This window comes from Lacerta agilis, chromosome 10, assembly GCF_009819535.1.
Source record: "Lacerta agilis isolate rLacAgi1 chromosome 10, rLacAgi1.pri, whole genome shotgun sequence".
Lineage (NCBI taxonomy): Eukaryota > Metazoa > Chordata > Lepidosauria > Squamata > Lacertidae > Lacerta > Lacerta agilis.
This window is the reverse complement of record NC_046321.1, coordinates 41525777-41597865: the sequence shown is the minus strand read 5'-3', so window position 1 is coordinate 41597865 and position 72089 is coordinate 41525777.

Genomic DNA, 72089 nt, shown 5'->3' with positions numbered 1-72089 from the left:
AGACAAAACACCTAAGATGCTGTGGTTCAGTCATGATGAGTCATGCAGCACCTGAAAGAATAACAAATTGAGTGTGACATAATTTCTGCGGTATTGGCCAGACACCCGTTTGTCAGATGCACTGAAGTGGGCCATGAAAAAGCTTATGGAACAACTGATTTGTTAGGCTTAAAAGATACCACAAAATTATTTTGTTATTTATCTTGCACCATGCTAAGGGCCAAACTATATATGACATTTGTCACATAGTCTCATACCCTCCAACATTTCTCCAATGAACTCAAAAGAATTGAAAACCTTGTATTCTATGGGCAGGCCCAAAGTTAACTGTGCTTCCTCAGGCTGTTGTGTCCCATTCAGCCCCACTCTCACACCCCTCAACATTTCTCCAATGAAAATAGGGAAGTCCCATTCCATAATGATAATTTTACTATTTATACCCCACGCATTTTACTGGGTTACCCCAGCCACTCTGGGCAGCTTCCAACATATATAAAAACATAATAAAACATTAAACATGTTTTTAAAACTTCCCTATACAGGATTGCCTTCAGACTGCTTAGGGATCGAATAACTCCATACTCTCCAACATTTCTTCAATGAAAATAGGGATACCTTTGTTGTAGCGTGGGGATAGTGATTCAGCAAGTGACTTCATCTCTCTGACATAGCAGGCAGGAAACAGCTTCTTCATGTAACACTCTTTATTCAAGTAAACAAGACTGAAGAACTGAGGAGAGGGAAGCTACATTTATAGGGACAGTAGACTGGCTAGAAATGATACATTTTGGAGGGAACAATCTCAAGCAATTACAAAGCTGCTTTTTGGTGGGAACCAATAAGACTGAGGATCCAAATGGAGAAACTTGAATGAACCAATAGTAGCAGTTCCTTCTCGAACAGAAAGGCAGCTACTTTCCCCTAATGTGAATACAGACAATAGTAATACAGATATGATAATCCTTGAATCAATACACAACACCCTTAAAGAAAACTGGGACATTCCAGGATCAAATCAGAAACCGGGACAGCTTCTCTAAATCAGGGATGTCCTTGGAAAATAGGGACACTTGGAGGGTCTGTAGTGTTGCCTTGCAGGGCTGCTTTTGTAAAATATATACATATATAAATGGGGGGGGGGGACTGCTGTCCCTCAGACCAACCCTGACAATTATCACGAAGAAGATGCCATTCAAAGGATGCACTTAGAAAACTATGCTTGCAACACAGAACTGAAACAAAAAGCACAGTGCCTAAGAGCTGACTCAGACACTTCCTGATATGGTGAGCTGAAAGGACCAGGACATGTCCCTCCCCATGGGTGCCTTTTTCTTCTTTCCCCCTCTCATTGCAAATCATAGGTGTTGGTGTGTGTGACAGGTTCTGACTGGGACCATAGCGAGGGCAAAATTTAAAGCTCCTCTCCCCTTATACCACAGTCTGTATCTGAACCTCACTTACCGGTATCTTTAACAACAACAACAACAACAACCAGAAGAAGAAGAAGAAGAAGAAGAAGCCACACATGGATAGGAACTGTGTAATAACCATCTCATTTTGTTTAACCCAAATATGACCAATGCTTTGGAATTTGTTTAACATTCATGTTTCCCCCACTCTAGCCAGCTAGCTAGATTCACCATTCCCTATTGTAAAGCACTGAAGGGAAAAAGGAAGCATGGAACAGGTATTTGCATTTTATCTCAAATTGGAGAGTAAAAGGTAAGTACTGCGGATGAATGCTATATCCTTTCTTTTTCCCCTCAACAGCAGGGCATAAAGCTAGTTTCACATCCTTCGGGACTGATGAATTCTCCATAGAATATGAGAAATCTCACAGAAATCTCACAGGGATGCACTAGAAAACAATTACTATATCACTCATATCCCCCTTTTTTGCATTATACAGTCTACAGTAAAATATTTGATTCCCAAATATCTGATAAGAATGATGGCGTCTTTTGGCGTGATATGTTTTTGGACTGCTTGAGTTCATTAAGAAATGTGGTAGGCCCAGGAGTCCTACTGTGAAAAGGAATGGAAGTGATCGGGTTTTCCACAGAAAGAAGAAAATGTATGGAGTTGAAGAGAAGTTAAATCAATCCCCATAATCTACAACAAGTAATGGAGTTGTTAGACAAGCTCCATGGAGCTCTTCTTTTCTGCCTGAGGAAGTGCTATGTCAAGCTTGAAAGATGGATCGCCAACAGAAGTATCATCTTGTCTATAGTTGTTTCTCACACCTATTGTTTCCGCTTATTGGCTTCATAGTTCCTCTGGAACAACTGCATGGACTGTCAAGTCCGTTAGATCTGTAGAAACACATAAGCTACAGGCTTTCAACCATTAGGAGTGCACATAGCACAGAAGTCCATCATATGCTACATGGATGGGCTCTCAAATATATCAATAGCCATTACTTCTATATAACATCTTGTAAAGTTAAGGGCACTTTTCCTAACAAAAATAAATATGCCATGCAATATTGTTGTGTTATCATTAAATTGGGACTTTTTTTTATTTGATGTAAACCATTCTGTAATCGTTTTTTGATCCCTGATAAACTAAGACTTATGCAATGTTATCTGAAATATATTTGCTTACAAGTCCCAGTTAGTTCAGTGGGATTTGGTCTCCAGAAAGCCTGCTTAAAAACTGAAGCTAATTTTAATTATTTTAATCTATGATAATGCTCCCTGCATACTCCCTGTGCACTTTCTCTCTGTAGGAAAGAAGATCAAGCCCACTTGCACTTTGCATATGTTCTTGAAATTTCAGGCAATAATCATGAACCAGTGAGTTAATAAATACCACAGACAAATATAGACTTTCCCTTTTATGGGTGACTGAGCACCTAGTGCACACAAATATTTTTCATAGCTGCCAGTGTTTTCCAGAGCCAATAATGAGAGCTATTTGTGTGCATTGTACAGATCAATGGGGCATTGTCAATGGCTGAGATCCAACAACACTAAATTCTTATAAGTTTGGATTTCAGCATTTTCTTTTCCTCATTTTTTTTTTGGGGGGGGGGAGGCAGCTATTTGCTATAAAGAAAAATCCCCCCAAGCACATCTCCATGCCACGTGCACCTGTGGATAATTGTGACTGTGTTTCTGACTGAGCTGTCCTTCCAATAAACTATTGAAATGCTTTGTAGCAGTTTCCAATTTTTTATAATTAAATAGGTGTCCTTATAGGTGCTGCTCAAAAAAGGCATCTTGTATTTCTTAATTATCTTTGATGTGTTGCTCAAACACCACTCATAAGTAACCAAATAACCTGACAAGAGCTTGACCTTTCTATATCTGGGATTTTAATTACTGATGTTAATTCCAAACGCATTAAATAGAATGTCAGAATTTAAAATTGAATACTCGTAATGATTTCTAATGACTTCTATTTAAAATGCATATCTATTAAGACAAGGTGAAGCAAAATTATGGAAGTTCCATTGGATTCAGCTCTCTCTCTCTCTTTTTTTACACCTATTAACTGCTTCCAAATTTATATTTCAAAAGCTTTTGAATGTAGCAATTCAGAGTCATTTTGTGATCATGCATTCTACCCAATGTCTCATGTACTGTGTTCACCATATAATTTTACACTGAGTGAAAATTAAACAACACTAGAATATACCTTCTATATATCCTTCAGTAGCCTAGTTGAGCTTATATATAAGGTTATAATGACTAGGTACGCTATTCTGTGGAACCACTTACTCTCTTCCATAAGATTGTCTCTTCGCGAATTAATTCGTGCACCATGTGGGCATGAAATACAATTTTGTGCAAATCTAAATAACTATTGGTGCGTGTTGATGTGAGGAAACTTTCATGCCTCCTCAGCCTTCCTCGGGCTTAGTTATGCCTTAGCAGACATCAGAGACAAACCCTGCCCAGATATGTAACAAAATGGTGACAAATGCAGCAATAATAATACCAGCCTGGATTGTCAGCAGGCCATGTGAATCACGACAAGCACTTCCAGCAGTGAGGAAAAAAACACAGTAGGAATAAGCATGAGTAAGGATGACAAACAACTATGTTTATTTTACATAAAATAGATCTATAGCCAGGTGCTTGGTCTTGTCGGTAATATGATATAGAGAAACTAAGCAGGGTAACTGTATACAGATAAAGTGGGCTATATGGCGCGAAGTCTAGAAGACTTTGGGGAAGAGGCCAAACCTATTACATTTAAACAGAAACATCATGGAAATAAGGATGGGAAATCTACATGTTAATGGAATATTGTATTGAAACAGAATTGAAATCGTTAAATTGTATGAAAATAAAATTTAAAAATATGGGGGAGGGGGGGAACTGCCCTGTTTAGATAAGCCTTCTCAATATGGACTTTTCTTAAGAAGACTAGTATCTACTGGTGTTTTATTGATGTTTTAGATTATGCCCTATAAACTGGTTTTATGTTACTTATGCTGTAAGCCACCTTGTTATACTTCATATGAAAGAGCAGGTTATAAATTTTCAAATAAACACTCATGGAGGTATCATGCTGATCATTCTTAGAAACAGGATGTTGTCCTCACAGGACTTTTGTCACATTTTTATCCATGAAAAAAATTCAGTGCCCTTTTATTAAAGGAAGGACCGGTGACTATTGAACAAGCTGATTTGCAGCCAAAACCACCTGATATTTTAAATTAATAGCTTAATATTGTGATTAAATATTGCTGCCTAGGGATGGAAAATGAAGCTAGGAATAAATGGGATTCATGAACAGGTTTGAGCATATGCCTCACTATTTCACACACGATTTCTGAGCATGGACATTAAAGTAGGCTTAGGATCAGAGTCCTGTTTCTGAGTGCTTCCAGGAAAACCATTATTTTATACTCTTATTTACTTTGGTAATTATAGACCACCGATTAGTCACATCCTTTGAGCTTTTCATACACAATCCCCCCCCCATCCCAGCTACAATGTTCCATGACTGTTCATACTGTAATTCTGACAGCCAACTGATTAAAATATTTTATAGTCCCAATATTAAGATAAGAGAACTTACTAAAAGGTTGTTTAATATGTCACGAAATTATCAAAACCCTTCATATCAAGTACATTATCATGCCAAGGCCTTTTACATCATGTAATCTATTTGGATTTAATCTCATGTACTCTGGTTGTTAATATATATTTATGCCCTTCTTTGAATTCATTCCTATTTTATTCGTTAATAAAGGCTTATTGTAATTGAGTAGCTAAGGTTTTAATAGCCGACATTTTGCGTTTTGTTATATATCTCACACTTACAAATGTTCTTCATTAATCTTTCTAATTAGTGTTGCATTGTCCTACAGATAGGAATATTTGGAACACTTCCTGTGGGATGTAAAAGGACAGGGGCAGTCAAACCCAACTTCCTTATATGGAACTCTACAGTTGGGAGTGAACTCTACAGTTGGGAGCTTCCAACTGTAGTATATGCCGAGTCTCCATGTCGCTGGTCAGTTGTCGTGTTGATCTCTAAGACAGTTTAAAAGCAGCATTATTAAAAATGCACCGTTGGCACTAGGCCAAAAGTAAAAAGAGGGACTTTCTCTCAAAAGGAGAAAGTCACCATATGTATATTATTTAGTAACTTTTAAGCCTGCCTCTAGGATCCTTGTGTGACCAGATGATTACTTGTAAGTAAACGTTATATACTTTACCAAACACTGTGAAGTGTCTTATTGAAAGAGGGATAAAAAGGGGAAGACACCAGGACAATATTTTTAATGACTCTAGCGAGTCTATGCAAACTATCTGCTGCGCATATGAAGTAAAAAGGGAATGTTAGCTCTGCTGATATTATCGAGATTGTAAACGCAAGTTGGGATAGGATATCTAAAACAATATATCCTCTCCCACATCCCTCAACATTCCCACACTTCCCCCCTATACAAAAGCAATCTGTAATGTGTTTAGTAGAGTTAAAAAAAACAAAGCAGCTTAAAAAAAATCATGTGAATCATATTTTCATTTTTTTTAAACTATCTAGCAAAATTAAGTTTTAAAAAGTGCTCCTTGAATTATTTGTTCCATGGGTTCTTTTTAACTCCGATGCAGTATACACTAAATAGAATTTGTTTGTTTGTTTTCTTCTGAATGCTCTTTTGACCTGACCAATTTATGCTAGTAAATACTTTATATTTTTAATTGTCAGACTTTTCTCCAACTCTTCTTATGGGGATTGCCCAATGGACTACGCTCATTGCGGCGTAGCTGTAAGAAAGCAACAATCACACGGTGCTCCTAGACCAGCCACTGTTGCATAAGTGAATACAGTTGTCCATCTGCTTGGCCTGATCACTGTTCTGAAATGCCCACACTGCATAACTGAACCAAATAAAAACAAAAAACAAAAAAACCTGTTACATCCATTGAGCTTCTAAGAGCAATCCTGTAGAAATTTGGAGGAACAACCACTCATTGATCAGGGCAGAAGATGTGGGTGAGAACGTTCCCCACCTTTTTGATGCTTTCCTCATTGGGCTTTCTCTTTCCTTCCACACACACCCCTCTAAATAATAAAAAAAATACAAGGTATTTAGAATTGGATTTTGTGCTTTTCTTTTCTTTTTAGCTGGCAAGTCCTGCACCCAGTGAAAAGGCAGACACAATGGATAAATCCAAAATGTAACCTGACTTTTTCACACATCATAGTTTAAGATCAAGTTCAGTCAGAGTTTTGGGTGAAGGTTCAAGACAGTTAATATGTTCTCAGTGTCATGGGGTTAGCCTGTAGTTCTTTCAATTATTGTGGTGCCATAGCTTACTCAGGTTTGGGATTAAATTTTCACAGAAACAGTTTTTGGCTGATGGAATTGGAACAGACTTTTGTGGGTGCAGTTGACACTTGTAAAATAAAACACATGGCGATGTGCTTCCTATTTCCTTGTGCACTAAACAAGATAGACTGACACATGCCAAGACTAATAAACTATTAGCAAATGAATGGAGATAAACAAATGTTTGTGCTTATTCCCCACCCCCCACTGCAAATCAGGTATCATTTCTTAACCTTAGACTTACATCAGAAGTTGATCAGAACTGATGTATTATTCACTACATTACGTCAACAATGTGTAAGCTAAGAAACCAAAACTGCAGTCCTTTCTTTATTGAAAGTACTTATATACCAAATTTTAGGGCAGGTGTAGAGAACCTTTCCCCCCGAATGTTCTGGAACTACAATTCCCATCAACCCCAGTAAGCATGGTAAATGGGCTGGAATGGTGGGAGTTGTACCCCAGCAACATTTGGAGGGCCATTTGGAGTTTTACAGCAGTTTTCCCCAAGCTTGGGTCTCTAGCTGTTGTTGGACTACAACTCCCATCATCCCTAGCTAGCAGGACCAGTGGTCAGGGAGGATGGGAATTGTAGTCCAAAAACAGATGGAGACCCAAGTTTGACATACCCTATTTTAGACCAAAGCCCTTCCAAGGCAGGTCACAAAAGTTACTTAGCTTAATCTACACAACAGTATAATTTGATTCCCAAATAATTTACAGAATGATTGACGTACAATACACAGTCCAGGCCTCTAAGGATCGTACTTATACTTATCCACCTATGATCCATTTCAACATAATTTCAAGGCCTTGCACCACCTCTCTCCATGTGCCCAGTGCCACAATCTGTATAAATGATGAAAAGACTTTGGCATTTGAACAACACCCTCTATCAAGTGTCTTCTGGACTGTCTTGACTTTCTATTTTCCAGTGCCCTTTCCATCTGCATGACAGGCAATAATTCACTCAGTCATGGAGCTAGATTAGAGATATGTCAGTGTCAAGATCTGTAGAAATGAGCAGAATCTGTCAGTCGGCTGCTAACATAAATGTTGGGCAAACTCTTTACTATCATTTGTGGAATTAACAGTTGTGCTAGACATTTCACAGAATAGGGACTCAGTCCAATGGAGGTACCTATTGTGGTTTAATTATCTGGAATACAAGATCTTTGCACATCTCCAGTGCACACCTAGTCCCCTTGGTAGACATTTCATTCACTGTACAGTCATACCTTGGTTCCCGAATGCCTTGTGAGTCGAATGTTTTTGCTCCCGAATTCCGCAAACCTGGAAGAGAGTGTTCCGGTTTGCAAACATTATTTGGAAGCCGAACGTCCAACACAGCTTACGTGGCTTCTGATTGAGTGCAGGATGCTCCTGCAGCCAATTGGAAGCCGCGCCTTGGTTGTCAAATGTTTCCGGAAGTCAAATGGACTTCCGGAACCGATTCCATTCTACAACCAAGGTACGACTGTATTGTCAGTTGTAGTGTTGTGAATAAAGCTGCACCCAGCCTAGCACCAAATCTTTGTGAGTTCCGTATGGGTCCCAGATATGAAATGAGCCTCTGAAATGAGACTACAATATGCAATAATGCACAAACATATTTCATAAAAATCTTCACACTAATTTCTGGATTAAGGCTTCCAAGTTCCCCACTACTAAAGGATTTACTATGTTCATAGCTCTGAAGTTCCAAAACCTGCAGTCTGATGGGGTACAAAATAGTTGTCTTATAGCCATGGCGCATTGAAAATTTAGTAATTTAACATGCAGCATGGATGTTACTGCTGTGCCAGATGGTATTCTGTGCCATAATATTTTGTTTTCCCCAGATAGTGCCACAAACACATCTGTATGGACTTCTCTTCATTGGGCAATATCTTTTCTCACACCTTTCTAAGCACCAGTGCGTTTGTATTTCATTTTAGAGTGAGTATGAAAAGTTCACTGGAGATTTTTCAGAGTCTAATTACTTGAGTTAATTGGAAGAATTCTAGCTCTGTCTTAGGTGGCATTTTTTCCTAAAGATAATAGCTTTGTTTTTGCTATCCAAGTGTACAAAGGGGGAAAAAAATACAATATAACATAGCTACAAAAGCCGCAAACAAGCTTTTGAGCGGCGACTTTCTCCTGTTTGTAATTGCTAACAAAAAGGCAAAACAGTCATAGTCTATTTCCTGCAGGGTTTGTAACTAAAGGAACATTACCATCTTTATATATATTTTTAAAAAGATCAGTGAAATTCAGAGCAAAAAATCCTCCCGATAAAGGGAGCAAGAATAGCTGCCTTCAATACAACATTTATCTTTAGACTATTTTCAGCAGATTTTTCTTATTATGGTACAACACATTTTATCACAGTTGAGCAATATTAGAAAGATACTAGTAAAAGGTTCTTAGAGATCTGGAATTTTGTATTATTACTGTTGGTATATTTTGAGTGAAGGGCAGAACTTCTCTCTGCTTCCTTGATCTGCCTAGCTTTCAATATCCTTCTTCCGTTAGAAGTATAGTACACATAAAATACTCCTAATACAGTTGTTGTCCTGCACATCTTCTTTTTTTAATAATTACAGTAATTGGACAATTAATCAATGTCACCAACAACGCTGAATGACAATCCATGCACAAAGCTTTGTCAGAGGTTGCCATGGTGGTAATTGTGGGTGCAGAAGGAAAGGTTGAGCTAAGGGGAAAGTCCAATGAAAATTTCAGTGCTTTTTAGTCCTTGGAAATGTACAATGGCATCTGCAGCCTACAAATCACAGCAAGAAATGACGTGTCTTGGCTATCTACTTCTTATGTTCTAATAAATGGTCACACTCAATATTCTGATGTGGGGGAAGTGCTAGATGGGGTTGAACTCAATGGGACTTCAAAGTTGTCATGTTTAGAACTGGATTGCAATTTCAATATGGGAAAACAATCCCAATGGGCCAATGGTGAGCACACTGTTTAGTGGTATGACTTTTAAAAAGGATGTAAATAGTCAATAAAGCTCTCTGTATAGACCCTGATGGCATCCTGCTGTACAGGAGTGGGATATTTGCGGGAGATCTAGGGTTGTGCACAAAAATGTTTGGACAAAGTATGGAGGGTCTACATATAAAAATAACTTTCATGAAACTCCTTAGCTTACCTTTGTCACTTACAGTGTGTGTGTGTGTGTGTGTGTGTGTGTGTGTGTGTGTGTGTATCGAACTTCTTCCAGTGCTGATCCTGGCCAGGCAATATGATGGCACCACACCATCAGTCATCCAGTCACATTTTCACATTTGTAGACTGCCAAAATGCATTTGGAGAGAATGTTTTTGTTTGTGTGTGTGTAGAAAACACTTGCCAGTACAGGTCAACACTACAAGCATCCATTTTCACAGAACACCTTTATAAATATGGTATCCCATGAATTACTCCAAAAACATTACCACAGACCCAAAAATGCTTAGTTGAATGTGCCAGTCATGGCGGATTCAAATATTATTGCTTTTGCAAAGAGGTGGCCAAAACACATTTGCATAGTGGGCACTCTAGGCAGGCACTGTAAGCTCTGAAAATAGTTCACCATGCAGATGTCTTGATAATCTAGAAAGTCTCAGTGTCGGCATCAGTCAGGAATGCCCTGTGTTGTTTTCACCTCTCACGGCACCCACAGTGAATTATGCCACAGGGAAACATTGTTGGTAACTACATATTGGGACCATAATCTTCGAATCACCCCAAGATATTGATTATGAAACTTTGCTCTGGTTTAAATTTTTAATATGGTTTTTACTATATGGTTTTGTGTATGACTGCAATCTGCTCTGATTTTTTTTAAAAAAATGAATAGTGGTATATAAATATATTGATAAATATCCTTTCCTCCCTTCCTTTTGCCATCATTTCCTTTGCTTCTTCCAGTGTCAACTATGATGGCAGAAGGGACCGCTGACAGTAGTGAAGACTGCTGATAGATGAGAAAGACTGAAGGTAGCCAGCCGGATAGCAGCCACAAATAAGCCACAAGTTCCCTTTGGGAGCTGATATAGTGAGCAACTTGCTCTAATCTTCAGCAGAAAGAAGCAACGAAGGAAGCAAAGCCTTCATAACTGGCACAATCAGATATGCTTTAAAAAGAGGGTGTCTTTTTATTCCTCCAGTTAACAACAACAATCAACTGCATGTTTAAATTTCCTTCATTTTTTCTGTTGCTTTCCGGATTCATAATTCATATCTGGGGCTGTGCAGCTTAAAATTTCAGTGTAAGAAAATTAGCATTCAGAGGAATAGAACTGCCAAAGCAGTCATTACTGACTCCAGATTGCACAGTGTACCTTCAAGATAACTGTAATTGAAACTAATGCTAACCATGTCAGTAAATGATTTTTATAGGTTTCCAGGCAGAGTTTATTTCATGAGACTGTCCACATTAAGCATAAGTTGCAGCTTTCCTGGGTCCTGAATGAAAAGAAAGAAAACAGAACACATAAATTATGAATGGAGACTAATAGGAGTTGAAAATAAAGGAGAGATTATTTTATAACTTATTTTTGCAAATAGCATGACATAAACAGGTCACCTTGCGAAAGAAACAGCTAGCTACATAGCCTTCAGATGTGCAGATTTTCTCTCTAAGAAACCATAAACTATCCATTTCATTGGAAAGCAGTGGCTTCTGTTGTATTTTTGGGCAGAAAACGTTCTAAATCAGAGGTGCAAGACCTTCCCTAGCAACACAAAGCCACCCTCCTTTCCCATTGGCTGGTGGGAATGTGTTCTTCAATGGTGATCATGCCTCTTACTTGTCTGGACGAAGGATGGATGAAGGATGTAGCCTGCTGTACAAAGGTAGAAGTCACACCGATGGTTCCACCCACTTTTGCCTCTGGCCCCGCCTACCACTGGCAAGCAGACGCTGGAAGGCAGCTCACAAGTTTCCCACCCCTGTATTCAATCCAGGAACAAACTGCTATTTTATATTGCCAGTGCTTTAACTAGTTGAACACATGGCAGCTGAAAACAGAGTGATAGGATAATGAATCCTGTGTACAAGAGCACAAGCATCAGGACTCAAGATCTGAGATGACAGGAGTAATCCCCCAATCACTGGGGCTTCACCCAAATCCCAGTGACCTACGAAGAGGATGGGGCAAAGCCAATGGCAGTGGTGGTCATCATACATCCCACAGAGGAAAATCAGGATGCGTGTCTTTTGGGGCTGTGCTCTCATGAGAGCCAGGTGATTTGCACGAGAACACCCCCCCCCAAAAAAACCATGCACCTTTGGGGGGCTGTGTGCTTGCAGGAGCCAGGTGACTCGCGCATGAGCACACGCTCCAAAAAGCGGGCGTCTTTTGGGGCAGCACTCTCGTGGGACAGCCCAGGATCCAATCAGAAGTCAGGATGGGTTCTGCAGTTCCGAGGTGTCCAGTTGACAGTTATGGGTCATGAAGGATGTGCAGAGTGAGCGTCAAATCTACAAAACATATTTTAATCACACATGGCAGTTATGTGACAAATTCAGGTTTTTTATGACAGACCTTACAAGCTGAAGGTCAGTGATATTTTTTTAAAAAAAATTAAATGGTTGTAATATTCGAACGTAAATTGGCAGGTCAATAAGTATTCCTCATCCCTGTGCTTTCCAAAGGTCTCTCCTAAAGATTGAGGGAGTCTGAAAAGGGTGGGTTGAATCTTATGCAACTGTCCTATGAACTCAATGGCACTTGTTTCTGAGTAAGCATGCCTAGGATTCTGCTTGATGCCTTTCTCTCTCTCTCTCTCTCTCTCTCTCTCTCTCTCTCTCTCTTTTTTTTTTTTTTTAAAGGATAGCTGGGATTTCTTTAACCACACTCATTTTAAGATATCCAGCCAGGCTACAGAATAAGAGAGAAATTACAACAACCCAAAATCAGGTTTTAGGAACACATAGCTGGTTATCACAGTGAGATTTTCTTTCCGGCATGTACTGCTCCTAGGTGATGAAAACACTGAAGCTTTCACACTGCTATCTAGACATGCTGAAAGAAACTGCAATCGATACTTTACAATGTGTCATTATCAGGTAACACATATTTCACAGCAGGTAATTAGCAGGTGATAATGAGCATCAAGTCCAATATCTCAAATCATCCTGGGAAAGTCACACCTACAAGAGAGGTGGCAAAAGCTCAGAGGCAGAGGAAATAGATAAGGGTGTAGCATGTGGAATATGGCAGAACTGGATTCCACAGAGCTTTGCAGCTCTCTGTGGCGGGAGAATCACAACAATTCTGTTGGGGGGAGGCAGTGATAGGTCACCAGATCTTATAAAGGCTCAGTATATTATTTAGTACCAGAATCTCATTAGGAAGCCAAGAGAAATGACTCGGGAAGCAGTGGCAAATAGATTATATCAAGAAATAAGTCTTGTGGCATTATTAGTGATAGTGGTAAGTGATACAGGGTAAGCCTGAAATATTAAGAACAAATGCTCATGGGAGATAAAAGGATGGCAATGGAAATAAAGAATTTTGATTGAAATGCATTTAGTTAATTGGGATTGTCTGAAGCTACTTTTTTATTCCTTTGAGACTTGATATATAAAAATGCCTGTGTTTTAGTTACTTAGAACATCTATCAAATGCTGCACAATTTATTCCCCATCCCATCAATCTACACTTTCAAATTATGCATTAGTGCACTAATGCACTATTACAAAAATTATGATCAAAATGGGAGATATCATCAGGAAGGCATATAGTAACACCACTCAGATGTCGCTATTCTTACTTTATTGGCTAATGCAATCAAAACTAAAGAAGCAGAATTTTAGAAATGGAGGTCCTGATCAAATCCTAGAGAATGTGTTTGGGAATACTATCATCAATCAAGCAGGCCCCTGGGTGGGCAAGTAGGCAGACCAAAGGCAGTTAATCCAGCAATGTAGAAAGAGGAACTGCTGGCACCTATTAGCAAAAGGAGCTCAGACAGAAGAAAGACAGCAGAACTGGAAGACTGGAACTGGGCTGGCCCTCATTTGACACTCCAGTGCAGGAGGAATGATGTGAACATGTCCCAGTGGAACTGCCACCAGTTTAATCCTCTGTCTAAAGATCCTAGATGGCACAATGCAAGCCTCACAGTGCCAGTCATTCATGAGAGTCCTAGGCCAAGAATGTATTTTCCATCCTATTTAGCACCCCAAGTGATTATACTTGAATGTAGGAAATGAGAGATAATACTCACCAACTGTGCTGGTGTTAGGACAGAGTGAGTCAGTGCATCAGGCAGCAGCTTTTGAGTTTTGAGAAAGGACAGCAAACTGTTACTTATTTAATTGGTTGTAAACATGGCTGTAAACTTGAAAGTGGATCTTTTACTTAGTATCAACAGGTATTTCTGGATATGACAGAAGCAAGCACACAAGCGAAAGAGAACCAGCCTCAGGAAGGCCACTTACTGTCATGTTCCTAGGTATATGAACCCTTTGGTGGCTTATTTTCACATGCCACAATGGCTACTACAGTCGTACCTCAGAAGTCGAATGGAATTCGTTCCGGACGCCCGTTCGACTTCCAAAACATTGGATGTTTGGGTTCCAAAGAACATTTGCAAACCGGAACATTCACTTCCAGGCTTGCGGCGTTCGGGAGCCCAAACATTTGACTCGCAAGGTGTTCGACTTCCATGGTACAACTGTAATTAATGGCTGCTGCTTATTCCAGTATTGAGTACTGTGTATGTTGACTTGAAAGGGAGCAGGTGACATTTGAAACTTACCCAAGCAGCAAATTGTTTTGGGCTAGCTCTGGTTAGAGAAATTGGGCATGGTAATGCCATGGAGCAACCTGATTTGTGTCAATAGAACTATACAATATGATTTCATGCCAAGGCTCAAATCTAGTCATTTCAAGAATGTCTGATTTCTTGGATGAGAACCATGCACAAAGTTGTTACCTCAATCCTTTTGAAAAACCTTAATATTGTTGTGAATACGGCAAAACCTATTTCAAACAATGAACCAGACTATGAAGTTAAGAATTACGAAAAAAATATTTCTCTAAGGATCTATGAAACTGATACAAACAACTGATAAAAACAACTATAGTGACAATCCTGTAAGGTTTTTTTAAAAACACACACACACACACAACCAATACCACCACAAGATAACAGTCTAAAGATAAGTCTAAACTCTGTTGTTGTTAAATTAAATTGATATAAAATAGTTTACACTGCCTTGAGTCTTGTGTTTCTTGGTTTGTAAGCATAAATGTTAAGTGGAAAATACACTACTGTCATTGGCCTGCAGCTGTTTGAAGATATTGGCCCTTGATTTCCAAGTTAGTTCATTATACTTATCACCAAATACATCAGTAGCACTGTGTTTCTTGTCCAAGCAATCCATTGCTGATATATAACCCATTCTGCTTTTGTAAGGTGTTATATAAAAGCCAATCTCTGAGGTATTTTTCCCTTTGCAAAATTTTATTTAAGAGACACCAGTAGGTGAATAAAATAAACTGCTTTGGAATAAACAGGTATTTTATTATTACTTGCTTATCATTTGAGATAAAACGTTCCACTTAGTCTTTTCTGCTCTTCTTCCAATCCCAGTGCAAAATTCCCTGTCAGCACTATGTGACAAATGCAATACAAGGCTATGGGTAGTGTGAGGGTGAGGAGTGGGGGAAGAATTCTGGCAACCCTTTAGGTAAAATACATTCACACTCCAACAGTTATGCACCCAGCATTGCAGAGGTCTTAATAAGGAGGATGCACAGTTATTTGTATATAGTGTTTTTTAATCATTATTAAAAAGCATGGACTTAATGCTGGAGTCAGATGATTCCATGGGGGTGAGTACCTAAAACTTTAGTGCATGGCACCAAAGGAGAAAGCAATTCTCCACCTCATTCACAAGTTGTCCTCATTCTCATCTCAGAAATCTGGGGAAATGAGACCAACTTTGCCCATGAAGTGCCTTGCAAACTTGTCACAGAAGGCTTCTGAGGGCTCCAGGCTGTCTCAGACCCATTTGAGCTTTGTATTGTGCATGTTTATGTTAAAGCTTTACATTCTTTTTAATATCTTACAAACTCCATATGCATTTCTCAATCTTGGGGGGAACATTGTGATTTTGAATTCATGAAACATTATTGAGAAACTTTGTCAAGAAGCTTTCGATCAAATGCATACATTATTTATGCTTACCACTGCAAATACAGCCAATTTCCTTGGAAATGTCAGGATTCCCCAGCCTGTATTTATGTGTTGTACGTTATCTTCCTAAAATACATTTTGTCATAAATCTCCCTATGGGGATGAGAAATCATCATCGGAAATGATTCCCAGGAAGAAGAAACGTCGTAACTTTGGCTAGAGCACTTATCACTGATGACATTCACCTTTTCATAGTGTAATGGTATGGGGAAAATATGCATTCATCTTGTTTGGTGTTTTTCTGTTCTGTTCTGTTTCTGTGAAAAATTGCACTGGAATTTGGTTTTCTTTAAAGGGAGCAGAAATCAGTATTATTGGGACAAATCTGAGGAAGTGCAGGATGCTGCAGGCACCCCCCCCCCCAATACAGGACCACAACCAAAGGTCTCCTTTAGTATGACAATGGGAAAATCCACTGCTCTTGCTGTTCCAACACCTGTACTCTATGGAGGCTGGCCATATATGTGGTTCTGCTCCCGATAGTTAGGACTGTAGCTCCTACTGCAAGGAAACAGAGCAATCTGTTCTTTCTAAATAAAACACGTAAGGGAACTCACACCAAAAAAGAAAACCAGATGTTGATAAAAAAAAATACTAACTAAAAATAATTCTCTTGGTAACCGTTTCTGAGCCTTCATATAAAAAGTATTTTTTAAAATGTGCCGTTTTTCTCCTTTAGAATGTGCCACACTGGATATATTAAGCAAACTGGGTGCGATCTTTTTCTAGTCTAGTGCAAGATTCAGCTAGTTCTGAATTCTTGATGTATGGATTGGGATAGGTTTGGCAAGCATAAGTTTAGTTGTATTAAGAAGTGTGTTACAACAGTTTGATCGGGGTAATTAAGTAGATAGGCATCTCCTGATCAAATTACGGGGAACAGAAAGGTGAGCACAACCAGCTATAAGATGCCTTACCTAGATTCTTCTTGCACTGCAACCACTGCTTCTCTGCTAACCCTATTCTTTCTTTGTTTCTCAATAACATCCCTTGTGGGTAGTGATGGAGGTGATGGTAGAGGGCTTCCTCAAAGATGTGAGAGAGTGCTGGGAATCTTCTTCTATTTTATTATTATGTATTACATTTGTATACTGCCCTTCATCCAAAGACCATAGTTCACAACTTAAAAATACAAAATGAGACACAAAATACTTGCTCTTTATAAGTTTCAGAGCCAGGAGAAGGAGAAGACCAGAGCGCCTCTGCTGTTTTTTTTGAGGAAGCTGCATCTTCCACCTTCCTTGGCCTCTTTTTTTCCTCCTTGGAGATGGGATGCAGAGGGAATTGTGGCTTCTGAGCATCCTTTGAAATGTTCACCCTTCCCTTTGAGAATTCTCCAGCATTCTAACCAATACTCAAAGGGTCTGATTGATTATGGGGGACAGAAAAAAAAACCCCACCACAACTAACCTGCTCCTGAATCAATGTGCAGCCTTTTTCTCCCCCCCCCCCTTTTTTGCAGTGAGGGAGAAGTTTTACCATATGTAAAGTACCTTTGCATATTGGAGAGTGATGAAAATGCCTGGAGAAGTCAGAGCACCCCATGAAATGATCCAACTGAGATGTGTGTTAAATTCCACCATATCTGAGTTCTCTTTTTGTTACACTGGAGAACTGAAAAGAATATCCTCACATGGTATCTTTGTACTGTAGTTGCTCTGATCAAAACGTTTCTAGTGGCCTAATCTTCATGAGGTGGTGTGGGGGCTTTTTCAAATGTGCTAATCCTAAAAGAAAGCCAAAACCACGCTCATTTTGATCAGAAAGCTTCAATGCAAAAACAGAAGTGAACCTTCACCCCCAGGACTTTCAGGAACTGAAATTCTCCCCACCCTCAACATATTGAACAAGAGAACATGATAAGAACTGTAACTAACAGAGCACATGGGTAGACTATCTGCTGTAAGTGTTTCCTGCTTGGACGTCCTTTTCCATCTGGCCTGGGAGGGCGGGGTCTGGACCCCTCCAACTACAAAGAAACTCTGGGGTTGGGACAGTATCTCGTGTTGGGGGCTCCTTTATTGGTTTTTAATGCCCCAGCTGTTTAAAATATTTCAAATTGTTTTTAAATGGCTTCTAATCTGCGGGGTTTTTTAATTTTTGTTTTAAATAAAAGGGTATAGGATGCTCCTGGGAAGAGAGGAGTGTGGGAGGGGGGGGGAGGGAGTTATTGGCTTGGTTTCTTCCTTCTAATTTTTATTACGTATTATGTATTTTTATGTTGTGAACTGCCCTAAGATTTACAGATGAAGAGTGGTATATAAATGCAATTAATAAATAAAATAAATAAGAGAACCATCCTTTCTGAAATTCCTACAAAGCAGTGACTCCAAAACTCAATAACTGAGCTTTCTCAGCTTGAAAAACATCCCAGGCAAAATATTTTCGCTCGAAACAGTGTGCTTAATATTGGTGGTAGTGATGATGACTTATGGAGGTTATCTTGATCCACCCCATCCCACCCACCCCAGCTAAGAAAGAAGAGCCTTATGAAATCTAAACCTTTTCTCATCAATATGACAAAAGAGATAATAAGAAATACCAAACAGGACCAAAGAAACACTCTGATTACACAGTCCAAGACAAGTTTAGAAAGAACAGTTATCAAGGAAGTAGAATGTTAGTCCCATTATTTAATTAAAGGACCCCTTTCTAATGCTGTACTTTTCTTTATAGACTTAATTAAATATATGTGTTATACCCCATGTTAGACCTACTCAGAGTAGACTCATTAAAATTAATAAACCTGACTAATTTAGATCTGTAAATTTCAAATGGGTCTATTCAGTCAGCTATGACCGAAAGCATCCACATACAGAGATGCCTTTCAAGATTGTGGTATATGTTTCTTGGGAGGGGGCAGGGGCGAGATTCAAAAGTAAAATTCATATTAGTTGATTTTGCCTGTGATCCCATCAACCATGTGGCCCTTGGAAGGCTGCCCTGAAGGAAATGTGGCTGTCAGGCTCAAAATATCCATAATCCTGTCTTAAATAATCCATTGCTTTCAATGTCACTGACATCTTGCAAATGTGTATCTTATTTATGGATTTGGCGAAATTTACAACCTTATGTGCTGCAGTTACTGTTATACACAGGAGCCATTATGTTTCTTGTAATTCTGAAGGATAATCTGTCCATGTAAGATTAAATTTAAGACTCTGTTGTGCTGTTTTATATACCTTCCCAATACTGCTATAGTTAAGGGAGCATCAGCATTTTGAGGATGGTCTCCATTTTTCACTACTTTACAACAAGGATGTAAAATTTCCATTGAACGGAAAATCAATTTTATAATTTTATACTTTAGTATATAGATAGAAAGATTGGGGAAATTTAATGTAGTTGAGAGCTTTTACAGTACACTAGGCTGATCCCTCTATTTCATATGTAATCATTTCAATGTGAAATTACATAAACACTGAAGACTGTGCCTAGATAAATGCATTTGCATAAATCATACTTTTTCTGAGTATATGGAAGTTTTAATAAGCTTCCAGTTTAAAACAATGAAAATGGGCTTTGCAATATTATTGTCAGGGACTGGACTGAAGAGGAGAAGGAGGAGGAATTGTGGAGGTCCCCCCCCTTCTCCTTTAGCTTCCAGAGAGGAGGAAGGCAGTCTTGAATTACAGCAAGGCTCAGCGACAGGCGAACAGCAGAGCCATGCTGTGTTAGGAGAAGGAGGGGGGACAGAGCAGCTAGCTGACATGTCACTGGATAGCATAACCGACCCCCCTTCTCCCCCCCAAAAAGACGTCCGTTAAGGGCGCAAGAATGAAGGGCACACAGGCATTTGTCCATGGACAGACGGTGCAGAAGCAGGTGGTGTTGCTAGAGGGAGAAGGGGGGGGGGAGATCAGTGTGAGCAACTCCATTATGGAGGAATGACCGGAATCCTTTGTCTTTGACCTTGATGACTGAATTTATTGTACGTAAGAACTTTCTTGTTTCCTCCCTGCCTCTTGGTGCCATCGGAGGTGGGGGGGGAAGGGAGAGGATTCCCCAAGCCTGACAACTATCCACAGTTTTGACCCAATTCAATGAATTAAAATAAATAAGAATGTCGCTAATGATTTCAAAGGGTATGTGTGTGTGTGTGTGTGCATCCTGAAGTGAGCATATTAATAATGCATAATGAGGAAAGGCCGAGTCAGCCCTGGTCAAATCAACAGGATAGAATTGTAAATCAATGTGCACAGGACTGGGGTACCAGTTTGTGACCACACCACTCTGGCTCTCAAGGTTCAGTTTCTCCTTTGGAGCCACTTAAGCCCTTTAGTTCCACACACAGCAGCAGGAGGAAGTGCACTTAACATTTTTCGATTGCCCACTCTGTTCCATGTTATATAACACCTATAGATATGTTCCATTCTTAAAGGATTTATAGATTATTATTTTTAATAATAATAATAATAATAATAATAATAATAATAATAATAATAATAATAAATGCAACAACTCCTGCAGTCCCCCCCCATGCATGCCTTTTTAGGGAAAGCTGTGTGTTTTTCTGTTATACATACTGTATGACAATTCGCAAGTAAAAGGGTTTAAAAAGCCAATTGTATTTCAGATTCCACAACCGATCACAGATGTAATTATAGGCAGGAACAAGGACACAAAATTCTGCCAGAAGCCTAGAAGAAAGATGGAAAGAAGTCGTTTTGTACTGCCCGAAATGAATAATAAAAATGGTTTTGTAACCTGCATTTGGACAGTAATACATGAATTGAGTGTTACAGTGAGCTTTTAAGAGGTTTCTAGAGAGGTGTGGAGTCAATATGCCACTTACGTGTTGTGCTTAACAGGCAGATAAAGCTCATGCAATTTAAGCATCAGCCTAGCCAAACATCCCATTCATAAACGCGTTGCCTATGAGTCACTTCCACAGAAAGAAATGAACTTCTATCTAATGGGGTGACAGGAAATAACTGTACTGAAGAAATAAATACATTTAAAAGCCTCTTGCATACAGGTAGAATATAGAAACTCAGCAATATGTGAAATGATAAAACATTACATAATGTTTAAGGCTGCCATCCTAACTGTACTTACGAAGAAAAGAGTAAAGGCTTCAATGGGGCTTATATTTTAGATTAGGCTGTGAATATCATGCAGTGGATATCTTGTATAATTCAATGAGTAGAGTTCTACTTGGGGGCTAGCCTCAGATACTTCAGCGCAGCCTTGGGAGTACCTTCCCCCTTACATTAGGGCCTGTTTGGTTTGGTTTATGATTTCTCAATCTTTCACTTTGCTCATAATCCAATCTCCCTTCTTTAGGCAGGGATGTTGTGGCCCAGACTGAAGAAGTTGGGCCCTACAACAAATCTCTCTGAGCATGCAATGGTTGATCTCTCCATCTCAACATAACTAGGGCACCAAATACATGAAGGGAACCTCCTTCCATATCGATCTGGCCACAGGTTAAGTTCTGCAGGGCAAGTCTAGAGGTGGTGGCATTCAGAAGAGCCTTCCGTACAGTGGCTCTAAGGTAAGTGCTGATATTATTAACTTATTGTCAGCAGCAGAAGATGTATCCTTTTACCCAGACCTTTGAGAGGAGTTGATTTTGGGATCCCGTCAGATAATATTCATCACTTGCTTTAATATGCTGTTGCTGTTATGTATTTTTCTACCGTGAAATTTTATAATGCTTACTGTTTGTTTTATAATTTTAATGTGTTTTCTCCCCAGGTCCATATGGTGAAGGATGGATGTGATACATAAACAAAGAAACAAACAAACATGTCTCTTGCACAAGAAAGACTGCTCTGCTGCCTCTCCTAGGAACATCACTACCAGGAGGCCTTGTATGCGGTGCCGCCCCTGCCATTTGCTGCCCTGGAGCAATTACCATGGTTTGAAGCTGGCTTGTTTCGATAAACTGTAGTGAACTAGTTAGGTTTAGACAAAATAACAAACCATAGTTAGTTGAAAACTGAAGCAGTAGAATGCTTCTGATCCCCTCTATCTTGCAGACATACCAGTGCAGTGCAAAGTAGTGAATAATCCCAAGATTTCTGCATCATTATTTTCTATTACCACCACTTGGTTCAAATTTGGTCCCCAGAAAACTGGGGTGCCTAAAGTCACCCCATCACATCCTCACATAGAAGTAAAATGGCAGGTGCTCCTATAGAAAAAGATATGTGTTGCATACGGCTGAGGATGAAATTCTATTCAGTTTAAAGACAGATCTACTTAATTTGTACTTCCTAACACAGTTCAAAACCAAAACACAGCTGTCAAAATTCACTCTTCTGTGGATTTCACCATGCAGTTCTCCAGCCAAGTAATGTGTAAAAAAAATGCATATGCTAGGGTGAAGTATGCATATGCATGCATATATTAGACAACATACATAAATGTATTATTTTAGAGGAAAATGTTTTGCAAAAATATGTCTATTGCAGAAAATTGCATCCAGATATATATATTAGGATAGGTAAAGGTAAAGGTAAAGGGACCCCTGACCGTTAGGTCCAGTCGCGGACGACTCTGGGGTTGCGGCGCTCATCTCGCTTTACTGGCCGAGGGAGCTGGCGTACAGCTTCCGGGTCATGTGGCCAGCATGACTAAACCGCTTCTGGCGAACCAGAGCAGCGCACGGAAATGCCGTTTACCTTCCCGCCGCAGTGGTACTTATTTATCTACTTGCACTTTGTGCTTTCGAACTGCTAGGTTGGCAGGAGCAGGGACCAAGCAATGGGAGCTCACCCCGTCATGGGGATTTGAACCGTTGACCTTCTGATTGGCAAGCCCTAGGCTTTGTGGTTTAACCCACAGCGCCACCCGCATCCTTTTACATATTAGGATAAACTTGCACTAAAATACTGATGCACTGTCGTGAAGACATCATCACAAACTGATGTGGAAATGTGGGGAACTGAATTTAAGCCTGGAAAAACTGGAAAAATAGAGAGAAAGCGAAATAGACAAAATTTGCCCATTCCCATCGTTGGATTAATTTAACAGCACTGTGTGTGTGTTTCTAGAGACACAAACACACAACATGATTCTGCTCCTGACACTGAGCAGCTTGACAGAGATCCCCCAATAGTACAACTGTTGCTGCTAATGTATCAGCAAGGAACTGCGCCTAAAACAATCGTGAAAAGGAAATAGTGGGCCATTCACCCTCCCCACCCTTTTATTACAGCAGAAAGCTTTAATATACTAAAGCCCCATGCTGCCTTCAAAGATGTTTTTGGAATTGAATCAATGAGAAAGACGTGAACAGAAAATTATAACCATTTAGAGGAACATTAGAAGAGAGGAAATTGGATTTACTTGGCATAGTGTTCCCTTGTCAAAGTACTGCACAGAGAACAAATGATCTCAAGGGGATTGAGACTGCAGAACATTCCACCTTTGGCTTTTAAAATGAATTTTTCAAACAGAAGTAGGAACACATTTTAAATGTATGATCCTTGGGTTTGGTATTATTCATTTATGATGACAGAAACAAACCTTTATCGGGATTACCATATAAGAGTTCAAGATCAATACGTACTTTAGCAGAAATATGGAAGCATATCTGGACAAATCAGAGACAAATAAAGAAGAGGTAAATCCTATATGTAGAGAATGCTGGTGTTTCTTGCAAATGAATTTAGGCTCTCGGGTAAAAAGTTCCAGGTGTTCTGGATTATTCAACCAAGCGGTTAAACAAGACATGACAAAAGATTGTGCTTATGATCTGGGCCTGTTTATAAAAAGACCCAGATCATAAACATAATCTTTTGTCATCAAGTTCCACTGACTTTGACAAAGCTTACTTCTAAAGAAGTAGAATCATAGCTTTAAAAACTCTAGTGATGGACACACGCTAATTTCTACATTATATGGCATAATAATAGGGAACGCCCACTCTAGGCAATGCCTCAGAGCTAATCCATCTGCATTATCCTATAAATTTAATCTTTTCTGTTCCTCATATGCTTAGTGTCTTGCTGAGCAAAGGACACAGCCTTCTAGCTGCAACCTGTTAGTTGTGAGAATTAATTAGATAATATGAATAAATCACAATGCATTAAAACAAGGGTGCAGAATCTCAGAACAAGAAGTCAATGACAACCCTCCAAGCATCTTTGTCTGACCTCCGGACTTGCCCTGCCACACCCTCTCACTGGCCTTGCTTTGCACTCTCCTTGAGGGTGTTTGCTGGCTGTAGCCTCAAACGCTAACAATGCATTTTGTGTGCCAGGCAGGGATGGAGGTTAGAAAGGTGTATGTAGAAACTAGCCTACTATACAAAGGTACAATATACATATATATTTTTTGTACTGGCCCTGCCTATCACTGGCATATGACTCACTAGGATTAAACAGAGTTAAAATCCAAGCAATGTGACAAAACTGATTTCTAGATTGTCATGATTGCAAACCACTCCAGATTTCTTCCACCCAATGACCTAGCATATATGGAACATTTCTCCATCCTATAACCATGGTTGAGAGATTAGGAGTGCTCCTCAGGCACGCTTCTTCTCAGGACTCAGCTATACAGCTGCAAATAAAATGTTTTGAATGTGTTGTAAAGTACAATATACAATTGTGGCATTAAATGGCGAGGGTGAGCTATATTAATTCAATGCATTTTTCAAAATGATAAAAAAAGGATTTTCACAATGTTTATAACATGTGTGTAGATTCCACCCCAGTCCCTCATTCTCCTTGCTGCTTGAGTTCCCTTTCTTTTTTCAGTGCTAACCATGAGCTGCTTTCTGCACTGTGTTTAATGTTAATGATTGTTTTATTTATTCATTGAGTGTTCTTTTGTCCATTTTTCACCTTAAAGTAGTAATAGTGGAGAAATGCAATTCAGATGACATTTAAAGGTGAAAGTGCACATTTAACCAATCTGCACTTTCTGTAAGAATGTGATACAAAATCCAGCCATCCTTCAGAATTCACACTTTTCTGAATTTTGCAATGCAGTTCGCCAGCCCAGAAATGTGTATGAAAATTCATATACTAGGATGAAATGCATATATAAATGCATGTGTTGGTGAGAGTAACAATGAAACCCTTTTTCTTAGGGAAAATTGTTTTTGAATATGTTTATATTAGGATTTATTTTTTTTACAACAGCGTATAAATTAGGAGAAATTTGAACTAAAATGCTGATGAAAGTTCATGAAGATTTACTTTTAACTGCAAACAGTTGTGGAAATGTGGAGAACTGAAATTAATATTGGAAAAACGAGAAATTGAGAGGAACTGAAATTCAAAGATTTGCCCATCCCTAACTCAAAGTTTACAAGAACTGTAAAAACACCAACAAGAAATCAATAATAATCAATGCAATCAATGCAAAATGTAAAAAGACTAGAGACTGAAAAAACTTTGATAAACTAAACATGGTCTTTGAAAGTTTGGTAGAACAAATAAAAGTCCCCACGAGATGCTTGAAGCCCATCAGTGTTATAGCCATCCATGCCTCCAAGAGGAGGGAGTTACCATTATGCAACTATGGACAAAGTCCTGCTGTAGACTGGGACCACAGTTAGGGCCAACCCTCCTCATCTGTCAGGCATTAAGCATCCTCTCCTCCCCCAGTAGCCTCAAAGGCAAGAAGAACAGTTTGTATTTTATGGCTTTTTATTAAGTCATCTGGTTGCAATACAAAAGATCCATGTGTCCACGCATAGGAGATGTTGGCAACTCTGAGTCCCTCTTCTTCCGTCTCCCACAACATCCTGGAAACCTACAGGAAGTCACAGGAGCATAGCTGTCAACTTTCCCCCTTTCTTGCGAGGAATCCTATTCGGAATAAGGGAATTTCCCTTTAAAAAAGGGGGAAGTTGCCAGCTATGCACAGGAGTCACATCCCTCATCATTCTCTGTTCTTGAATGCGGAGGGACTGGTGTGCCTTTGGATGAGAAGAGTCTCCCATACTCTCCAGGGAGGTCTCTGCTGTCTGCTCACTAACTTCCCCCTCCTCTTCTTCCACTATCTCGTAACTAGGCATTTCCTCATTCAGCTGTACATCATCCCTGTCCCCCTCTCCTCCTGAAACTGCAAGTGACACAGGGGTCAAAACTTCCCACTCCTCCTCCTCTTCTGAGAGCAGCTGATCAGACCAAGGACTCAATTCCCATTCCTCCTGTTCCGTCCAGTCCCTGACATCATCTCAGGGCTTGCGCTGGTTGATATGAGAAAGGAGGGGACAGAGAAATGAAAGAGGAGGACGAGGGAAGGAATATGCATTCCTGAGGAAGGAAGAGTAACCCTGAACAGATATACCTGATCTCTAAACCATAATTATGGGCCTGGTATATGTTACACCTGTTCCTAGCCTAGTTAGTAATGTCAACATCCACAGAAATATGAGAACGTGTTGTTCTTTTGATTTGATTGCTTCTAAAATCTAACCCATAGAATTCTGGAAATATAAGAAAACAATGTTCTGAAATTACTAAATTAAAGAAGACCTTAAGAAAAAGTGAAGTAGTCTTCTTCTAGTTGCACAGTAATTGCTCTATCCACTTCAAAAATGGAATGTGAGACTTTTTTTCATTGATCATTGCATGGCGAACTTCGTTTCCTTTGTCCACACCAAGCAACTATCCAAGAAAGGGAATCACACTGGGAGACATGGCTTCTATGTGCACCTTGGTAGGCAATTGCTTTAAGTAAATATGTAAAGATGCTTTGCGAGAATGGGTGTGTGTTGGGCAAATGCAAGGGAGATGTGAGTTTCTTTAAGCACTGAAATGAAAAAGATAGCAAAACCTAAGACTGCACTCTTATCAAGCAGAAGAAATGTGCTATGTATCCAAGGAACTTTTTACTGACTGGATGTTAAGAGCAGATAAAAAGTGCATCATATTACCTTAGCTATGATGTGGTTGAGGCTCCAGAACAATCTACAATAATATTAATATTGTGGTATTAAAATTTTGACTTCAGATGTATTTGGGATACCTGTAAATCTGCCAAAGTTCTGAACAAACCTTATAAAAGATAAAGAAGTAGGAAAAACTTGACAAAGAGATACATCATCAGATTTCACAAGTAACCAAATGCGGACAATGGCTATTTCCATGGCAACTCATTATTTATAATGATTCCCTTTTCTTCTAAGAAAAGCCCAGCAGTCAGAAAAGCAGATTTATATCAGTATCCATTACCCCAAAAGGGGAGGCTGGCTAGATACATGTAATGTGATGGATAGGAATTGAACTGACAAAGGACTGAAAATTCAACATCAGCCCAAAATCTATTCTTAACTGTCCTCATTCTCTCTCTCTCTCTCTCTCTCTCTCTCTCTCTGCTGGAGGCTCCAAAGATTTATCATTCTTTTATATGTCTGCTATAGTTCAGCCTCATCATTTCCCTTATTAAAAAGTGGGTGTATACATGCTTTGTACCCAAATTAGCAAGCGGAGAGGGACTGAAGGAGTTTCTACTGTCAGGAGGGGTTGTTTGGACCCCTAGGTTTTCAAGAAAACATTCTTCTTCTTCTTCTTCTTCTTCTTCTTCTTCTTCTTCTTCTTCTTCTTCTTCTTCTTCTTCTTCTTCTTCTTCTGTCATCCCCTTCCCACCCTCTGGTGAAAAACTGGAAACTATATTTCAAATAGTGGCAGGTTGTTGAGCTTGGACACTGCTTGCACACTGCTTGCAGTTGCGGTATTCTGGATATGTCCGGGGAATTCCGGATGTATGGCATCCCTACTGGAAATGAAAATCTCTGGGTGCTTATGCACACGTGTAAGGAATAACAGCAGCTAAGGGCAAAGCTCACATGCAAATCTAAGGAACAAAGAATGCTAGGAACTTGGGCAGCTGATGGTAATGGAAGCTAGAAGTCTGAATAATCAACCAACTCAACATGAATGTTGAAATTTCCCAGAATAATGAACCCCATGAGATATGACCCAATTGTCCTGGGGCGACCAACTCACCATTCATGTTGAAATTTTCCAAAATAATGAATTCATGAGCCACGAAGGGATAAGCTTTCCAGCATGGCTTGGCTATCTGTATAATCCTGTAAATAGTAAAGAGAGGTTTACTGCATATCAAGTGCAGAAGTGTGGGGAGATGGTCATCCATATGACACTCTATGAAACTGGAAGTTCTTCTGAGGTCATCTTAGGAATGTTAGTCATAGTTGAAGTCTGGAACCCTTACAAATATCCCAGACTTGCAACTCCAGTAAGTTTACTAGTGTCCATTTTACTAAATGTTCCATATTTAAAAGTATGACTGCTGCAACAAGGTCAAATTTTGACTCAGGATTTCTGTAGCATTTGTCTGTCATACCAGCAAATGCACTGATAATCTCGCCAGGCGATGCTTCATGCCTTTTGACATTTAGTTAAGGCCCTTTTTTATTCACCAAGGCTTTGAGTTAATTAAGTAGCTGATTTCTCTCTTGGTCTGCTGCCTTTTATATGGTACTTACATGATTTTATTCTGCTGTTGTGGAACTTTAATTTTATTAATGTGAATTTGATTGCAAATTGGTTTATTTATATGTTGCCTGCAGCAAGTTGTTGGAAAGGTGGTATATAAATAATGTAAATAAATAAATAAACACACACATACACGTGTGTGTATTTAAATTGCCCTTGCTGTTGCTGTCATAATCTTCATGATTGTTGTTAGAATCTCTGTACAGTCTCTGAAAATTGCACTTCTCCGTTTAATATTAAACAGTTAATAAATCTGCAACGCTGAGAAGCAGTGTGTGTCAGTGATATTTAGCTTCTGAGAGCACTTTCGTACGTGATAATGGTGCTTACAAGTTTCTGAAGTGCTAGAATTATGGTCTGACAAGTGGCTATACCAACCAGTGTGGAGAGATCGCTGAACAGTGCACTACTTTTCTTTCCCCATGGAAATGGTGCTCATAAATGCAAAGGCCAGTGAAGCACACTTTAGGCGGTCATACTTAAGAGGTATTGTGGGTTTATTAGCAGCACTTATACCACTGGGTCCTTTTCTTCAGAGAAACTTAGAAACACTATTGACATTCTAGTAACTTTTATAGAGAATCATCAAATATTATTGCTGAAAGGAACCTTTGTAAGCAACCTACTACATTCTTAGCAGCTCTTAAGAACAGTATATATTTAAACCACTTCCAATATTTGTATGTGATATTCTTGCTTGCTGTTCCTGTGCAACCCAATCCCAACTGTGCTTACTCAGAAGTAAGCCCTGCTGACTTCACTATGACTTCTCTGACTCCCATGAGCTCCATGGGATAATGCAAACCCAAATGAATAGCATGAATTAATTTAATTTTCTGGATAGGCCTCCTTACTTTTGCTCCCTAGTAGAAGATACTAATTTTATCAACTATCTTGGAAGCTTTTCCCAGGTAACATAAACCAAATCACAGTTGTACTATATCCCTCCATGGCAGAAGTCCTTTCGCCAAAGTGGTTATCTGTACCCTGAACCATTTCTGTATTAGATGAAAAATGCTGCTTCCACAATACCTTTGCTATCCCCAAAGACTTCTGGTCTTGCTCAAGGCTCCTGTCTTAAGCACATTTAAGTCACATTATATTCAGTGGGATTTACTTACAACTAAGCATGTGTTGCACGGGACTACAAATTTCTAGCCTGTAATCTTATGCATATTTACCTGGGAGAAAAGCCTGTTGAACACAGAAGAACTGACTTCTGCATTAACATGTACAGGCTTGTAATATTAAAGGTCTGCGGAACAATCCTATCTCCCAGCCAGGAGCAGTTGGCCCTGGAAAATATTAACCACTCTCAATTTTACCTGTGGACTGCAATCTGTCCAGATTTTAATTTGCTCTGAACTAATTTTAAGATGTATTTTAATTAATTGATTGCCTGTTTTTATGTTTTTATGTTCTTTGTATACTGTGTTAGTTTTATGATGTTAGCCGCCCTGAGCCCACCTATGGCCTGGAAGGGCAGGGTACAAGTAAAAATTTATTCTTATTTATTATGAAGAGAGTGGCAGAGCCACATCCATATACAAAGTCCTGCCATACATGCTGTCAAAGATGGGGTGCAGTTTTTGCACCCAGGTTAGCACAGCAGAGAGACCTTAATCAGAAAAAATTGCCAGTAGCTGGCTTAGTTTAGGATCTAGTGGATACTTGGCTGGCCCAGTTCCACCCCTTCCTGCACACACTGTTTTGGAGGTTTACACTGGTTATTGTCAACAGGGATGCTGATGGTGGTAGCTTCTGTCCAGTTGCATTGTCAGCAAAGCCACAACCCAACTAGCAGAACAAAGTGGAAGCATACCTCTTGTCGCAGTCAAAGGCCCTCCATTACGGCACACAGGATGTTTGGAGTCCTCTGTAAATTTTCAGCAAAGATGTATCTCAGAAGTATGCTCTTCTGAATTCAGTTGAGCTGACTCTCATGCGTAAATGTGCATAGGATTTGTAGTCCAAAAGTAGCTGAGAATTGGACCTGTGTGAGATGAATTGCTTGCTTAATTTTGGTTGAGCCTATATCCCAGAAACATTACACGCAGTCTTCATTCAATTTAAATCAATGGGTCAAACAATGGGTCACTACCAGCTATGCAACTGCAGTCTAGAATCATGAGAGAGAGAGAGAGAGAGAGAGAGAGAGAGAGAGAGAGAGAGAGAGAGAGAGAGAGAGAGAGAGATTGAAGTTGTTTAGTTATTTATATAAGTCATTATTACTCTGTTGTGAGGTTGTGATTTGTCCAAGGTAAGTCTTCTAATATTATGATGTGCACTTTATTCCAGGGAGTTTCCCACCAATAAAAGTAGTTTATTTCCTTTGGAATTTCATATATGTTTCACCCAAGCAGGAAACTCCACATTGGCCTTGAAATGTCACTTAAAGTAAGACTCATTGTCAGTTTTGGAATGAGTGAAAACCCCTCAGAGAGTTCATTCATCTTATGGAAAGATTTTAAATTCCTATAAACTCCGCTTCTAAATTTCAGCATGCCTAGCAGGGCCAGAGCATAAAGAAAGTTGTAGCCCTTACAGTGTCACCATTGACCAAGAGTTGGTTACCCCAATAGTGATCACTTTCCTCTGCAAAATCCTTTGACTTTGCACCTAACACTGCCTCCCCTGTGTGCCTAAATGCAGCAGTATTTTTTTAAAAAGTTAACCTGTCCCCTTTCTCCCTATATATAGCATGGGATCTGTGTCAACATAATCCTGCCCTTAATCCTTCAAGGAACACAATTCCATGTTAGAACAGCAAGGCAATTCATATGCTGTCATTTCTTGAAGCATTGCCTAGGTTTCTTTATGCAGTGAAGTATCTGGAAAGTTCAGGCTAGGAGGGTTCATGTGAAACAGCAGTCTTTTGATTTACTTATTTTGAAAATCCCCAAACCACGTCTTCACTGAAAACATGGATTCCAGGAGTATGTACATTGCAGGGAGGAATTAATCTGGTTTGCATTTTGCAAACCTACTATATTTATACTCTGTACCCCAGCACGTGAACTGAAACACAACTCTCACTTCTCCAAATTTTACAATGCTATTCTCCAAAGAATGAGTAGAGAAATGTGCATACAGGCTGCAACCTTTTGTGGCATGCCCCATTGATGTGCAACCACCGATGCGTGGGTCCTTGTGGGCTCAGAAGGCAGAATCGGGGAGTAATGGGGGCAGAGTGTAAGGGGGTAGGGTGCACTTCTATGCACTCCGTATGGAACCCCTACATGAAATGGCCGCCACCAGTATTAGTGAAAAGTACATGCAAAAATACATAGTGAAAAGAATGTACAGTTGTAGGAGGGAAATGATTCTGAAAATGAATATATATGGAGCAGAACTGCATACGAAAATGGACATGGGGGAATTGCACGCAAAAATGAGTGAGGCATGATGGGGTCAGAATCAATAAGGATTGACTCTGATTAAGCTAAGATATTTCCTTTGTGGGAGATTTGAGCTAGAGGAGGAGCTTACTATCACTACTTTGAACGGATTAAAAATAAATAAATCACTGCAAATCCTGACTGCAATGTATCCACAGTTACCACATCAGTGGAATTTGGTTAGTTTAGGAAATTTAGGTGGTGAGATTAAGAGACCAAGGGAGATTGTCTATGCTTTTCTATTTATTACAGTAAATTGGCACCGTGAGATTTTTATGGTTTCGAAATATGATGCAGCATAGTGTTTTTACCTTTACAGTGTGATCCTATATAGCTTACTCAGATGCAAGTCCTATTGTGTTCAGTGAGCTTCTTTCCAGGTAAATTGATACATAGATCACAATCCTATACACAGTCAAAGTCCTGTTATAGGAATTCTAAGGTCTCATATATATAGATCATATGTTCATAAATTTACAAGGCAAGTATATAAACGACGTGTTTGAAATAGTACAGGAGAGCAATCCTGAAACCATTTTGACTCTCCCAAATTGACCTCAAAGGTTTCTCTGCAAGGAGGAAGGAAATGGGGAAGCCTCTCCATTGTCTCTTTGCTCACAAATCCTGCCTTAAGGGCGTATCTGCGTATGAATAGGGTGAGCCTGTGACCGTCACAAAAGAATGGCCAGGATGCCTAGGTAAAAGCAATCAGTGACCATTAAAAGGTTTCCTGCCAGACAGGATTCTGCTGCAGACCGCCCCTTCTGTGATGTATGTATGATGTATTGGGCTACTTGAGCTACAGGGTAGGAAATTTCAAAAGTCTATATAAGAGCTTGCACACCAATGTTCTGGGTTCCTCTTCTCTCCTGCGTGGGGTGTAAGTGAGCACCCTGTTTCAGCAGTTTAATAAAGATCATGCTTACTAGCTGCTTTGCTACTCAATATTCTCTGGTTGGCCTCTGTTATTTTCTCCTACCAATAAAGAACCTACATATATAGGCTCTAAGGGAAAAGGAGCAGGGTTTTTTTCTCATAACAGTCCTATGCAAAGTCTCTTTGGACACAGTAGGTCTTGCGTCTGAGTAGGCATATATAGGATTGTACTGTTAATCCTATAGGAGCAAAAATCAGGCCAGTGTAGTATTTTTGACCCATTTAAAAATACACCAATAGTTTTGTTTTGTTTTTTAAAGAAGGAACACTAAACTTTCAGAATTTTTTGACTGTATGATCCGGCTGAATAAAACTCGATTAATCACACCTTGCATGTTTCCTGCAAATAATTTGTTAGAAAAAAGGCTTTAGCTTATTTTCTTTACATTGTGGGAAATGTGATTAGGGGAAGGGGTGGGAGAACCAGTGCAGTAGATAAGCTGACACTATTGTCTGAGAAGGTGGTGGCAGTTCTTATCAGGGGAAAACATTTCCTCTGGTTCTGTATACCTTGCATTTGTACTGGGTGACTGCTAGCATTGATGGAACACTGGCTCGCTACCGCTTTGGTTAATAGCTTGAAGATAACTACTTGCAAACACATACCAAGAATGGTTTTGCTCCTTAAAAGCTTGATGTGATTCTAGAGGGAAAAGCTTATATACCCTGGGGAAATGATAATGGACCTTAAAGGCAGCTCAATGGTATTTTGGGTTGTGTTTTTCTAAGAAGGAAATTTTAGGGTTTTGCAGTACAGCAAGAGCCATTGGAAATGTATGTAGTTCTTAGTACATTGAGCCAAGATTACTAGGCTGATCAAAACCCAAACCAAGGATCAGATTCTGAAAAGGTGAATTGTAACTCATACAATAGTTGCTGCAGACACACAGTAGCAGCATATTTTAAGATTAGACTCGCTGCATTATGAAAAATAGCTTGCTTTTACAGGTTCTGTAATTTATGATAGATTCAGCAAATGTTGGCAAAATTTCTCCAGGCATATCTCTAAATGTTTTAAAGGCATTGAGAATGTGAAAAATTCACACATAAATACTAAAATAAAAAAATTCAAAGGATGCTTTTCTGTATTCAGTTTTCAAGGGATCTAAATCCTTTCTGAATTCAGCTAACACTTTGAAATGGGAAACAGAAAATAGGTTTGCTTACCAGGCTGAAATCCTATTATACTGATTTGTTTCTAAGTGCTTAAAAGGAAGTCTCTCTGCTTTACAGAAGTTTTAAATAAAAGATTCAGCAATAGGTATGGTTTTCAGAGGTAGGATTCAAGGCTACAAGGATGAAGCTATTGCAAACATGCTTTCAAATTTTACTTAAATGGTCTCTGTATGTATACCTGCAGTGATTTCCCCCCCATATGAGCTGTTATAAGAATTCTAAGGTCTCAAATATAGAATATATATTCATAAATGCACACATATCTAAATATATAAACCATGTGTGTAAAATAATACAGCAATCCTGAAGCCATTTTGACTCTCCCAATGACCTCAAATATTCCTCCGCAATAAGGAAGGCAAATGGGGAACACCTTCCCATTGTCTTTTCACTTACAAATCCTGTATTAAGGGCATGCTTGTGTATGAATAGAGTGAGCCTATGACCTGGGTTCAGGAAAGTATTAACCATCACAAAAGAATGGCCAGACTGCCCAGGTAATGCAATCAGCAACCATTATCAGGTATTCTGGCAGACAAGTTTTCTGCTATAGGCCACCTCCTATGATGTATGTCTTCTTCTTTGGCAATCACTCGTAGCCGAGTAAGATTGCCTTCCATAAACACGGTTTTAATAGTGAGTCCGTAAGTGACTGTGGAGGCCAATTCTGGATCCACACGTCTTTCCACAGTGGGGACATTGGTTTCCGGGCGGGAGTTGATCATGGTGAGGGTTTGCCAAGTGTGCCTTCCTCTTAGCACATTTCTCCCTTTCATCCGGAGTTCGAGCGTCTTCAGAGATGATACAGTGATGCATGTATGATGATTTTGGGGTGGTCTTTGGCTAAGGGGGTTGGGCAACGCCAAAAGTCTTTAAGGTTCCTGCACACTTTTGCTCAGGGTCTCTCCCTCCTTGGAAGAAGGAGCGGGAACTCTGTTGCAACAGAAAAATAAATATCTGCCTTGTTTTCCACTGGATCCTGCCATTATTATTATTATTATTCCTACTATCTGGGCACATCAAATTAGGGATGCATTGCTTACGGAGTCCACTTATAAAATGAGTTTGTCTAAATAGAGTAGAAGGACACCACTATTTATGCCTTGCCCTCCTAACTATGAGATGATAAATGACTTTTGACATCTGAGGAGTCTTACCTCTTTCATCTCAGCATCTTTGAAATTAAGGTTATTATGTCTACAAGCATTGCCATCCACAAATTACTTTTAATTAAATGAAATTAGGTCATTAAAATCAAAGGGACGACACTAGGTGAAATGTAACTGTGTGTGTTTTGTAGCAGGCCCTTGCACTTTCCAGAGACACACCAACTTGCAAAAGCTTTCGACTCACAGAGGTTTTTGAATGGCTGGACTGTATAAGAAGCATTACAGAATTTAGTTGAGTATGGCTATTAAATTCAGTATACTATAGCAAGGTTTCATATGGAAACTAGCGCCTCATTGGTAATTCATTACTACAAATGGTCTATAGCAAAAGTCACCTTTTTGTGACCACTTTTACAATAAAACCTCATTTCATCCTAGTCATTAAAATGATTACTTTTGGAATGATCTTGCAAATTAAATATCTAGGCTTCAGCAGTATTGGAGTCATGTGACTCATTTGATTTTATTGGTGTTGCGCAGATAGCTTCCAGTGTGCAACTTAAGAAAATTCCAAACTCTGCACTTGCAATGTTTTCCATGTGTAATTAAACACTGCCTTTATATAGATGGGGTTTGGTGGGAGCCATAACTGAGGTTTATAGGCTAATGGCTTCTGCTCTTGATTTGTTCAAAGTGAAGGTGCTTTACGTTGTTCGAAAAAACGGTCCCATGTTGAGAAGGTTATATGTTCTTTTCTTCAGAGCAGGGATAAAGGTCCCTCAGAAACATGGTTTAAAGTGGATACAATTTGAAGAATCAGCTTTTGCTATGTTGGCAAGTACAGCTATAATGAAAAATAACCGCTTTATAGTATATTAAAATGGACCATTTGGTGTTTGGAGGCTCCACTGTCTTTCATTTACCCATACATTGTAGAGCCTTGATGTATCAGGTTATTTTCTCCGTGTTTCTTCAGTTGTGTGCTGGTGCTTTTGGTTGTTGTTGTGGAGCATTAGAAATGGTTTTGTGCAATTCACTTTTTCATCCCACAGTTAATGAAATACCGAATCCATGTTGAAGTACTTATCAGTACCACATAATTTGCCTCATTCTGTCATAGACTTTAAAAAGGGAATGTACAGTATTGAAACTGGGAATGCAATTGTTTTCTGTATTGAGCAGAAGTGCAGTTCCATATGTATGCTTCTGTGTCCCATGCATACACGTGCACAAACTTCGAAAACCTTTTCCTGGATTATTATTTTTTAATTGTAGAAGAAAAATGCTGCTTTTTAAATACACTGAATTTACTGCACCTGAAGACATGCATGTGTGCATGCATGCAATGACAACAAAATGCAGTTATATTCAGACTAAACCCATTAAAATAAATAAGCCTAAGTTTGGCATAGCCAATAACTTCTACAGGCCTACTCTGAGTCAGACTACCATTGAATACAACCAAACCTTTGTTTGTTTGTTTGTTTGAAAAATACTTATAAGCCTCAGTGGAAAAGCAAATTATGTGGGGGGAAACGTTCATCAACATTTAAGAATTATCCTTTCTTCTCAAAAGACATCTGTAGGTGCATAGCAATAGCTGAGCAGAACTAAGGTAATTTCCTCATCCCTGGAAAGAATCCTATCCACCCACATTATTATTTTGATGAGGAATTAACTGAACTACATGGTCAACATGTTCATGAAACTGCAGGTTTCATTCATTGATAGTATACCGTTGAGATATTCTACCTGTTCCTTCTTTGGCCATGAAGAGACAATGAGAATTCATGGGTGAGGAATCCATTAAAGAATGAATTACAAAGTGCATGCCAGGAGGAGTGAACATTTTTTATAACTCTTAACTTAGAGTATGAAAACATAAGTGCAGGTCTATACATTACAGCTGCCCTGTGGAGGCTGCTCTAAATTGCTCCACATGGCAACCCTTATACCCAAGACAGTTGTTTCTGTGCAATGGCTCAAGGCATGCACTGAGCAGTTTTCTCTACACCACTGCAAATGTCCCAGAATGTTTTGTGCTGATGTGATGTAGATAACCATTCACCAGTCAGATTGTGCATTATTTCTACTTCTCACCAACTACGGTGGCCATGGTTCTCTGGCTTGCTGACATTTTAGCTAGTTCTCAGTCTGTGTTAATGCATTGAGGCTGTAGGACTAATTCACACGACTTGAGCATGAACAGTGGAAGGGCAATCACTCCCATGCCTCCACCAAGCCTATAATAGAATATGAAGCATTGACCTTATGGATGCAACATTTGTGTGATCTTCCTCTGCAAAATTGGTGTGTGTGTGTGTGTGTGTGTGCATCACAAACAGCTAAAAGCTAAAGTGCATTCTCATTCATGTGTGATGGCCATAGTCTGTTTGCTTTGCACTAAAACAACTGTCAGAATCACATGCACGCTACATGCTTGATTAACCACATAGATGGTCTGCTTTTGAAAACTGTGATGACTTAAAAGTGTCAACTGGATGCATTATGGAATTGTTTGGCCTGTCAGGCACCTTGAGGATGACATATCAGCTTTCACTTAGGATTACTGAAAAAAGGCAGAGCACAGAGGCGGTGATTAGCCAGACAATGCCAGAGAAAGCGCCATAATTTATTCAAGCCATTTAGAATGCTAGAATTTTTTTTAATAAAAAAAAAACCCCAAGAAAGCTGATTGTTACCTTGAGCCAATCTGTCTATATAATCTGCCTAATGAATGAGACAAGTGCTAAACTATTTAGAATTTATGTGAATAAATGATTCATGAAGAAACACATCACTTTAATAGCGAATAGAGCTGAGAGCCAGCTATTGTGAAAGCCAATGACCCATGAGCCAAGGCAAACAAAGGCTCCCCCCCCCCTCAGTCATTTCGACAGTTGAGAAAATATAGCCCATTGAAACAACTGCTAGCTTAATTGACATATATTGTTGGGTTTAGAAGACTCGTTTTTAATTCCTGAACTGGTATAAATAAATATACAGTTGGGTCATGCCAGGAAGCAACTCATCAATTAAAAAGCTTTACCCACAATTCAAGCCTTTGTTATAATTTAACTGAATATGGCTTAATTTGACACACGGTGTCCATTTCTATCGAGACTTTACACTCTGATCACATTGAAGGGCGACAGCACCCAAGCTACTTATCCTGCTATGCTTTTAGTGATCAGACAGAAATATTCACCATGCAGCACAGGCATCAATATATTCAGCAGTAAAAGATGCATTTCGTTCATTTTGTAGCAATGGCAGCATGAGGTGATTTTGAATCACAGGTTAATAAATAAAGATAAAAGAGAATTGCAAGTTAGCAGCTGAAGAACTGGTTAATTAGTTCAAATGACTGTGTGAAATCCAGTCCTACAGTGACTTTTCAAGCCAATGGATGCTTTTCCACACTTCTTTTAGCAACCCTACCTCTTGCCTAGCCCCTCTGGTGTTCTTCACTCTTAAATATTGTTACAAAAGTTGGGTGCCACTCCCACCCTCTGCTGAGTGATAGCAAAATCCCAGGGGGTTCCGGGCACTCACCCAGGGTCTGTGTTCCTTTGGAGAATTGAGACATGGTTGAGACTGTTGTAGCTTCAAGAAATATGGTTTACTCACCTATTTACACCTTCAGTCTGCATGGAGGGAGTCCAGATCTTACAGCATGGTCGTTTCAAGAGGGGTTTGTCCCCCCCCCCACAGCCATGCAGCCAGCCTGCCCAAGATGGACCTCTCTTCTTCATTCTTCTTCCCAGAACACCCTTGCTCAAGACTCTCTTTTCCTGTCATCTCACACCCAGTTACCCTGACAAACATCTAACCCCCCCCCCATCTCTGTTCACACCTTGGGACCAGGGAGGGAGGACAGTCCCCTTGCATTGCCAATGGCCCTCAGCCGCCTTGTATTGTTTCTGAATGGCCTTAGCTTGGCCAGGTCATTGTGCATAGGCTAGCTCAGGAATACCTCTGCAGCTTGTATTTCACCCTTTGCATCCCAAATAATCAAAATTCTACCATTTATTAATTTCTAGGGTTTAAGGGGGTTCCACCCCAAATCTATAACACCATCATATAGCTGCTGCTTGAGTTGTATACAGGCTTGGCTAGTGTGGAGTTGCTGAAATAAATGGGATTCAAGTTAGCCATGACTAAGTCACTCTAAGCTTGACAGAGTCTGGGTTCTACCCCCCCTTTTTTACTGTTGTGAAGGTCCTGCCCCACCCTGCCTTCATGCTTTTAATGAAGAAGGTCCCTGAAAACCAAAGACTTTTGATGAAGAAGGGCTTGGAGACCTGCTTCCAGTCAAGGTCATGGGCTAGATGAACCATTGATCTCACCCTGTAAAGGACAGCAGCATCCTATGCAGAGCTCCTTTTTCACTTCCGTTCCCTGCCTCCACCCACTTCTGCATCTTTCCTTTAGCCTCTTTGCTTTTGGGCTGCCTGTCTCTTAGTATTCCTAACTATCCCCAGGCATCTTCAGGCTCCGAGCATCCCTTGTGTGATGTTTTAATCCTAGTTGTTCCTCTCCCTCGCAGGTGCGGGACATCAATTGTTTTAAGTTCCACAGCAAACTGAATATTCTGAGCCCTCACCACAGTGCATTCAATCACTATCAAAGGCTGCCACAAGTACAATGCAGACAAGGTACCTCAGGCAGCAGTCTTTCCCAGCACCTCCTTTGAACAGGAGATGCCAAGAAGCTGAACTTTGGACCTTCTGCATACAAAACATGTACAGTACTCAACCACTGAGCAACAGACACTGCCCAGTATTTAGTTGCCACCTGGCAGTCAACTAAATACCGGTGTCTATATCTACAGGAAAAGCAGATCTGTGTTTCCTCTCTGTGCGAAACATTTCCTTAGATATGCTTAACAATTTTAAAATGATTCTACCATTTTACCTCATTGTGGGAATTAAAAGACACAGGGGTATTGCTGAGTTCCTGTATGCAAGTGTTTTATTGTACAATCATGGGTGGTTTTCCTTTAGTTCATCTTTGATGGCCTTCACCAGGAATCTCTCTCTCTTTCTTTCTTTCTCTCTCTCTCTCTCTCTCTCTTCTCCCCCCCCCTGCAGCTGCATCAACCTTGGAGAGCTGACAAGTTATGTCATGCATGTGGCTATCACCGTGTGCAAAGAGTCTGAACTGCTTTGCACTGCTGTAACGATAAGCCTTCAAATACCTATTTGGCAATTTCTGTACTTCAACCAATCACTGAGTCTTATGGAGCAGCTGTATGTTCCCCTTCATTTGTTAATAAGAGACAAATTGTCCCTTGAAAAAATTGTAATCTGATTTGGCATAGGCATACTAAGAAGGAGGAGGTAAAAATAAATCTCCCTTTCATTAGTAGCTGTCACAAGGAAGAGATGAGGAAGAAGAAAACTCCACAAGAGAGTTGCATGGGAAATGCAATAAAACAAAGCAGTCATCATATGTGTTTTGGGTCTGGTTTGGTCTGCCTTAAAAAGGCTTCTTCCAAATGGAGTCTATCCCAGCATGGGTTGCATTGGGGAGCAAATTTAAAAGACGCTCCAGGCAAGCCCTGCTTTCAGGACCCAGAGAGTGCGCTCTGACACCCCTACTTGTTTCTTTGCAGCCACAATTTTACCTTCTTCATACATCATCAGGTGTGATATCTGCTGTGGGATGGGGGGCATGGCAAGGGGGAAATGGCCTTATGGGCCAAATTAGGACTATTTCTTGACCTATTTGGAGTGCAGACCAGATGCTCCCCATGCCTGCATGGGGTGTGTATGTATGGGCCTTGGTTGTACCAAAGTAATGGGCTTAGTATGGTCACAATCCCTCTCATGCATATAATACTAATGTCTTCATAGGGCTAAAGCCCATTGGCCAATACAGAAATGTCAAAGGTGTTAGTGGCACTGTGAGGCCACCTGTTCTCCTTCCCAGGATGCTACACTATTGTCATTCACAGGATGTAAGGTGGCTAGACCATTCTCTTTACTATTGCGAATCATCAGTTCACAGTCTGCAAAACTATATTTCTTTCTCTTTTCTATTATTATTATTATTATTATTATTATTATTATTATTATTATTATTATTATTTCCCCATACATTCCAAGAACTCATACTTACTTTCCTCTCCCTCCTCCCAACAATGCTCATGAAAATAAAGGCTAAGCAGAAATGAACATACGCCTCCAAACCCAACGCTTCATCGTTTATTACTTTCTTTCATAAGAAAGTGCTATTCGCTATCTCCGATTTTAGGATTTAATATCCTTCTCGTTAGATCACCCATACTGCATAGAAAATAGTCTATGAAGCCACAGGGCAAGGTGGAGTCAACGCCTTCGAAATGGAATAAAACCTGTGCAGCTTGGACTATCCATGAATGGCATTAAAACTGCTGACTGTACTGAGAAGGTACACATTAAATATTCTCTCCTGTTGCAACTAAACATAGCTAACAGTTGAAAGAAATGCATTTTGTTGTTGTAAGTTATAAGGGATCCCTTTTTGCCTCTGCTTATGAAGTGAGAAATGCCTAACTCAGAAAAGTGTGGCCATTACAGAAGAACGCAGTGTTTCAATAGAGCATAAATTGCTCTCTATTGTGGTTGGTACTGTAAGTACTTCTTTTACTGCACAGACAGCTGATCGGAGCTGCTGCAGATATGGACAGAGGCTGACCAAATGTCAGCTTTGACTGAGCTTGGGTTGGTTTTTCAAATAAGCCTTCATGCCCTCAAAATAAGTGAAAATTTGCTCATTAAATCTACAAAAAGACTCTTCCGTTGACCCCATTTTTGACCTTCTCAGTGGTCAAATGTGTAATGTTGAAGCTGTCAATTAGAGGGTTTATTTCAAAGAGAAAGACTATAGAATTTAGCCCAGTGCTGCCCATTAGCATGAACTCTCCAATACTGGGTTCAAATGCATTATTATGAGAATGTGTTCAGCCAGGAGTATGGAGTCAGTTGTTAGATAGTTCTCTAAATATATTCAAGAACCTTTCTTCAAGAATTCCTGGCTAAAGTCAGATTTATGCTACCCCAATACCAATTTTACTCAAAATTGCCAAGAGCTAATTCTCTCATTTCTTTTATGTTTTCCTAGCAGCATGTATGGATAATAACCATGCAAACTTAGGGAAGTAAAAAAAGTGAAGACAATATATCTAAGCATTATTACTTAAATTATCTATTAGCCACCTTCAGTATAAAAACCTTCATGGAAACTTAGAAGCTCACAAAAATCAATACAAAAATCCATAACATACCACAAACCACTATGAACCAAATAATGAAATTAGTAGAGTTAATGTTAATTTAACTATAAACACTGGGGGTGGTTATTTTAGCCCAAACTCATTCCACTTTTAGTGGGAACAGCTTGAAAGAACACTGGCAGAATGGAAGCAAGAAGAATTAACAGCAAAAGAAGACTGGCAGGCAAAACTGATGGACTATGCAGAGATGGCGAAAATGACAGGGAAGATCAGAAACAAGGAAGATCAAGTATTCGAAAAAGACTGGAGCAAATACTTGAATTATTTCAATGACCATTGTAAACACTTAAAACTACTGGCAGGAATGTAAAGAGCTTGTAATGGGAAATGTTAATCGAAGGTTAAGTATTGGTTTGTAAGTACAATATGCAGTCAATTTGTATCACAGTAGAAACCCATGGAGGGGGAAAAGGAAGTCAGAGGGTCAAATTGAAGCAGTAAAAATGATGTGAGAAATGGATTTGTGAAAAATGTGAAAATTATATATAGGGAGAACACTGGCAGAGGAACATTAAGGGCTGACGACTACTAAAGCATCAATGCCACAGAGCCAGTATGGTGTAGTGGTTAGAGGCTGGACTAGGATCTAGCAGACTAGGGTTCAAAGCCATGATCATGAAGCTCACTGGGAGACTTTAGGCCAATTAGTGTCTCTCAGCCTAATCTACCTCACAGTGTTGTTTTGGGGACTAGATGGGGAGGGGAGAAGCCATGAACACCCCTTTGAACTCCTCGGAAAGGGCAGATATGAATAAATAAACATAATACTTTGCTACTGTGAGCTGAAGCCAGAAAACACTGGCAAGCAAGCTTGGAAATGAAAGGGAGCTGATTGTAATGGGGACCACTGTTGGACATACAGTTGTTTGGTCCTTGACTTTGCTACGGATGATCTCAATCTCCATATTTGGTGGAGATTAGGTTAATTGGTATCCTCTGAAGGTTTCGCCTTCTTCATAGCAATCATCAAACTTTGGCAGGTTTGGCATTGGGTAGAGCCTTTGTCATGGTCAGAGTTGAGGTTGTAAGTCTCTGCCTGGCCCTCTGAGGGGATGGGGTATCTCGTTAAAGGGATCCAGGAGGAGGTGCTTCTGTTCAAATGCCTCAAGGCAGTGATCCAGGTGAGAAGGCACCTACTTGACATATATCACAAGTCCTCCTCATCCTCGTATCAACCCCCAATGCATTAACAGTTGGGCTGGTTGATATAGGATATGCCCAATGCCTAGGTCAAATCCCCTCCCTTACATCTGCAATCAATAAAGTTGTGGCCTAAGTCAATTCAAATGTGCATTGTCATGTGTGGTCTTTGAACTTGGGTGGCGCGGGAGCTTCACGCCGCATTGGCACAAAACCCGATACAGGATTAAGTGTCGGAAGTATCAAACAAAATGTGGCATAACAGAATGACTCAATAGGAACAGATTGATTGTGATGACTATTTTCTCTGCATCAAATGAAATAGTGGCATGCGAAGTGGGGCTATTTTTGTTAAGAGGTGAGTGCATCTGAAAAAATAAGACTCATTTACCGTATATAAAGGGTATGATTTAAAATATTCCAGCAGTGCCACAGTTTATAAATATACCACAAGGCTTAATTAATTCAATTGAATATGCAACATTTTTGTATAAAATAAAATATACTATCCTGGCAGCCTGTAACTAAATACATTTACCTTGAAACATTTTAATGGAATTTACTTCCAAGTAAGTATGCTTGGGATAGTAGTTACTTCTCTCAACTTGGGAGTGTGATTTAATACATACATATATAATATATAGTCTCAATTTAACCACCAAGTGATGGCAGTGAACTTACTAATGATTTCAGCTGTTTCATGTTGCATTCCCCCTTTTAAATTCCTTTGTCCCAGACCACCACTGCTGTCACTTACAGTTCTCAGATGAAATCACTCAACTGTACTTGCTTTCAGGCAGCCCTGCAACTTAAAGCAACAATACTACATAACTGAGGTACAGACACCTGGACCAGACCCTGTGTCAGACCCAGATGCTAATTCTGCCTCCATGGCAACACTGTAAAGGTAAAGGTACCCCTGACGCTTAAGTCCAGTCACGGACAACTCTGGGGTTGCGGCACTCATCCCGCTCTATAGGCCGAGGCATGTGGCCAGCATGACAAAGCTGCTTCTGGCGAACCAAGGCAGCGCACAGAAATGCCGTTTACCTTCCTGCCGGAGTGGTACCTATTTATCTACTTGCACTTTGACGTGCTTTCAAACTGCTAGGTGGGCAGGAGCTGGGACAGAACAACTGGAGCTCACCCCGTCTTGGGGATTCGAACCGCCGACCTTCTGATCAGCAAGCCCTAGGCTCTGTGGTTTAGACCACAGCGCCACCCATGTCCCTTGGCAACACTGTAACAGGACCTAATAATGCCACCCACAATGTCAGATGTTCATTCACCTGCTCATATTCCAATGAGATCAGTGCTAGCATCTGCCAACAATGCCTTTTGGCTGTCTACACAGGACAGACTGTTCAGTCTCTATGCAACAGAAGAAATGGACACAAATATGACATCACATGTGGCAATATCCATAAAAAAATATGGAAAGACATTCCAACTTCCCAGGAAATTCTGATAACTGACCTTTTGGTATCTATTCCCCCACCCTACAATTTTCTCCTTCATGTAACTGACAACTAAGATTTTGCTTCATGCATCTGATAGTGGGGGACTAAGTTCATGAAAGCTTATCTCATAATAAATATTTTAGTCTTTAAGCTGCCACAAGACTGAAGACTCTATGATGGTTTCTGCTGCAAGAGGCTAACATGGTCTGGATTCCCATCACAAACGTTGCTGTAAATGTTCTGTGAGTGTGATGCCTTTACACTGCGGCCAATGCTTTTTCTCAAGGGGATGTGATTGTTTGCTTTCGGGGCTTGGGAGATGATTTAATCTATTCACTTCTTCCCATTATTTAGCTATAAGTGACTCCATAAGCAATACTATTGTGTGGTCTTAAGGCCAAGGAAGGATAAAGCAAGAGACTCCATCTGTTATACGTTTAATGCAGTATCATGCCACTTTAAACAGTCAGGGTGTCCCTCAATGAATCCTGGGAGTTGTACTGTAGTTTGATAAGGGTGAGGAGCCAACTTCCCACACTCTTAACAAACTACAGTTCCCAGCATTCTTTGGGGAAGCCATGGCTGTTTAATGTGGTAGTGCTCTAAATGTATAGTTCAGATGCAGCCTAACAATATCTCAGAACTACAAGGTATGCAACAAAAGAAAACATACAATGCAAAAATCATTCCATCTATTTTTTATTCTTGTGCTCAACTCCTTTACTCTTCTGTTTAATATTATGGTTGCATGGAGGTTATGTATTAAGACTATTTGTATTTGTTCATAAGTTTTGAAGCACCAGATGGCTTCATTATCAGCTCTTTTCAAGTTCATTATTGTATTATGCCAAAAAACTAATTGTGATTTCTCGTGTAATATGTGTTCTCTTCTGAACCAGATGGGTCACAGCATCCAATGGTGTGAATGAAAGAGCGATCAAAATGAATTCTCACACAGAAGATTCATCCTTGGACTTGACTTGCTTTGCTATGACTTCTGAGCACCAATCTTGTAATGGGTCACTATAATTCACAATAGCTTTTGATCTATTTTTCTGGTTGATAAGACCTTCAGATTTGCTCTTCATAATTTTCATGCTCCCCACTTGCCCATCGTAAGTGGAGACAACCCCTCACAGTCAACACTTTGTGACAAAGAAAAAACAACGACTAAATATTTATTTGGTAATATTGTGTTATATAAGCTGCAACACTGAACAAAATATTACTAAAAAGAATATGAATGTGTGATTATTTCCCTTTCTTCACAAATGACTTACTTGTTCTGTTAATGAAAAGCCTTCCATCTCTAAATGACAATATTTAATTTATGATGGTCCCAGGAGAATTTCCAGGGCTGCCTACGGGCTACAAAGCATCATTATTATATTTGTACTTTTTAATTTATATACCTGTATCACTTTGAGATCCAGAGGCATCTCAAAGCAATTTACAATAATAAAAATACAAAATACACTATCAATTCTTTCAAACAACACAAATACAAAAAAAAACCTAAATGTTCATCCAAAGAAATAAGTAATCTAGAACAGCAGAAAATATCCACCCCTTTGGCACAGAATGAACACTCAACAGCCATCAAAGTTGGAACTAGGCAAGCTTTCCTGGGGAGAGCATTCAACAGTTGGTTGTCAGTCTCTGAATATCTCTTGGAAGGGGTATCCAGAAAAGGGCCTTAGATTTTGATTTCAAAATCTGTGAAGGTGCATACAAGGAAAGGCAGTCTGTCAAGTATTGGGGTCCTAAGCTGTGCCAGCATTTTGAATTTTATTCAATTGTTTAAATATTTATTATCCACACTTTCACTAGGTATATCTAGGTAGCTTACAACACAAAAAAATATATAACAAAATTAGTCAATAAATACATTAAGAAGACACTTGAAGCCATGTACAATTCAGGGCTTAGTACATAAGAAGGACGTATTTGCTTGTTGAAAACCAAGGTTGACATTGACCCTTTTTTCTTTATATTTTGTTGTATGCAGTTTGCTCAGTGCAAAGACTGCAGAACTGTAAAATAAGATACAAGCTCACAGCTAACTATTAAAGGGTGTTTTTTTTTGTATTTGAGCTGTTAAATGCATCTTTAAAACACTACCATTAAGATTAGGTAATGGTCTCTCTGACAAGTAAAAATGTTTAAACAGCATAATCTTTGTATTGTCTCAGGAATAACGCACATCATAGGTATACTGCGATGTAACGTGTGGGAAGAGGCATGTCAGATTGATTTAGAAAAGTGGGGAAAAACAAAAGCTGGAGAAATTCTCATATAAAACCTCAAACTCAAAGATACACAGGAAAGGCAAATCCTGTCTTTCAGCTATGTTCAGAGAGATGTGATGTATAAAATCAAAGTGCAAGTCATACAGATCAACAGAAAAATAGTGGCTTGCTAATTTGACAGAAATTTCACGAAATGGAAAAACCATCAAGTAAACCCACAGTTAAGATTTTGAAATCTCTCCTCTCTAGCCATTGGCTACGAGAAAAATAGCATTTCATATGCAGGCATGCCTTTTTCCTATGGGGAGAAGTGAGACAAAACAAGAGAATTGAGACTTGCCCATGTGACCTGCCGGGACTTCCAGCATTAGACCTGTGAAGGAAGCCACCAATGGGCCCAATTAAGTTTGCAGGAAAAGCTGGAAGATCAAAAGAAAGACTAGAGGAAGCTCACCTGCTGCTTGTGCTGCTCGTGCACACCAAAGTGAGTAAGGATTTATAAACACCACACTGCTACATTTTGTTGCAGGTCCCACATGTTTTATAGTCTCAATTACTTCTTTCCAGAAAAGAGATTTTTTGGGGGACAGGCCCATCAAATATGATCATCATTTGCCTGCTCTTGCCCACTTCCAACATTTATCATCCTAAATTAAGTACATTTTTCTTGACTTAACTGAAGCATTCTACCATCAATACATCATTTTTATTGTGATTTCTCCATAAAGACGTGGAATATTTAATTTGAGGCATAAAAACCTAATTCCACATACTCACTGCTTTGGTGCAGTTCATGTCTCTTTTCCAATCAAAATCATTTTTGGGGGGTTTGACTGAAGGTTCCTTTGGGTGGGGCTGGGATGTATTTTTGCTTATGTGCCTCTGTAAATCAGCATGTACATTGGTGGTGTTAAATATGATTTGTACAATCATTTTGTTTTTTTAATCTATTCTTATTTGAAAACACACACACACAAACACACAACTGATGTATCACAAGTTGTAGGCTGAAGATGACTAAACAAATATGAACATCACAGTTATGTACTGCTGTAAATTATGTTCAGCATGGAGATTGTGTTCTTTTATCCTGCCTTCCTTTCCCCGAAGGAACACTTTAGAAGTAACACAGTATGTCTTCTAGAAGGTGAAAAAGTGAGGCACTGTTTTAAGCACCTGCTGCCAACTGCCTGAAAAGAGATGTAAGAAGTGTTTTTGGAAGAAACCCAAGTCTTATCATCTGAAAAAGGAAGCACCATAATAGTGTTCATTCAGAAAGAAATAGCAAATTGATTTACTGAATGGAAAGAAAGAAATAGCTCAAAACTGATTTCTGGGAGGGGGGGAATCTACCACGGCTGTGTGTATTTCATAAACCAATGTGTGTTAACAATAAAATAGCAACAAGTCTGGCCAAGACTAATATCTCCATAGAGATCTCTGGGCATCATAATCTCTAAGCAGTAGTAAAGAAGGATGAAGGCTTACTATTATAGATTTTTGTTCTACTAGGGAATGTAGTTCCTGAATGCGTCACTAGTGTTCTTGCCTCTCGAGTGCCAGATACCTGACATCTTTTGTATCCAAGACCTCTGTTTTTATTGAGCTCTTGCCTTTGTGTGTCCATACGCTAGGAGAAAAGTGATGGCATAGATGGTATTGGATGGGCGACAATCATGAGCAAACAGGCAAGGGAACAGGCAAATGGATAAGGTGAGATGCAGAAGAGGTACAATTTAGTTATGAAAAGAGCACCAGCAAAAAGGTGAGTCCAAGCTCAGCCTACGCAGAAGCTGTTGACTAGCAGGTCAGTTGCCAAAGTCACACTTCCTATTATAGGGGTTGCTGGGAGGCTGGAGCAACCGAAAGCAGGAAGCAAGTGTTGTCAATTGAGCCCATCTTCCAAAGCAGGTTTGGGCAGAGGAGGAGTCATTCCTCAGGCAATTTCCCCAGCTACTGCTTTTCTGGTCTTGATTCTGCCAATGGCATTGATGATGATTGACTTTTCCCCAGGCTTTGGCCAATGGTTTAGTAATCTGATTTCCACAGGATGAACCTGATCTGGCAGAGACGAATCCTTCTGACTTCAATCTGTTATCCGCATCAGCCAAATTAACAATATAGCCAGAGCAGAAACTCAGATGATCACCAGCTGTTAGTTGAGGATGGTGGCAGCAGCAGCAGGGGGCACACACCTAACTTTGCAAATATTAATATAGCAGAGTGGAAAACAGATAGGGAAAAATATCAACAAAAAAGCTTTCCTCCATGCAACAAAACAAAAAACTTTCCCCTTCCCCAAGGCATTTGGCTGAAAAGACACAGGTCGTCCACATCCTCAGCAGGATAGCTCTTTCTTCATTCTACAAATACATGAAAACATTTCCTGCCTATTTAGCGGTAATTGGACTTCAAACATAAGACAATACAAAAGTTACAAGATGTTGGAACTGGCATGTTCTGTAACCTAATACTATTCCTGTAGTGTATAACATTTGTACTGGCACTTCAGGAATATTCTAGCACTTGCAATTATGATTTGTCTTTTGTGCCAGGAATGTCCTATAGAATGGGTAAAGGCACCAGAGCTATAGCCTACAAAAGTTGATACAGTGGTACCCCGGGTTAAGAAATTAATTCGTTCTGGAGGTCCGTTCTTAACCTGAAACTGTTCTTAACTTGAGGTACCACTTTAGCTAATGGGGCCTCCCGCTGCCACTGCGCCGCCACAGCGCGATTTCTGTTCTCATCCTGAAGCAAAGTTCACAACCCGAGGTACTATTTCTGGGTTAGTGGAGTCTGTAACCTGAAGCGTCTGTAACCTGAGGTACCACTGTTTTAGCAATTTCTGTACAACACTACCAACCCAGAAATAGTGACCGAATGTTCAAAATTGCACACAGTACTGCTGATAATCCATGTTACCCCTAACTCTCAAATTAAAAAAAAATAAACTTTGAAGTTGCCTTGGGCTGTCTGTTTTATGCCAAGCCAAAATGAGTATTATGTGGTGAAAAGGCTTAGGTGTTTGCTACTTTGTTCTGTTTTTGGCATCAAAAATTGAGCTAGTTTTCCTTTTAAGTTCTGTCTGAAACAAAGTTGAGCAAAAATACCTCAGAATACTTTTTCTTCCGAGAAAACTTGTTATTTTTCATTGTCTCATCCTCCCTCTTGAGGACTAAAAACATGTTGCAGAAATTTCTCTGAGTATGTCTAATAATAATAATAATAATAATAATAATAATAATAATAATAATAATAATTTGCAGCAGCAGCCATTTTCATCTCTCATCACCCTAAAACATCCCATAACAGCACTACGACTGGGACATTGTGAAGGATACAAAATGGCGGTCTGGATGCCAACACAGTTGCTGTTGCCACTTGCAGTGGAAGAAAGAAAGAAAAATACCTAGAAGGGGATGGAGAATTTCTCCTCCCCCTGGATAAATTAATTGAAATGCTTCCCCCAATTTCTTGGCCTACAAATAAGATCTAACTGAGATTCTGGCATTGTTCTATTATTCTATGAAATTAGTGCAAAACAGCATTCCAGCTGTGCACCTGTAAGTCTAACTAAAGAAAAGACAACCAAATCTATGGCATTCCTTTTCACCACTTGCATCTACAGACATGCTTTTCATAAATCCCTATTATTTATACATAAAGATTTATAATAATAAAAAATTAAAAAATATTATGTGTTCAGTGTCCCCCTGGTTTGTCTTAATGATGGCGCCATAACCTTTTTATGGAACATTTTCTGAAATGACTTTTTAAATTTGAATATTGTTTTTTTGGAGCATGTAAATAGCCCATTTTACCTTCATTTTACCCTCAATACTTTGTGACAAATTTATAGCAGGTACTTGCTAGTAATTCCCTCCCCCCCCCAGGTTTTTGGTAATAAGATATGAGGTGGCTCTTAGTGCACCTATTAATCTCCAGCAGCCTTTTTCCTTTGCTCTGTTTTATTTGACACGTTGTATTATTTACTACCAGCATCCTATTGATATTTACTTTAATCATGTTTATTCCTCTATATTACTTTTTTGCAGGAAAGCTAGGGTGGCCATGCCTTGGGGTAACAGTGGCAATGTTTGAAGAGAGTATATTATCTGTTCTTCACTGCTGTTCATGCACTGACTTATACATTGGGGGGAAAGCTGAGTGCATGAATCACAACAAATAGTCTCTTCAGAAAACTTGGGAAGATTCCCCCCCTTTTCATATTTTATGCTGCTTGGATCCATTGTGATTATTTGACATGAGTCCTATTATTTACCTGTGACTGGCCACAACGTATTACTTTAGTTCGTTGGCTGGAACAAGCAAGCAATCACAAGTCATTGCTCAGTATCTAGGGCCTGTCACAATTCACAGCAAGAGAAGCATCTTTGTTGTACAAAATTTGGATTCCCACCCCCTTTCTGAGTCACAAAGGCCTTTGATGAAGACAACCATGTGCATGCTTGTTACATAAATTTGGATAGAATGTGGCATCTGAAGGTTTTCTATAATGATAGGACCACAGAAGATAAAGAAGGATATAGCTTATGTAATATTGATGGACACCAGATAGCATGTGGGAAACGTGAATATATCCGAACCCTGCTCAGGCCTGATCTACTCTCAGAACCTATTGCAGAACCCTCTACTTTTGGTGCCACGCATGAAAATGCCCTCAACCATATGCACTGAATGTTAAGTATTGCGTTTAAAAAAGTTAAAAGTGCAGGGTGTGTGTGGAAATAAGTCTCTGCTCTGCAAAACACCAAACAAAAACTGACCTGTCAAACTCGAGTATCATCTGCTGAAATTGCACTCCTACCCACGTTGCCTGTGTTGCGTTTAAACATATTACAGAGTGCCTAAATGTACATTTCTGAAGTTTAAATTAATATTCTAACAGCCCTGTGGTGGGAATCCTATTTGAAATAGTGTGAATTGGGTGTAAATCCACTCAACTGAGCCAGCAGGCTTCACTTGGGTCTGCTACTTGGGTATTTAAAGGGGCTGGCTCTTCCTCTGCACACAGTTCCTTGGCACTTTAGGCACTGGATAAGCCTTAGTCTTGGTTGGAGGGAAACTTGCCTGCCCCTCCAAGGGTAAGGGGTCCCATTAAAGGAATCCAAGAAGAGATGCTTCGGTCCAGATGCCCAGGCAGGGGTTGTGGCCCCAGCACTCCGCAAGGCAGTAATCCACTGGGGACATTTCTATTTCATATAAGTCATACCCTCCTCACCTCGTGGTTGACCCCAAAAAGAAATACTTCCAGCAAGCAGGCTGGATGCTAATGGTTATACCCAATGCCTATGGCAAACCTATATCTATCAATATAGATGTGGATACTCAGGTGGCTGCAACACCTGGGCACATAAGGCTCAGCAGAGACGATAGAAAGCATCCAATTATTTTTTATTCTTGTGGCTATGGGATAATTTGCCTTCTCATGTGAGTCTGTAGATGTAGGGCACACACACACAAGGCAAAATGTGGGGCTGTCTTCCATTCCCTTAGAAGCAACAGGGTGCAGTCCCTTTAAGAGTCTCACCACCAGGAACCTGTGACTGGGCTGGCTTTTGCAGTCTCACCATGGATGAAGACTCCTGTCCTCTCATCTGGCCAGCCTCCCTTTTCACTGCATGTTGAACGGCCATTTTAAGGGGAGAGAAACACTGAATGGTTGCATTGCTGAGTGAATATTGCTATTATTAATGTAACTTTTTACTATTGCTCTTTGAATAATTTATCCGGTTACCCTTTTAATGGTAGGTTTTCAGCAACTCCACACCTGCAAAAATGGTTACTGTAATTCAGCAAACTATGATAATAATCTATTCCAATTAAAGTATGAATGTTCATTGAATAATTTATGTTACACTGTTAGTTGCTCGGTGTTTCACTGTCTTTTCTTCCGAGTCCCAGTGTCGTTAGCTTCTGCAAGGAGAGCTGTCCGTGAACTTCTGTATTTAATGTGCCAATTTGTATGTAGAAAGTTAAAGCTCTTGTTCATTCATTGCAACAAGATGCATCTTAAAAACAGCTTTGACAGTTGGGAATATACTGTGCCATCATTGTTTAGAATGGCGTGCACTGACCACAGTATATCATAACAACGCTTTTTCCTGTTTTAGTGCACAGCCATTAAAAGTCACTTAAGTTATCGCACATCAAAGGTGAGCAGCGTTGCAGCCTGGGCACACGGCAAAATGATCACACTTCTGCTCCACCATGTGCAAAACTATGCACAGATCAACCTATATTCTCAATGGGTTGCATCCAGTGGGGGCATGGAGTTCATAGAAGGTTATTTGATCCAAGTAGAGGCTTCCATAAATGGAAGCAGGGGTGACCCCCCCCAGTTCTCTCTTCATGATGCCTTGCTACTTCCCATGCTATTCTAGAACACTTCCCAACCTTCCAGAACAGATTGTCAAAAAAAACAACTTTCGCCTGTTCATGGAAGGGCCCACTGGATCTAGTAACAACTGCAAATGAGAGATCCCCTTCCAGGAGCAAGAATATAGTTTCATATACAACCCAATGCTAGCCATGTGAATTGCCTTGAGAGTTATGTATACTATCCAGCTATAATAAGTTATGTGTTTGTAACTGAATCCCTACATTATGTTGCTGGTATGCAGGCCATAGTTAACTCACAAGGCATCTTTTTAAAAAATAAAAAATAAATTAGATCACATTTTCATTCTCCGGGCATGCATGAGTGAGATCATTTTAATATTTTGGTGCAAATTCAAAGGCAAGCGTTTGCATGCTTGCAGGCTCCTCCTGTTGATATGATATAAGGAATTCAGTCATGGAATATTCAGGGTGCAACACTAAGTCAATCACAGAAAACAGAAATAGAAATGTAAAAAGAAAGAAAAATATGAAGTTAAGCAGATTTGGAGAAGTGTGTGTTGTTTTAGGAAAGCAGATTTTGGCAATAAAAAATGGTTGTTATTGTATAAAGGTAAAGGGACCCCTGACCATTAGGTCCAGTTGTGTCCGACTCTGGGGTTGCGGCGCTCATCTCGCGTTACTGGCCATGGGAGCCGGCATACAGCTTCTGGGTCATGTGGCCAGCATGACAAAGCCACTTCTGGTGAACCAGAGCAGTGCATGGAAACACCGTTTACCTTCCCACAGGAGCGGTACCTATTTATCTACTTGCACTTTGACGTGCTTTCAAACTGCTAGGTGGGCAGGAGCTGGGACTGAGCAACGGGAGCTCACCCCGTTGTGGGGATTCAAACCGCCGACCTTCTGATCAGCAAGCCCTAGGCTCTGTGGTTTAACCCACAGCGCCACCCGCGCCCCCTTTTTATTGTATATACCACTGTGGCATATATGCATCATGGAAAAGACTACCTCAGAAGCACTGGGAATGTGTGATATTCTAACAGTTATCTATGTGACCCAGTTGCAATCTGGCCTGGTAAGTGACTGTTTATATGTGTGCCCATGAGATTATTTGGGCAAGTTGGGCAGGCCCAATCCAGCTCTGCCCGTTCATCAAATATATTATGCTACTTTAGCTACTGTGAACACCTTATTAAGTGTATTACAGCAGCCAACACGGATTAATAGAATAAAAAAGTTAAACAAATAAAATTTAGTATTACTTGCCTTGGTTGTAGAATAACAAAGAGGTAATATCTCCCCCAGGCCTCCTGTTGTACATCTTCTTGGCAATTTCCCTGTGGAAGAGCATGCAACAACTTATTGTTGGTTGTTTTGTTAGCTTCTTAGAAACAGAAGCAAATAATGTTGCCACCTGGATAATCCTTCCTTGTGGAAACAGAGATGAGCAGCTTGATGTCAATCATTTGACAAATGTATTTCACTCTGTGAGCAATGTTTTTATTTTATTCATTTATTCACTTATTTCAAGGCTTATATTTCACCACAATTGAGCCTTTGAGGCAGCTTAAACTACATTCTAAGCAACATCTGGGATAGGGTGGAAAACAACACAGAGTTTTCTATCAAACCAATGCAAGTCTACGGAAGCAGTTTTATTGTAAACTTCTGTGGGTTTAATAGAAGAGTTCACCAAGGTCAACTCCTCTTCCCTGAAGGCTTCTGAGTTGATTGAACATAACTGGTTCTATCAAGTATTGTTCCAAACTTAGAGATACCTCATAATTAACCTTTTTCTTTTCTTAGAAACTGTCATTTATTCGAACATACTCCTCCCCCTTAAACTGTTACTAAGATGATTTAAGTTTCACATCTTCTGTAGCCTTTGGTTACTCAGTTTTAGTTAACGGTCTTTCATGAGATACTGTTTGAAAAAGCTTTGTGAAAACTTGACAATATTGGCCCAGTTCCCGATTCTAGAGTTCTTTTCAAAGGATTTCGACAGACGAGGTGTAATTTGCTCTTTTAGGAGCCATGCTAAATATCCCCATGTCATGTTGTTCTCACTTGCTGTGCTTTCCAATTTTCTTTTTAATTATTTTCTTAATTGTACTGGTATAAAAGGTAAAATTCACCAGTCTGTAATTGAGAGTCACCTAAAGCACTCTAGAAAAAGAATGGTCATGTCCCCACACACATAGATAGGTGAATTACATTTAGGCCGAGAAATTAAAGGAGCAACAGTTGATGAAGACGTTCACACTGCGCTCATTAAGGAAAGGAGCTAGTTGTCACCAGACCCAAAGGGAGAACAAGAGACAATAAATACATTTAAATAGGTCACAGCTTTCTTCCTTTAAAAAAAATGGTTTGCAGAGGGACATATTAACTAATCAACCTAGCTTGACTCTACTTAGGGTATATGCTACTTTCTGTCGAAGTGCTATTTGAGATATTAGAATATCCACAGTTGCAAGCAAAAAGACCTTCCCAATGCAGACAACCCATGTGCAGGGAATACACTTCTCTTTTCCATGCATGACTCCAGGCAAAGAAATCAGCTCAGATTCTATTTATTATTATTATTATTATTATTATTATTATTATTATTTAAAGAGCTATGTTATCCTACTCCCTGGGTACCACGGAAGTGTACAAGATAAACCTCAGGCTCGCAATCTAAAAGATATGACACACAATGGAAAAGGAATGGGAAGAGAAGAAATAAAAAGCAAGCTCAGACACGTGTTTTTATAACAATCAGCTGGGATGGAAACAGTTCAGCTTGCCTGACAGAATGGCTGGTGCTAGACAATACTGGGGACTGGCCCAGGTTCACCCAGTGAGCTTCATGGCTGAGTGGGATTTGAACCATAGTCTCCCAGGTCCCAGTCCAACATTCTAACCACTACATTACACTGGCTGTGCACCTTGATACACAATTTTTTTGCAGAACAATTTTTCCCTAAACGAAATCATTTTCAAGTACATTTTGATGTGCCCTTTATTCTACTGTATGCATTTTTGTATACATTACTTGACACTGCAAATTCTGAGAAGTGTGAATTTTGAAGGATGGCTGTGTTGTTTTGGAAAGAGCAAATCAGGTAGGTTCACCTTCAAACAAACTGACTTGAACGTCTCCCCCATTTTTTACTGTTCAGTTAACACATGGTATACAAATCTATCTATATCTATATCTATATCTAATCTATCTATCTATCTATCTATCTATCTATCTATCTATCTATCATCTATAGTGCCATCAATGTACATACAAATACACACAAGTAGGTCCTTTTCAGTGAAATGCTTGTTCTACACATCCAATTTGAACCTCTCCCCTTCTACAACTGCTAAAGAAAAAACTCTTCCTTAAACCCCTGCATGGGATTTCACATGAGAAGTGAGTACAAACTAAGTAATTATTTTCCATTGTTAGATTTTGACCTTCAAGCTAAAAGGCATACTTTATACATGTTGTGTATTTGAAAATTTAATGAACATTTAATGAAAATATAAAGCTACCTTATGCTGTTTTAGACCACTGACACATATAACTGCCCCACTCCCAACCTCATTTCCTCCAGCTGTTTTGGGTTACAACTCCCATCACCCCCAGATCGTTGACTATGCTGAGTGGGGTTGATGGGAACTGTGGTCCAAAAACATCTGAAAGGTGCAATGTTGGAAAAGGCTGATCCAACCCCCTACTGCCTCTCAACAGCAGATTGAATAGCTGAATAAGGTTTTGTACCAGAGATAGAAAGTCAGATCAGTGGGATACACACACACACACACACACACACACACACACACACCCCTGCTTAGGCATCAGTCATTATTTGATTATGGGCAACCAGGGCATGTCTCTATTACTAAGGCTGATTTCCCAATTAGAACAACTACAGTGGTGCCTCGCAAGACGAAATTAATTCGTTCCGCGAGTTGTTTCGTATTGCGAAAATTTCGTCTTGCGAAGCACAGTTTCCCATAGGAATGCATTGAAATTTAATTCCCATAGGAATGCATTGAAATTTTCGTCTTGCGAAGCATGACCATAGAAAAATTCATCTTGCAAGTCACCTAAAAAATCGCAAAACCCTTTCGTCTAGCGAGTTTTTCGTTGTGCGAGGCATTCATCTTGCGAGGTACCACTGTACGCCCCGCAATATGTGCTTGTTTGTGTTTAATTTTTCTCAGGTTTCACTTCCTCCAATTTATGTATTAGCCTTCATTTCCCAGTTGTCTGCAACAGAAGTTGCAGAGATTTATTGTGGATTACGGTAATTGAAACTGGAAAGACTCTCTTATATAATTCAGGGCAAGGAATAAGGCAGGATAAAGCAAATGTTTTGCTTTTTTAAAAAAACGACAAGATAAGCAAAGTTATTCCTTCTTGAGCAGAAAATATTGGTATATTGATTGATCTCATATTCAAGATCTACAAGGTCTTAAGGTCAATAATAATTCCATGCTCTCATCTTAACTGCTGCAGGATAATTCAAATCACTTTAGTTATCTTCAGCTTTGCTTATGAACACCAGTTAAAAAGGGCCGCTGGGATTTAATTAAATCAATAGAGTATCATCACTATCCTCATGCTTAATATTTGTTACACTGTCTCTAGATATAGCACACATTTCAGGCAAACTCAAAGAAAAGTCCTTAATGAGAGTTTCATATTTATTTCTTTGGATTAAACTGTTTCATTAACAAGCATAGCTGATAATGTAGAACTGTCACTTTTCCTGAATAATGAAACAGCTTATCTGCAAGAATAAATGTAAGATCCTCTTAATGGCAATACTTTGACTTTTTGCACTTTTTCTTTTCACCTAATTGAGATGGACAGCTTCAGATTCAGGCTATTGCCACAAGGAGTTGAAACATACAATTATTTCTTTACTACTGACTGTCCCCCTTCATATTTCATGTAAAAAATATTCATGGGGTGGTTATCATTACGGAAGCAGCAATATTCACTGGCTCTTTCTCTGCTTCTGTTTCAAACATAATATGTGCAGTCTGGTTACACAGAAGCGTGCTTCAAGAAGGCTGTTTACTGTGGCATCAGTGCTTCTTTGTAGCATCCACACAAAATTGTCAGCATCAACATAAGAATGAGCGCTCACACTTTACATTGTGGGTGCCCTTTGCGGGATCGCGTGCGGGGCTACAGTTCCCAGTGAGCTGACTGGCAAACAGGGGCTGGCTTGCCTCTCAGTGTTAATTTTTGGAGGTTCACGCCCAGCCTCAGTAATCAAGTTTCTTGCTGGGAGGTGGGGCCAACAACAGAGCAGTCGGCTCTGGAGATTCACCCTCCCTACCTTCCCTTTGTTTAATGTTTCTTGTTTGCAGGTTAACTTTTTCTTCCTGTTTAGCGGGTGCTGCTACGGTCTTTGACTGGTTGCTGTTGAAGGACTGGGAAGAAATTTTCCTGCATTGGCAGGTTTTGTCTTCCCCATAGCAATTCCTTACAACTTTGGCGGTTATGGCCTTGGGTGGAATCCTTTAGTCTTTTCTTCCCTATATGGGGGGCAAGAGGTGTGAAGTGGTGACTCACCTCTTAAAGGGGTTATATATATGGGTCTCACTGGCCATACACTGAAAGGTCGTCAGTGAACTACCCTGCATGTGGGGATATGGGCTTGACTGCCTGCTACAGCAGAGCACCCCCATATCCCCCATATCCCATTTACCCTGATGAGCCCCAGTTCCCCCTGGCTGGGGGGCTGGGAGGGATACACACCCAAGGCCTAAGCCAAGGTCTTCCTACATTCAGAAGTTTAATGAAGTTGTGGCCTAATTTCAATTCCATATAATACTGTATTTATTCCTTCCTTATGATCCCTGGGGGCTGGGGCTGTTGCTGTCTGGTCACGCAAGAGCCTGCTGGATTAGGCCAATGGCCGATCTAGTCCAGCATCCTTTTCTCACCGTGGCCTCCAGAGGTGCTGAGTTTTGCCCAACAAGAGGGAGCTTTGCACATGCATGACATCACACACACATGATGTCACACACACATGGCACTGGCACACTGGACTCCTCAAAGGGTTGCACCAGAGTGATCACTGTGTCCTGCACACAATTACTCATACATGTGTTCAACTGAAATAAGTTAAAATCAAACTGAGTGTGTACCTGAGCACAGACTCCATGTTCATGGTACTTTCTTCCCTTACCTGTTTTCCTGGTCAGGGTTCCAGATTTAATGCCCTTGAAGGAGTGTTTGCCACCTTTAGGAAGCTGCAGTCAGTTTTTGTTGGGTGTGACCAAAATATTTTGCTGTTCTTTTGAATAATACAATATAATGGAAGATACCGTTTTTCTCGATGCATTTGGACAGATGGTCTGACTGTGGGATTTCCACCCCGCCTTCTGAATTTTTATTTTATTTGACATGGTTAAAATGCTTGCCTTGTGTTCAGTAAATGATGCTCACAAACATTTGATCAGTAAAGCATATGACTGGAGGTGTTTGAGGCAGAGGCAGGTGTTTAATATCAGTGGGTTGATGGTATTTTTTGTTTGTTTGTTTCTATGCGTTTTTATAAAAAGGCATAGCATCGTAGAAAATGGTCATAAAATGAAGCTTATGACTTTTTCACCCTTTAATAGCAAGATGAGGAGAAAGTTATATAATCATATTCAAATGACCTCATTTGACACCTCTGTAGAAATATAAAAGACCTCTTGTCCAATGATAAAGATGGTGACGGCGAGGCAGCATCTCCCTGAAAAATGCTATTTAGCTGTGTTAAACTAGCTGAACTGTGGACAGCCAGCAGCTGCTAGATAAAATTAGAGGGACAGTTTATATTTAAACCTACACACATTTGTGACGTTGCCTCCTTTGATGTTAGCTGTTGAAAGGAAAATACCTCTTTTATCAAAGGATCGTAAGTTGCTTTGTACAAAGATGAACCACTGATGCACCTACCTCAGTCTTGCTTACAGTGACTGGCAGTACGTAGTTCTCCAAGTTTTCAGACACTGGTCTTTTCCAGCCTTACCTGAAGATGCTGGGAATGAGCCTAAGACCATTTACATGCAAAGTACATGCTCCACTAATTGTGCTATGGCCCTTATCACACTAGTATTGGGAAGATGGATCCATCTTGTTTGTGTATATTTATAGGAAACCCTTATGATATAGGTGGACGTGTCTGTGCTCACTTTATGTCTGTGGTTTTTTAAACACTCCAATCTGTTTCTGAGTCGCACTGTATGGTCTCCACTTCCAACTGCCAGTCAAATTCCAAGGCACTCTGTATAAAATGAAGCTTACCGGTAATTGTTATGCATTCCCTATAGTAGGGAATCTAAAAACAGCTATAACTTTTTTCCTCTTTGGGCCAAAGTAGCTGGAATATACAGGCACAGGAACAAATCTAGGTAGATTAAGTCTGCCAAACTACAGACAAATAGGTCAAGGGTTTTGTTTCTGGGGAGGTGGATTAAAAGAGATTATCTTTCCTATATATTCCCTTATGGACAGGGGAAAGCGGGAGTTTGTCTCTTGCTATTTCTTACTTTCCTTACGTTAAAATGGTCTGTATTATTGCTTGCAGATTTTTTTTTCACACTTTGCAGCTTCACATCAGCATTTCCAGTCCAGTGCTTGTTTGTGTCCCCCAATAGGTCTTACATGCCTCTGATAGGTCTTACAATATGGTATTCTCCAAAATGTCACACCTGTGGAGTTCTGAAGAGTCCTGGATGTGTGTTTGTTGTTGTTAAAGTGGGATTTTCAAAGAACTCAAATGAAGCTTTTGCGTGTTTAGACCTTTAACCTTCCCCAAAATAAATTCACACATGACTCAGATATTTGGTTTGGTTTTTGGCAGAATTTAGGCCACAACTTTATTGATTACAACCAAGTGAGTGGTTGCATAGGTTCTGGTTCAACTATCTCCCTGCACCCTTGCAGGTAGCCCTATCCCAGAGCCATGTTCATGGGACAGACAAGGATGAACACCAGGGACAACTGATAGAGGGTTCACCAAACAGCCATTCTGGTGTCCCTGGGACTTGGCCACTGGTCGGACCCCTTTCGGGGACCGACAAACCATTGAGTCCCTGGATTCCTATACCGGAACATCCTGCATTTCCATAGGCGTGGCCACATCACGTGCCATCCCTATCACCTGAACCAGAGCCTATCTGCAACTTACAAGTTGTGACTATTTGCTACGCGGCAGGCGAAACTCAAATGGCACCAGCCAATCAGCCAAGTGGGGGAAATTTCTACCATGCCCCTGCCCCCAAAGCAGGCAACACACGACGGTATAGCAAGCCCTAAATATAGGGAGAGGTGGACAAGTGTTCCGATGCATTAGGCCCCAAAGAGGAAGCTCAGCAGCCTTGCATGGGCTTAAATAGGTCCCGCGATGCTGCATTTTACGACGCCCCATTGGCCAGATTTCACCCCAGCAACACGGGACCGACCTATTGGGGGTTGTGGCCTTGATTTGCAATTACCCCCACAACACTGGGTTGGGTTGCAGGTCGCACCGCAACACGTGCCCTCTTTTAATGGAGGACCCGATTTATAACACAAAAAGAACACAGAACTCTTTAGTGCAGGCACAATTTTGGACAGCTTCACATTGAAATAAATAGCTCTAGGAAAATATAGAGCTGAGTGGTATAATAGTGCTTCAAATATATAGCGCAGATGGGGCCTTAGAGGTTCTCCATCACTGAGCTATTTGAAACAACAGAGAGGGTGAAACAGAGAGAGATGAGGGGAATAATGAGTGGACAGAGGAGAGAGTCATAGATAGGAAAGACCTTGGCTTGCCTTCTACCCTTCTTTATTTCAGACACTTGTGCTCACACAAGTGTCTCTCTTACACCCCAAAGGGGGGGGAATGCAATTCCATTAATTTTCTACAGACATTCTCTACCATATTTGTTTGTGTGTGGTAGCCATCATTCCCCCCTCAACAATGCTCCAACATGGTGCTCAGTCTTGGGCATTGTGGATAACATAAAATGGTGGCCAGACTGTTTTCACAGTTGCTGCAATTGTGACTTGCAGAACCTGCAGCCTCACAAAACAAACAACTGAGCCCTTAGCAAGAAAGAATGAAGATGCTACTCCCACTATTAAAGGAGAGCGCAGTCTGAGAGAAACTTCAAATAAATTCTCCTCTTCGGTGCTATTTTTCTAGAAAAATAGGTGCTGGAACTCACCATGAATGTCTGCCTTCCTTGTTCTCACACAATGGCAATGGCTCCCACCTGAGAGGTGCTGGAACTGAGTTCCAGTGAGTTCCAGCTGAAAAAAATCCCCAACTCCCCCTCCCCCCCGGAAATGGTCCCTTCGATTTCTCTATACACAAAAATACTGGAGAATTTTGAGAGATTATCTGTGTACAATGAGAGGCTGACCAGCATCTCTCAGAGGTCTGGAATTGTTCTAGGGCCATTAGTTTCTGCCTTGGAGTAGAAACTCATTACAGACTTTTTAAAAAATGTTTTACAAAACATTTTATTTTCCATTTTAAAATAAATTATTATTTGAAGACATCACTAATGTTTCACCAAACATTTTACAACACCGAAAACAGCACTGAAATGAATTCTTTTCTTAATTAAGCTGCATAATTACCACCATCAGTCTATGATTGTCTCACTATGCATTTAATCTACACTTGATATTGCTCTTCATAAATTACCAGAGGTTTCGCTAAGCTGTATGCTGTCAATGTGTCAAAAGGTCTTATTACTCATTACATTTATTACTTGTTTCAAAATTGCCTACAATTATCAAAAGATAATGGAGTCATTGTTATAGTGCACTTATCTTTTGGTGAGGAGGCTTTGTGTGTCCTTCTAGATCTAGGAGTATATCCGTAACTGAAATTACATTTTCCCTGTCACCTAAATATTATGTCAAACCAAATTATTGTGAAGTTCAATTTTCACTGAGAAGGTACCACGTCAGTGAGCATGAAAATATTTGCAGAGTCCGTACCTTCGATTTTTTCATAGCTGTTCACAACTATTTGTTTCTCCAATCTGCCACTGCCTTAAGTGGGGCAGAGGAAATTCCTCCAAGCCAGTGCTTCTTGTCTTGCCAAACTGTACTGGCTTTTCATTGCTCACCAGCAATAGCAAGACTTTTGCCCTGATCCAAATCTAACCATGTTTAATTGAGGCAAAATGAGGATGGAGATGCACATCTGGGTGGACATCATCCCTAGCTGGAGACACACATCCACATTCCTAATCCCAACTAGTCAGCTCTGCATGAATGGACCGGGTTCATAGAAAACACTAATTGTCTGCCATTGTTCCATATCAACCACAATGGGACATGGAATTATGTCTACCCATTTTTGCTGTTTTTCTCTTACATGTTCTCTCCCCTGCACCCCAATCTGGAAACACATTGAGAGAAAACAAGTAAATAAACCATAGCTATATGGATGTATATCTTTGTCTCTCTCATATACATATATGCTTTCCTTCAATATATCTATGAAAACCTGATTATTTATTTGCATTCTTTGTAGTTAATATAATGTGTTTAAAAAGGTCCGGAAGGAATGCAAAATAAATAGAATAGTTCAACTATGTCTACTTATACACGTAACACAAATTAGGAGATAAAGAAAGTTATTTCAATCATAAATTTTAAACATTTCCTTGTGATGTTTATTCATCAGGCTCTCACCTATGCAAAACATAGAAATTGGGCAGAATTTCAAATATAATTAGCACATGCACACCCACAAACACCAACAGAATAAACAAATGTAACTTGACATGTATTTCTGAACCTATGAATTAATTCTTCAACCTGAAGTTTTTGTTATTTTTAAATCCATTTATTCTATTACAGCTATGGATAATCATATTAGCTCTATTATATCTTGCCTTTTCTGCCTGAGTGTTGGCCTCTTCTGACACTCTGATCTATGCACACAATTCTATTTAGAATTAAAATAAATTAATGCCAGAGAACCCTGCCCTTCAACTTTATTTTCTAAGACACACATTGTTATTTTAACGCAACGAGTCAAAAGGGGTAAATATTTAGAGGTTTATTAAAATATAGCCTTTGTTTGTCTCTCTTGGCACAGCCAGTGATTATGCTAACATTTCTACTAACCATTCCCTCTAATGAACAAACTTAGATGGTAAGTGCCATTGAGACTGGAGCCAAATCAAAGCCACCAAGAAACAAGAGAAGGTTACAAGTACGCTCAGGGGAACGCAAGTTGTACAGAAGAAATACAACATAAAAAAGAGATAAGCCTCGGGAAGAGGGAATTAGACCCATAAACATAGGGGAACATAGAATGTTGTTGGCTGGTTGGAAAAAAAAAAACCAATGGGAAAGGTTGCTTGTAGTGGGGAGAGGGTATTCTGAAGGATGCCCTGGCTGGCTGGCATCCTAAATAAGGACACTCCTGTTATGAAATATTGAGTCCTCCCTCAAAGAGGGCACGTGTTGCGGTGCGACCTGGCAACCAAACACTGTGTTGTGGGTGGGATCGTTTGGATAGCTACAACACCCTATTGGTAGGTCCCTCAATGCTGGGAGCAATCTGACCAATGGGACGCAAGTAAAGGACATCAAGGGACCTATTGAAGCCCATGCACGTGTACCTGAGCTTCCTCTTCAGGCTAGTGCATCAAAACACCCGCCCACCTCTCCCTATATTTAGGGCTTGCGCTTGACCTTGCTATGCCGTTGTGTGTCGTCTGTCATTGGGACAGGTGCACGGCAGGAATTTTCCCCACTTGGCTGATTGCCTGTTGCCACTTGGGTTTTGCCTGCCGTGTAGCAAATCGTCACAACTTGTAAGGTTGCGGATAGGCTCTAGTTCAGGTGATAGGGATGGCAGAACACTCTCACCATCTCTATGTGAAGGGTATTCCGTTAAAGGAATCCAGGGACTCAATGGTTTGGTCAACCCTGAGAGGGATTGTGCCCATGTCAGAGTCCAGGGGGGCATCTGGATGGTGGACTAGTATGTCTCCACTTTCCACTGTTCCAGGTGTTCACCCTTGGCTGACCTACGATAGAGCTCTGGGTCAGTGCTGCCTGCAAGGGTGCAGGGAGCTAGTCGAACCAGAGCCTATGCAACCACTCACTTGATTATAATCAATAAAGTTGTGGCCTAAATTCTGCCAAAAACCAAACCAAAAATCTGAGTCTTGACTGAATTTATTTCTAGGGGGTGGTGAAAAGGTCTAAACACACAATGAAATATACTGCCACATTTTACTGCTAGTCCCAGTTGTCATATGTAATACAGTGGTGCCCCGCTAGACGAAAATAATTCGTCCCGCGAAAATTTTCATCTAGCGGGGTTTTCGTCTTGCGGAGCGGCAATGGGAGCCGCGCTCCGCAAAACGAAAAAAAAAGACGAATTTTTTTCGTCTTGCGAGGCAGCCCCATAGACTTTTTCGTCTAGCGGGGCAGCCTCCCGCTAGACGAATGCTTTCGTCTAGCGAGTTTTTCGTCTAGCGAAGCATTCGTCTAGCGGGGTACCACTGTATAATTTAGCAGTTAATGTTTGTTTAGTAAAATCCTTTGCCTCATATTTACACAAAAATGTTCTCCTCCTTTGCTCAACTTTAGTTGGGTCTGGTCCTTGACACTTCTGCCTGTTCAGTGTTTCAGTATGTTGCCCTGAGACACAGGTGATTCTATTGGTATCTACCATTGTCAAATAACAAATGACATTCTTATACTTGCTGGGGGGGGATCAGAGCACATCATGAATGGTGAAGAAGAGGTGTCCATTTATACATTTGTATAAAAATGTATAAATCAAAAATCAAATAAGTATTGAAAATGTAAAAAGAAAGAGGGTTCTTTTTTACCATATGTGGTGGTCTTGTAGTAAGGTTAAAGATTACTGGGCACTGATATATAATGAAATGAAAAGGATGTTTAAAATAACCTTTGTTAAAAAAAACAACAACACAGAAGATTTTCTTTTGGGACTTATAGGGACAGAACTACCTCCTAAACTGTATAGAAACTTATTCATGTATGCTGCTACAGCGATAAGAATGTTACTTGCCCCAAAATGGAAAGAAGCAGAAGTCCCATCAAAGGAAGAATGGATACAAAAACTTATGGAATATGCAGAAATGGCGAAACTTACCGGAAGAATAAGAAATCAAAATAACAAACTTTTTATAAAAGAATGGAAATGGTTTATTGAATATTTACAGATAATTTATAGACATAGAAGAACATTTGCAGGATTATTGTAATAACCAGCAGTTTCATAAGAGTATATATTTAAAGAAGATGAATGAATGAGCAAATTAAGTTAATTTGGGTATGCAGAAGTTATTAAAAATAAATTGAAGGAACCACAGAAAGAAGGGGAAGGAAGTCAAGTTCTGAAATGTCAAAATGATTGTAAAATTAGTGAAATGTGGACCGAGAACTCCCAGAAGTGCAAGCTGGATTTCGAAGGGGCAGAGGAACCAGAGACCAAATTGCAAACATGCGCTGGATTATGGAGAAAGCTAGAGAGTTCCAGAAAAACATCTACTTCTGCTTCATTGACTACGCAAAAGCATTTGACTGTGTCGACCACAGCAAACTATGGCAAGTTCTTAAAGAAATGGGAGTGCCGGATCACCTCATTTGTCTCCTGAGAAATCTCTATGTGGGACAAGAAGCTACAGTTAGAACTGGATATGGAACAACTGATTGGTTCAAAATTGGGAAAGGAGTACGACAAGGCTGTATATTGTCTCTCTGCTTATTTAACTTATTTGCAGAATTCAACATTTGAAAGGCTGGACTGGATGAATCCCAAACCGGAATTAAGATTGCCGGAAAAAATATCAACAACCTCAGATATGCTGATGATACTACCTTGATGGCAGAAAGTGAGGAGGAATTAAAGAACCTTTTAATGAGGGTGAAAGAGGAGAGCGCAAAATATGGTCTGAAGCTCAACATCAAAAAAACTAAGATCATGGCCACTGGTCCCATCACCTCCTGGCAAATAGAAGGGGAAGAAATAGAGGCAGTGAGAGATTTCACTTTCTTGGGTTCCATGATCACTGCAGATGGTGACAGCAGTCACGAAATTAGAAGACGCCTGCTTCTTGGGAGAAAAGCAATGACAAACCTAGACAGCATCTTAAAAAGCAAAGACATCACCTTGCCGACAAAGGTCCGTATAGTTAAAGCTATGGTTTTCCCAGTAGTAATGTACGGAAGTGAGAGCTGGACCATCAAGAAGGCTGATCGCCGAAGAATTGATGCTTTTGAATTATGGTGCTGGAGGAGACTCTTGAGAGTCCCATGGACTGCAAGAAGATCAAACCTATCCATTCTCAAAGAAATCAGCCCTGAGTGCTCACTAGAAGGACAGATCCTGAAGTTGAGGCTCCAGTACTTTGGCCACCTCATGAGAAGAGAAGACTCCCTAGAAAAGACCCTGATGTTGGGAAAGATGGAGGGCACAAGGAGAAGGGGACGACAGAGGATGAGATGGTTGGACAGTGTTCTCAAAGCTACTAACATGAGTTTGGCCAAACTGTAAGAGGCAGTGAAGGATAGGCGTGCCTGGCGTGCTCTGGTCCATGGGGTCACGAATAGTTGGACACGACTGAACGACTGAACAACAACAACATGATCCTGAAAAGTATAATTTTTTTTGGGGGGGGAGAAATGTCCAGAGAGGGCTACAGAAAAAGATCAGTATAACATAAAAGGGATACCACATTCCCAATATGCTGTTAGTAAAATGTCCATATAAAACTTGGGGAGGTGCAACCTCGCATCTGAAGTGTGTGAAGTGCTGATATTATTGGCCTTTTGCTAGCAGCTGAAGGCAGACCCATTTAAAGTGGTCTTTGTGAGAGGTTGAAGCTCTGAAACCACTTGAATACATTTTCGTTGCCTTCTTAATGTGTTATTTTTCTACTAATACAGTATTTTATAGTGTTGTATTTTATGATGATTTATGTGATGTATTTCCAGTCTGGGGCCATATGGTAAAGGTTGGCAACCAAGCAAGCAAGCAAACGAATGAATGAATGAATGAACGAATGTATGAATGTAATAAGAATGGGACATTAGGAGCAGCATTTAGTAGTTGGGCAGGAAATCAAGTTACAAATGTAGTGAATAAGACAGGACAAGAAGAGGGGGGGAGCCATTAACTAGAGGAAAAGAGAGGCTCTCATGACATAAAAAGTTGCTTTTGGTAAACCACTGGTATAGATCTGCTGTGCTTTAGTCAGGAATGATTATGACAACAGCAATTTACCATGGCCAAAATGGAGTTCCCAACGTTTCACAAGATCTGAAAAAAAGCAAACACTCCAAGCTCATCAAGAATGGCTAGAGACGAAAGAATCTCAGGATACTTTCAAATCTCCAAACAACGTTGGCTGTAGCCGACACACTCACAAACCTTAATCACTAATAAGGCAGAACTTCTGCCTCAAACCTGAAATTAAATAATGAGCCCATTTACTCAGCTGAACAATTAAAGCTTTCCTGGGGTAAATAACGAGGATTCCTCCCCCCCCCCCGCAACAATTTGATATATTGCCTACTTCTAGAGCCTCGGTTGAAAATACCACAGGCAGGGTGCAGCATAGATTGTATTCTTTTAGTTTTCTCAAAGCTTTACCAAAACAAGAATTGATGAATAGAGAAAGGGGGGAACAGTTAAATGAATATCACACAAAATGTGGCATTGATGTTCATGGAACTTGATCCTCAATATTCTAATAATTTAGGGTCTTATTCTCTTTGTTCAGAGATATAGGCCTTTACACCAATTTGCTTGTTATTTCTTAATTCACCACTCCCTCAGCAGGAAATCGTTACATGAGAAAAGTTAGTATTAACTGGGTATTTCAGCCTCCTCTGTCATTTGGAGATGGAGGTTACCTTTGGTTTTAACCTCACCTAAAGAAATGCAAATAGCAATCATGCTCAGTGAAGAGATCATATTTGTGAACTCTGAAGGGAGCAAAAAGAAAAGAAAATGGAAAAGGAGGCACAGATGAGTTTGACTGAGGTCAACAGAAGGAGTTTAATTTTCACCTAAGTACAGCAATAATTATGAGATGCAACATTGTCAAAATTGACCCTATAAAGTCTGCCTTTGAAGCACAGCTAATTACAACACCTTTCACGTTACTAGAAGAAGAACTGTTATAATTAGCTGCCCATGTTGAATTCAAAATGTTTTATGAGCTTGCATTCCTAGCTATAACTCTCCTCTATATCAAGTGTATACGCAGCCTTATGCAACCACAAAACACATTGACTTAGTGAGGTTGTTTACTATGCAACAGCCACACTAAAGAGACAGTGAAGGAATGTTCCATTTCTCCATATGGGTTGACAAAGCTAGAGTGCCTCGTGCCATTCATGGGGAAAAAGGAAGTTGAATTCTTTGTCTGTATAACAAAAGAGGTGTGGAGACAGTTGCCTAGTTTCTAATTTCCAAATATATAGATGAGAATAGTAAGAAAATATATGTTCAAAAACGTTAATAAGATGGCTTTAAAGTAGTTTTCCCCAGATGTTGTCGGAATACATGCCAAGTTACAGGGAACCAGGCAGAGGGCCTTCTTGGTAGTGGCACCCACCCTGTGGAACACCCTCCCACCAGATGTCAAAGAGAAAAACAACTACCAGACTTTTAGAAGACATCTGAAGGCAGCCCTGTTTAGGGGAGCTTTTAATGTTTAATCTATTATTGCATTTAATATTCTGTTGGAAGCCGCCCAGAGTAGCTGGAGAAACCCAGCTAGATGGGCGGGGTATAAATAAATTGTTGTTGTTGTTGTTGTTGTTATATCCCATCATTCTTGAGCACAGGGCCTGATGGGGGTTGTAGTCCAAAAACATTTGGCGGCACAGGTTGGAGACTGCTGCTTTAAATAGTTATTTACATATAGAAGACTGCTCACAATTTGAGAAGTGACATTTCTTTCTGTTTAGCAGCCCCCACACCCTACTTGCGTGTCGTGGTCCCAAGACACCCCTCCCCAAATAAATTTGCACTCCACACAGCAATTTAAGTTTAAGGTTTTTGGCATGATTTTGGCCACAACTTTATTTAAATACAACCAATGTAAGTGGTTGCTTAGGCATTGGTTCAGACTATTTGTCCCCTGCCCTGGGACAGAACTGACATCCACTAGCCAGTGAAGTCAGTAAGGGTAAACACTTCCTGAGAAAGGATAGAGCTGGGTGCCAGGCCCCCACCTCTCCCCAAATGCTCCCAGGGGCTCTTGCGTGGCCCTAGCTTCTTGCTGGGGGTACGGACAAAAGCATGTCGAGCCCCTGGATTCCTTTAACGGAATACCCTTGCAGCAGCAGCATTTTGAGGGGCAGGCACAGCCGATTCCTTACCCCTCCACCAACCAATTTTAACCAATGCCTAACCACAACCTTACAAGTTGTGACGATTTGCTACGCAGTAGGCAAAAACCAAATGGCACCAGCCAATCAGCCAAATGGACAAAATTCCTACCAAGCCCCTGCTCCAAAGCAGGCGACCCCATGACAGGCATAGCAAGGTCAAACGCAAAAAAGGCCCTGAAACAGGGAGGGCGGACGGGAGATCCAATGCATGCAGCGAAAGAGAAAGCTCCATGCTGTGTGCAGGGAATTTAAAGGCCTATGGCTGTCAATCATCAACTTGCAACATCAACATCTCCCCAGCAACCAGAGGAGCCCAATCACATCTGTGGCCATCCAAACTAACCTGCCCAGCAACAGGGGGTTGTCTTGTTAACCCTTCCGCAACACGTGCTCTCCCTGATTGGAGAACTCGCTTTACCACCAAGCTGCCTAATGAAGGATGGTGGAAAAATCTATTTGTCTTCTTGCCACCAATCCTAACCTATACGTGCTCTTCCCATAGCCCATATTTTAATCCCCTTTATCTCCATTCACTGTTCCTTGCTTTTCCAAGAGATTATTGCAAACCATGCATGTTTATTTGGAAGTAAGTCCCACTGAAAGTAACTGTAACCACACATTGAATGGGGACTTTGCCCACCATAGGCAGGAAGAAAAAGGAGGAAAACATGAGCCCATACACTCCTCAGACATCTTGCAAAGAAGCCATTTGTCCTTTGTACTGGCAGATATTTGAGAGTGGCTCTGCTGGAGCAAATAAGGAACAGCTTTGGATTGACATGCAAGGAGATAGGAAGTTTCTTTTTCTCCCAGAGAAAGCATGAGCCAGGGAAAGGAACGCCTGAATGCAATGCAGAATTTCATAGGAATAGGATGCATTATATGGGATTAATATTGATTGGCCCAGTCTGTAACCATCTTCTATGTCTTTTTCATGCATTACCTGCCTCTGGCTCTGTCTTCTCAACTAATGCGCACACTCTTCGGTGTGAACCTTGACTAACACAAGTGTTATACAACATAAGATGCACCAATAGGCCTTTGTGCATTGTCTAGGCAGCTTGGTTAGCAGGAGTGGAGAGGAGCCAGTGATTATGGTGCATGTTGGCACCAGTGAAATGGGGAAATGTAATTATGAAGTCTTGGAAGTGAATTAAAGCCTGCAAGTTATGAT